This window comes from Triticum urartu, chromosome 5A (genome assembly GCF_056163025.1).
Source record: "Triticum urartu cultivar PI428250 chromosome 5A, HENAU_Tu73, whole genome shotgun sequence".
NCBI lineage: Eukaryota > Viridiplantae > Streptophyta > Magnoliopsida > Poales > Poaceae > Triticum > Triticum urartu.
In genome coordinates this window covers 564,611,989-564,684,077 of record NC_141877.1, presented here as the reverse complement: position 1 = coordinate 564,684,077, position 72,089 = coordinate 564,611,989, and positions in this window count along the sequence as shown.

Here is a 72,089-nt window from a genome sequence, read left to right as displayed (position 1 = left end):
GAGCACCAGGGGGGCCATGAGGCAGGGGGCGTGCCGCTACACTCGTGGATAGGGTGTGGGCCCCCTGGCCTTGATTCTTTCATCAATATTTTTTATATATTCCAAAAATATTCTCCGTTGATTTTTGGGTCATTCCGAGAACTTTTATTTCTGCACAAAATAACACCATGGCAATTCTACTGAAAACAGCGTCAGTCCGGGTTAGTTCCATTCAAATCATGCAAGTTAGAGTCCAAAACAAGGGCAAAAGTGTTTGGAAAAGTACATATGATGGAGACGTATCAACTCCCCCAAGCTTAAACCTTTGCTTGTCCTCAAGCAATTCAGTTGACAAACTGAAAGTGATAAAGAAAAACTTTTACAAACTCTATTTGCTCTTGTTGTTGTAAATATGTACAGCCAACATTCAAGTTTTCAGCAAAGATTATGAACTAATCATATTCACAATAACATTTATGTCTCATGTTTACCCATATCAATGGCATAATCAACTAGCGAGAAATAATAGTAAATCTCGGATGATAACACTTTCTCAAAGCAATCATAATATGATATAACAAGATGGTATCTTGCTAGCCCTTTCTGAGACCACAAAACATAAATGCAGAGCACCCCTGAAGATCAAGGACTGACTGGAAATTCTAATTCATGGCAAAAGAGATCTAGTCACAGTCATACTCAATGTAAAATAATCGTAATGCATGCAAATGACAGCGGTGCTCTCCAACTGGTGCTTTTTAATAAGAAGATGATGACTCAACATAAAAGTAAATAGATAGGTCCTTCGCAGAGGGGAGTAGGGATTTGTAGAGGTGCCAGAGCTTGGTTTTGAAATAGAGATGAGTAATATTTTGAGTGGTATACTTTCATTGTCAACATAACAACCGAGAGATCTCGATATCTTCCATGCTACACACATTATAGGCGGTTCCCAAGCAGAATGGTAAAGTTTATACTCCCCCTACCACCAACAAACATCAATACATGGCTTGTCCGAAACAACGGGTGCCTCCAACTAACAACAATCCCCGGGGAGTTTTGTTTGCAATTATTTTGATTTGATTTGAGCATGGGACTGGGCATCCTGGTGACCAGCCATTTTATCATGAGTGAGGAGCAGAGTCCACTCCTCTTGAGAATAACCCGCCTAGCATGGAAGATATAGATAGCCCTAGTTGATACATGAGCTATTCGAGCATACAAAACATAATTTCATTTCAAGGTTTAGAGTTTGGCACATACAAATTTACTTGGAACGGCAGGTAGATACCGCATATAGGAAGGTATGGTGGACTCATATGGAATAACTTTGGGGTTTATGGAGTTGGATGCACAAGCAGTATTCCCGCTTAGTACAAGTGAAGTCTAGAAAGATACTGGGAAGCGAGCAGCTAGAGAGCGACAACAGTCATGAACATGCATTAAAATTAATCAACATTGAATGCAAGCATGAGTAGGACATAATTCACCGTGAACATAAATATCGTGGAGGCTATGTTGATTTTGTTTCAACTACGTGTGTGAACATGTGCCAAGTCAAACCACCCGAATCGTTCAAAGGAGGATACCACCCTATCATACCACATCACAACCATTTTAATAGCATGTTGGCACGCAAGGTAAACCATTATAAACTCCTAGCTACTTAAGCATGGCATGAGCAACTATAATCTCTAATTGTCATTGCAAACATGTTTCATTCATAATAGGCTGAATCAGAAACGATCAACTAATCATATTTAATAAAACAAGAGAGGTCGAGTTCATACCAGCTTCTCTCATCTCAATCAGTCCATCATATATCGTCATTATTGCCTTTCACTTGCACAACCGAACGGTGTGGATAATAATAATAGTGCACGTGCATTGGACTAAGCTAGAATCTGTAAGCATTCAATACAAGGGAGAAGACAAGGTAATATGGGCTCTTGGTTAAATCAACGATAAAGCATATGAGAGCCACTTCAACATTTTCATCATGGTCTTCTCCTCTCGACCCCCAAAGGAAAGAAAAGAAACAAAACTATTTACACAGGAAAGCTCCCAACATACAAAAGAAGGATGAGAAATCTTTTTGGGTTTTCTTTTAATTATTACTACTGCACGCATGGAAAGTAAACTAGCTAAAAGCTCTAAGTAATTTTTTTGATTTTTCTTAAGGTTTTTCAAACACACAAGAAGAAAGCCTAAAACAGAAAATAAACTAGCATGGATGATACAATGAAAAAGTATGAGCACCGACAACTGGCATGAGTGTGTGAACATGAATCTAATGTAGGTGAGAAATATGTACTGCCCCAAGCTTAGGCTTTTGGCCTAAGTTGGTCTATGGCCACGACTGGCCTGGTGGATATCCGAAGCTGAAGCTAGGGTCATGCTGAGATACAACAGCTACTGCCTGAAGAGCTGCAGCTTGGAGGCGAGCTGCCTCCGTCCCCCTCTCATACTCGTTCGCCTCCTCCCTAGTTATAACATATCTCCCTTTTGTTTGAAAGTCAAAGAAAGCAGGAGAAGGGAGAGCAACATGGATGATGCGCCGTCTGTCAAAGATTAGTCGGTACTGGAGGAACTATGCATTCCTCTCCACAAACTGATGACGAACCATAGCATTATAATCTAGATAAGCAGGAGGTAACTCAATATCATTTCCATGTATGGGTATCTCAAGAAAATTAGCTACACGAGTTGCATAAATTCCACCAAACAAGTCTCCACTTAAACTATTAAGATGCAACCTACGTGCAACAATAGCCCCCAAGTTATATTGTTTATCACCTAATACAACACTCTTGAGGACACTAAGATCTGGAACACACATGTGACAGGCCTCATATTTACCGTTAATGCATCTACCAATGAAGAGAGCAAAATAATGTATGGAAGGGAAATGAATGCTCCCTATGGTAGCTTGTGTGATTTCTCTAGATTCCCCCACAGTGATACTAGCAAGAAAGTCTTTATATTCAGATTTGCGAGGTTCACTAACATTGCCCCAGTGCGGGAGTTTACAAGCAGTGTTAAAGTCTTCTAAGTCCATGGTATAAGATTTTTTTTGACCATGAAGACTACAGGGCTTACACCCCCACAGCATAAGATTTACCATAAAGATAAAATAGGACAGTGTGAGAATTGTGTGATGATGTAAATTTAAACCTTTTCACAAAGGAATCGGTTAGGTGATAATATTGGGGGCACTTATCTGACACGAAGCCCTCAAGTTCAGCATTACGCACATACGCATCAAATTCCTCCTTAATTCCTGCTTGGACCATAAAATCTTCTGACGGCCATTCACAAGGCCGTAGTTGAGCTTCTCTTGGTAGTTCATAGTCTAGCTCACGTATCGCGGGCTGGGGTCCTTGCTTCCTTGAGGAACCACCTTGGTATATTTTCCTAAACATATTTCTTCCTCTGAAAAATTTCTGAAATTTTTAGTGACTCAAAATAAAAGTGAACCAAACTCAACAAGATTGATAGCAACTACTCCTACAAGTGCCTGGAGGCCATATCATGCATTAAAACTACTTTTGAGCACATAAATTTGACATGCAAGCTCAAGAACAGGGTCACGTAAGAAGTAAAAATTTGCAATAAATAAAGCACTAGAACAAAAACTAATTGGACCATTGGAGGAGTCACATACCAAAGAACAATCCCCCAAAGCAGTTTTGTGAATGGAGGTTTGAGCAAGCAGATCGAAAATGGAAGCAAGATGAGCTAGAACTCGGGTTTGAGCTAGTGCATGATTTTGTCGGCGTTCTGGGAATGGGGGTCCCCATACTTGCCTACCTGCGGCCTGCGGCGTGGCTCAAGTGGGGCCCCAGCGCGGCCCATCTTCATCAGCTCAAGGTCAAGACCCTCGCGAGGGGCCAAGCCTCGCGGGGCGGATGACAGAAAGCTTCCTCTAAGGCAGCCTCATCAGGCAGGCTCACGAGGAGGCGGAGAGATCAAGGCAGGGATACCTCGCGAGGAGCCCGTGACGCAAGCCATGACGATCGAGACCAGGCGGGCGCCGGCCTGCGCAGTGTCCTTGTTTCCCCTTTGGTGCAAAGTGGGCAAGCACAGGCCAAGGCATCGGGCAAAGGTTACCATTCTGGTGCAACGAGACCAAGACCAGCAGAGCGGTAGGACGGAGGTCACCGTGGAGCCCAAGACGGCGTCATCACCAGTGCTTTTGGCAGTCGAAGACCAGCCTTGGTCAGGATAACTTGTACTATATGTTCCCCTTCAAAATGGTCAATTGTTGGCGCCCTTCCCGCTCATTATTTGGGGAGAGGCCCAAGGCCTCTATAAATAGAGCTAACGACCACAGAAGGGAGGAGAGGACACCCCGGAGGGACATCTAGAAATCTGGTAGAGCCCTAGCAGAGAGAGAGAGAGGCGACTGAACTCACCCTAGCAGTGCATGGCACCAGCTCAAGAACACCTCTCGCGAGGCATCATCAACCCCTGAGGCAATCCACCACACCACACACTAGAGTAGGGTATTACACCACAATGGTGGCCTGAACCAGTATAAACCTCGTGTCCCTTGTGTTGTTCGTTGTTTCCAGCTTAGATCACATGAGGAGATTGGACGTAGATTGGTAGGGGAGAGATCTCAGCGCGCACCCTAGTGTTCGAACCTCAATGGTCTGCCGGAACCCGAAATCCGACATTTGGCGCGCCAGGTAGGGGTGCGCCGGAGTCCTCCCTCCTGACGACCCGCTCTCCCCCGACATCGCATCCCGCCCTCATGGCGGACAACGCGCCGCCCGCTCCAGCAACGGATGCCGACACTAGGGCCAGGGGCTCCGAGCCTTGGCCCCCGCCTTGCGACAGGTGCAGGGGCTGCGCAAGTTCAAGCCTGAGACGCCGCCGCGCTACAACGGCGCGAGAGACCCGATGGTTTTCCTGCTGGCGTACAAGGAGGCCGTCCTCAGAGCCGGGGGCGACGACCGGGTGATGGCCAATTGGTTACCCATGGCCCTCACCGGCGTCCCGCGCTCGTGGTTCCTCCACCTGCCGACGGCCTCTGTCACCTCCTGGGAGGAGCTGCGCGACCTCTTCCTCGCCCGTTTCGCCGCACCAGCGCCGCCCGTCGTCGCAGCCCTCCTGGGTGGCTCCCAGGCACCACCCTCAAGCCATCACGTCAAGCCGTTCACCCACCAGATCAGCACCGCCTCCAAGCGCCGAGAAGCCCCCCCGGGCTGGGTGGCGCCCGAGGCCAATCTAACCTTCGACTCGGAGGACCACCCCTTCAACCCCATTGGTTCGGGCGCGCTCCCGATGCTGTGCACCCCCACCATCTGCCAAGTGGCCGTCACTAGGACCCTCATCAACAGTGGTGCCGGCCTCAACGTGCTCTTGGTGGAGGCCTTCAGCCTCCTCCACGTGCCGCTGGAGTGGCTCCAACCCAGCAGGCCTTTCTCGGGCGTCGGAGCCGGTTCCACCGCCTCCTTGGGACAGATCCGCCTCCCAGTGACCTTCGGCACCTGCGACAACTTCCGCACAGAGCTGATCGACTTCGACATTGCCCCCATTGGCCTCCCCTACAATGCCATTCTCGGCTATCCGGCCTTGGCTCGGTTCATGGCAGCAACTCACCCGGCTTACAACCTCATGAAGATGCCTGGGAGCAGCGGCGTCCTCACCGTGTCAGGAGACACAAGGGATGCGCTGCAGGTGCTCCAGCTTGTTTTCAGGGAGGCCGCGGTGGCGCAGCCCACTAGCACCGACGCCCTTGAGCACAAGGGGGCTGCGCCGGCTAAAAAGAAGCAGCTGTTCACCCAAGACAAGGCGGAAACCAAGCAGGTACCAGTCAACGAGGACGGGCCCACTAGCGCAACTTCACCATAGGGGCCAACCTCGAGCCCGAGTAGGAGAAGGCCCTGATTAGGTTCCTGCGTGCGAACAAGAAGGTGTTCGCGTGGGAACCTGATCAGTTGGCAGGGGTCCCAAGGGAAGTGATTGAGCATCACCTCAACGTGTGCCCTAATGTGCGCCCCGTGAAGCAGAAGGCAAGGCGGTAGTCTACTGAGAAACAAGCTTTCATCGTTCAAGAGACCCAGAAGCTAGAGGCGGCAGGAGTTATCCGCGAGGTCTGCTACCCTGATTGGCTGGCTAATCTGGTCGTTGTGCCAAAAAAGGGAGGAAAGGAATGCATGTGCATCGACTTCACCAACCTCAATAAGGCCTGCCCATAGGATCCATTTCCGCTCCCCCGCATTGACCAGATAGTCGACTCCACCGTAGAGTGTGACCTATTGTGCTTCTTAGATGCCTTCTCAGGCTATCACCAGATCAAGATGGCGGTAGAAGACGTGGAGAAGACGGCTTTCCTGACCCCGTGTGGAGTGTACTACTATACGTGCATGCCGTTTGGGTTGCGCAATGCAGGCGCGACCTTTCAGCGGCTGATGCACATCGCCTTAGGCCGGAAGCTAGGGAGGAAAGCTGAAGCTTATGTCGATGACATTGTGGTGAAGTCTCGTGAGGCAATAACTCTGATACAGGACCTGGAAGAAACCTTTGCAAGCCTCAACGAAGTGGACCTATGGCTCAACCCGGAGAAGTGCGTGTTTGGATTCCCCTCGGGCAAGCTCCTGGGTTTCCTCGTATCCCACAGGGGCATCGAGGCCAACCCGGAGAAGGTCAAGGCAGTCGAAGACATGAGCCCGCCGAGGACCCTTATAGAAATGCAGAAGCTCACCGGGCGTGTGACTGTGCTGGGGCGCTTCATCTCCAAGCTGGGGGAACGAGCGCTGCCCTTCTTCAAGCTGATGAAGAAAAAGGGCCCCTTCGAATGGACTGAAGAGGCCGACGAGGCATTCCAAGACCTCAAGAGGTACCTTACCAGTCCACCAGTAATGGTAGCTCCGCGTCCTCAGGAGCCCCTGGTGCTCTACCTTGCGGCCACCCCCTACTTCGCTAGCGCAGCCCTGGTGGCGGTCAGGGAGGAGCGATGTGCCAAGGCCACATCGACCGTTCGAGCTGAAGCAAAGCAGAGCTAGGAGGGCCTCGCGAAGGCCGCAACCGCAGCCGGAAAGGAACAGCCGCAGCAGGAGAACGCACCCGGAGCAGGAGAGGCCTCTTCAGGCGACCAAGCACTGGGAGCTCCGTCGTCTCAAGAGACACCTCGACCTCGGGAGGACGCAAGCTGCGCCAGCACCCTCAACCTCATCGAGCATCCCGTGTACTTCGTTAGCACGGTGCTACGGGACGCAAGGGCACGGTATCCCATGCCTCAAAAACTCCTCCTCATGCTACTAGTGGCCTCACGCAAGCTGCGCCACTACTTCCAAGGACATCCCATCAAAGTCGTCTCAGCATACCCCTTGGAAAGAGTGCTCAGGAGCCCCAACTCTGCTGGAAGGGTTGCTGAATGGAACATTGAGCTACAGGCATTTCAGCTAGAATTCAGTATGACCAGAGTTATCAAGGGAGCCGCACTTGCGGATTTCGTGGCAGAATGGGCAGCAGCGCCGGATCTCGAGGCAGGCGAAGACCGATCACTTTCCCCGGGAAGTGAAGCACCGGATGGCTGGGTCATGTACTTTGATGGGGCGTTCTCCCGACACGGTGCGGGAGCTGGCGCAGTGCTCGTATCCCCTACCCAGGACAAACTCTACTACGCCGTACAACTTTGCTTCCAACACGGAGAAAAGGTCTCCAACAACATAGCGGAGTACGAAGGCCTAATAGCAGGCTTGAAGGCCGCCATTACCTTAGGGGTGAAGCGCCTCATCATCAAGGGCGATTCGCAGCTCCTCATCAACTTCTCCAACAAGATATACGAGCCAAAGGACGAGCACATGGAAGCCTACCTCGCTGAGGTTCGCAAGATGGAGAAACAGTTCTGGGGGCTAGAGTTGCAGCATGTGCCTCGCGGCACCAATCAGGAGGCTGATGACATTGCCAAGAGGGCATCTAGGCGGCTGCCTCAGGAGCCTGGCATCTTCGAGGAGCGGATCTTCAAACCCTTGGCGGTGCCGTCATTGTCGAGCACGGCGCAACCAAGGGAGGATCTCCCTCAGCCGCCTGCCTCAGGAGCCTCGGTCTGCGGCCCAGCCTCAGGGGCATGCCTGCTCCTGGCGTTAGAGCCTCAGGAAGGGTGCTGGATCTCGGAGCTCAAGAACTACCTGATGCAAGGGACTCTGCCGGAGAATGAGGAGGAAGCGGAGGTGTGGCACGGCAGGCCACGGCTTATTGCATCAAGGATGGAGAGCTCTACAGGAAGCGACCAAATGACGTGTCCCTATGTTGCATCTCCTGAGAGCAAGGGAAGGAGCTACTGGCGGACATACACGGCGGAGACTGCGGGCACCACTCGTCGTCACGGACCCTCGTCGGCAAGGCGTTCCGTATTGGATTCTATTGGCCCAAAGCGCTCAACGATGCCGTTGAGCTTGTGAAGGCTTCTGAGGCATGCCAGTTTCACGCTAAGCAGATCCATCAGCCTACAGGGGGTCTACAGACTATACCCCTCTCATGGTCGTTCGCAGTTTGGGGGCTGGACATTCTGGGCCTGTTTCCTCGGGCGCCAGGGGGCTATCGCTACCTCTACGTCGTCGTGGACAAATTCACCAAGTGGGCTGAGGTGGAAGCCGTCCGCACAATCCCGATAGGCTCAGCGGTCAAATTCATCAAGGGCCTCGTGAGCCGATTTGGGGTGCCCAACCGCATCATCACCATCAACGGTTAGCAATTCATCAGTAATCTCTACAAAACGTACTATGCTAACCTTCAAACGCAGATATGCTACGCTTCGGTAGCACACCCCCGGAGCAACGGCCAGGCCGAGCGGGCCAACGCGGAGGTCCTGAGGGGTCTCAAAGCCAGGACCTTTAAGAAGAAGCTGGAAGCCTGCGGCAGGGGCTGGTACGACGAGCTCCAGTTCGTGTTGTGGTCAATCTGCACAACTGCGACCAAGCCGACTGGCGAGACCCCGTTCTTCCTCGTCTACGGAGCAGAAGCTGTTCTCCCTCACGAGGTCAGACGTCGCTCCGCACGGGTCCTGGCGTTCGACGAGACACAGCAGGACGCCATGCGGGGGACGGATCTCGTGCTGGGGGAGGAACGTCGTCGAGAAGCCGTGCTGCGAGCGGCAAGGTATCAACAGGCGCTCCGACGATACCACTGCCGCAACATCCGCCCCAGAACTCTTGAGGTAGGGGATCTCGTGCTCAGACGGGTTCTCTCCAAGGAGGGGTTGCACAAGCTCTCTCCCATGTGGGAGGGCCCATTCAAGGTTGTTCATGTTTCCAGGCCTGGCTCCGCACGCTTGGAAACCCCGGAGGGGGTACCCATCCAGAACGCGTGGAACATTCAACATCTCCGGAGGTTCTATACCTGAGCGAGACCTAGCGCCTAAGAAAGGCCCGGTGCCTATGAAGAAGGCGAATGCCTGTGAAGCTGTTGTGTTTTGAGAAAGGCCCGGTGCCTGTGAAGAAGGCAAATGCCTGTGAAGCTGTTGCGTTTTGAGAAAGGCCCGGTGCCTGTGAAGAAGGTGAATGCCTGTGAAGCTGCTGCGATTTTTGAAAGGCCCGGTTCCTGTGAAGAAGGCGAATGCCTGTGAAGCTACTGCGTTTTGGGAAAGGCCCGGTGCCTGTGAAGAAGGCAAATGCCTGTGAAGCTCGCCGCCCGTGACACTCTCATGTAATAATGAGTGGGGTTGTACACGCCCCGGAGTCTCCGGAGTGCCGCCCTCGGGCCTCGGGGGCTCCCACCCACGCCCAGTGGCAGCACTTAGCTCCGCGCTAGTGAGAAGACGTCGAAGACTAGAATAGGTGTCGGACGCGGATTTCCCATTTTCTTTCTACAGTTGGCTTGTTTATTCCCGTTTGAAGTTTTATTGCAGTTGCTGACGTTCCTGGCTTGTGACTCTTTGTCTTTCTCGCTCGCTCGCCTCGTTTTCTCTCGCACAAGTCTCGCGAGGGAGGTTCGCGGGCGCCCTCGCGAGTGTTTTCTGCCCTGATCGTTTGGAGCTTTCCTATCCGAGTCCTCTGCGGGAGCACCCCTCCCAGTCTGTGCCCCACGGGCATCGCGACACGAGCGCAGGACCTGGGCCGATCGCCCCCACGACCAAGACCGTAAGTTACCCTTTCTACTGATCCTTGCAGGGCACGAAGCGCACGACGAGGCCATGGCCTCGGGAGGTGAGGACCTCGCCAAGCCCCGCCGAGCTAAAACAGTTCCCGCACATGGGTGCGCGGCGCGGAAACATGGCGCAGAAATAGCGGAAACAGCGCGATGGTTAAACAGCAGCAGTTCTAACACGCCCCCGCGGGGCCCTACATTACTTTCTATTTTCTATGCAGGATAAGAAAGAAAACAAAACGGGCGCGATTCGTCCTGCGCCAACCCACAGCGAAGGCTCGAGCTGCTTCTGGGGTTCAGGCAGATCCCACCTCTCGCTTCACCGGGGCGCGACGGCGGGCTGACCCGCTACCTTCACCCAGGCGGGCGCAACGGCGCGGGGGCTCGTCGCGGCCACCGCTGGAGGAGCTGCTGCCTGAGAAGGGGTAGCCGAAGCTCAGCGAACCTCGAGCACCGCCGCCTGTACGCTAGTCACCATCTTCATCCTGGTCAGTGCCGAGGCTAGGCAGGCGGCCGCGGTCGTCGTCTTCAGGGCAGCACCCGGCACGGCGACCATCTTCCCCGAACACCCTCACGTAGAGGGTGGCGTCGCCATCAAACTTGAAGTATAGGGTGCACCACCGGCCCAGGCCGCGCGCGCGGGCAAACGTTTGCCAGCTGCGTGTTAGGGCCCCATTCCCAGAAACGGAGACCTCCAGCAAAGCCCAGGAGGCCCTGCTGCAGCAGCCGTCTGCCTGGAGCCAGAGGCCACATCAAGCGCTGGCCGGCAGTTCATCTACGAAGAAACGGGGGAGCTGGAGCCGGGTGCTGGATGGGTCCGCCGACCACACGACGAACTCCGGCAGCACCTCCGCAGAGCGAAAGCATGCCCCCCGTCGGCAACCGGGCGCTCACCACCGCGCATGGAACCACATCCATGGCAGCGAGAGGCCACCACGGGGACCGTGGTATACTTGCGAGTGCGGCCTCGGCCGCACTTGGTCGGGAGGGAGTCAGGCCCTGCCTGGGGGGGGCCTTTCCTTTCTCCATGACCGAGAATCTCTTTGGGGCCATGGGGACGGTGAGTAGCCAAGAAGAAGAGAAGGAGCAGAAAGAAGGGTCGGGCGGAAGGGGCTCACGCAACCCCGTACTTATAGCCGAAGGAGACCAACCGTCGAGCACCATGATCGCAGGTAATCATGACCGGTCACTCTGCATGCAGGGACTTGTCATGTCGTGCGGCTGCTGAAGCATCATGGGGAAGCGCATACGCCCACGTCCAATCAATCTCCACGCTGCGCCCGAGGTCGCAGGCTTTTGGGGCCCGGGGCGCTTCACGCTTGCCTCTTCGCTTCCCTGCTAGGCCAAGCCCGGGCGCGCCTTGGGCCCGGGGGCTACTTTCGGCGTTCTGGGAACGGGGGTCCCCAGACTTGCCTGCCTGCGGCCCACGGCGTGGCTCAAGTGGGGGCCCAGCGCGGCCCATCTTCATCAGCTCAAGCTCAAGACCCTCGTGAGGGGCCAAGCCTCGCGGGGCGGATGACAGAAAGCTTCCTCTGAGGCAGCCTCATAAGGCAGGCTCGCGAGGAGGCGGAGAGATCAAGGCAGGGATACCTCGCGAGGAGCCCGTGACGCATGGCATGACGATCGAGACGAGGCGGGCGCCGGCCTGCGCAGTGTCCTTGTTTCCCCTTTGGTGCAAAGGGGGCAAGCACAGGCCAAGGCATCGGGCAAAGGTTACCATTCTGGTGCAACGAGACCAAGACCAGCAGAGCGGCAGGACGGAGGTCACCGTGGAGCCCAAGACGGCGTCATCACCAGTGCTTTTGGCAGTCGAAGACCAGCCTTGGTCAGGATAACTTGTACTATATGTTCCCCTTCAAAATGGCCAATTGTTGGCGCCCTTCCCGCTCATTATTTGGGGAGAGGCCCAGGGCCTCTATAAATAGAGCTAACCACCACAGAAGGGAGGAGAGGACACCCCAGAGGGACATCTAGAAATCTGGTAGAGGCCTAGCAGAGAGAGAGAGAGAGGTGACTGAACTCACCCTAGCAGTTCATCGCACCAGCTCAAGAACACCTCTCGCGAGGCTGTTCTTCCGTTCTACTGTTCATCATCAGCCCCTGAGGCTATCCACCACACCACACACTGGAGTAGGGTATTACACCACAAGAGTGGCCCGAACCAGTATAAACCTCGTGTCCCTTATGTTGTTCGTTGTTTCCATCTTAGATCGCGCGAGGAGATTGGACATAGATCGGTAGGGGAGAGATCTCCACGCGCACCCCAGTGTTCGAACCTCAAGGGTCTGCCGGAACCCGAAATCCGACAGATTTTTTCTAGAGGAAGACGAAGTGTGTGGGTGCAAGAATAAGTGGAGGGGGCACACGTGGGGTCCACGAGGCAGGGGGCGCGCCTAGGGGGGTGGGCGCGCCCTCCACCCTCGTGGCCACATGGTGGGTCCCCCTGGTGTGTTCTCAGTGCCAATAATTCTTAAATATTCTAGAAAAAATCATATTAAATTTTTAGGACATTTGGAGAACTTTTATTTTGGGGGTATTTTTTATTGCATGGATAATTTAGAAAACAGACAAAAAATACTATTTTTTCTTTATTAAATCTAAATAACAGAAAGTAAAAAGAGGGTACGGAGAGTTGTGCTTTCTAACTTCATCCATCTCATGCTCATCAAAAGGAATCCACTAACAAGGTTGATCAAGTCTTGTTAACAAACTCATTCCGAATCGCATGAAACCGGAGAAATTTCGTGTAACACTAGGTTACCTCAACGGGGATATGCACGTCCCCAACAATAAGAATATCATATTTCTTCTTGACAGTAGGAAGAGGAAATTCGAAACCTCCAATAATAATAGTTGAAATTTTTCCAATAGAATTAATACTGTGGACTTGAGGTTGTTTCCTCGGAAAGTGTACCGTATGCTCATTACCATTAACATGAAAAGTGACATTGCCTTTGTTGTAATCAATAATAGCCCCTGCAATATTCAAAAAGGGTCTACCAAGAATAATAGACATTCTATCGTCCTCGGGAATATCAAGGATAACAAAGTCCGTTAAAATAGTAACGTTTGCAACCACAACAGACACATCCTCACAAATACCGACAGATATAGCAGTTGATTTATCGGCCATTTGCAAACATATTTCAGTAGGTGTCAACTTATTCAAATCAAGTCTACGATATAAAGAGAGAGGCATAACACTAACACCGGCTCCAAGATCACATAAAGCAGTTTTAGCATAGTTTCTTTTAGTGGAGCATGGTATAGTTGGTACTCCTGGATCTCCAAGTTTCTTTGGTATTCCACCTTTAAAAGTGTAATTAGCAAGCATGGTGGACATTTTAGCTTCCGGTATCTTTCTTTTATTAGTAACAATATCTTTCATATACTTAGCATAAGGATTCATTTTAAGCATATCAGTCAAACACATACGCAAAAAGATAGGTCTAACCACTTCAGCAAAGCGCTCAAAATCCTCATCATCCTTTTTCTTGGATGGTTTGGGAGGAAAAGGCTTGGGTTTCTGAACCCATGGTTCTCTTTGTTTACCGTGCTTCCTAGCAACGAAGTCTCTCTTATCATAATGTTGATTCTTTGATTGTGGGTTATCAAGATCAACAGCAGGTTCAATCTCTGCATCATTGTTATTACTAGGTTGAGCATCAACATGAACATCATCATTAATATTATCACTAGGTTCATGTTCATTACCAGATTGTGTTTCAGCATGAGAAATAGAAATATCATTGGGATTCTCAGGTCTGTCAACAATAGGTTCACTAGAACCATGCAAAGTCCTATGAAATTTCTTTTCTTCTTCTTACAAGAACTAGGTGCATCAACATTAATTCTCTGAGAATCTTGCTCAATTCTCTTAGGGTGGCCCTAAGGATTCAAAGGTTCCTGAGTCATTTTACCCCCTCTAGTCACAACTCTAACCGCATTATCATTTTTCTTATTATTTAATTCATTGAGCAAATCATTTTGTGCTTTAAGTACTTGTTCTACTTGAGTGGTAACCATAGAAGCATGTTTACAAATAATTTTAAGTTCACATTTAACTCTAGACATATAATCACTCAAGTGTTCAATCATATAAGCATTACGTTTCAATTGTCTACCAACATAAGCATTGAAATTTTCTTGTTTAACAAAAACATTATCAAACTCATCTAAGCATTGGCTAGCAGACTTATAACGAGGGACATCACCTTCATCAAATCTATAGAGAGAATTTACCTTTACTACCTGTGTCGGGTTATCGAGACCATGTATTTCTTCAATAGGTGGTAAATTCTTAACATCTTCAGTTGTAATACCTTTTTCTTTCATAGATTTCTTTGCCTCTTGCATATCTTCAGGACTGAGAAATAGAATACCCCTTTTCTTCAGAATTGGCTTAGGAGTTGGTTCAGGAAGTGTCCAATCATTTTCATTAGTCAACATATTATTCAATAGCAATTCAACTTGATCAATAGTTCTTTCCATGAAAACACAACCAGCACAACTATCCAGGTGGTCTCTGGAAGCATCGGTTAGTCCATTATAAAAGATATCAAGTATTTCATTTTTCTTGAGAGGATGATCAGGCAAAGCATTAAGTAATTAGAGAAGCCTCCCCCAAGCTTGTGGGAGACTCTCTTCTTCAATTTGCACAAAATTATATATTTCCCTTAAAGCAGCTTGTTTTTTATGAGCGGGGAAATATTTAGCAGAGAAATAATAAATCATATCCTGGGGACTACGCACACAACCAGGATCAAGATAATTAAACCATGTTTTAGCATCACCCTTTAATTAGAACGGAAATAACTTAAGGATATAATAGTAGCGAGTTTTCTCATCATTAGTGAATTGGGTGGCTATATCATTTAATTTTGTAAGATGTGCCACAACAGTTTTAGATTCATAGCCATAGAAAGGATCGGATTCAACCAAAGTAATTATCTTAGGATCTACAGAGAAATCATAATCCTTATCAAAAATACAGATAGGTGAAGTAGCAAAAGCAGGGTCATATTTCATTCTGGCATTCAAAGAGTTTTCTTTAAGCTTAGCTAATAATTTCTTAAGATCATATCTATCATTGCAAGCTAAAAAGTCTCTAGAAGTTTCTTCATCCATAACATAACCCTCAGGCACAACAGGCAATTCATATCTAGGGGTAGAATCTTCATCATCACTTTCATCAATATTATCAGTTTCAACAATTTCATTCTCTCTAACCCTAGCAAGTTGTTCATCAAGAAATTCACCTAATGGCACAGTATTATCAAGCATAGAAGTAGTTTCATCATAAGTACCACGCAAAGCAGAAGTGGAATCATCAATAACATGCAACATATCAGAATGAATAACATGAGTAGGTGTCGCAAGTTTACTGAAAACAGAAGGTGAATCAAGTGCAGAGCTAGATGGAAGTTCCTTACCTCCCCTCGTAGTTGAGGGAAAAATATTGGTTCTTTTATCTTTTAAGTTCTTCATAGTGATCAGCAGATATAAATCCCAAGTGACTCAAAGAATAGAGCTATGCTCCCTGGCAACGGCGCCAGAAAATAGTCTTGATAACCCACAAGTACAGGGGATCGCAACAGTTTTCGAGGGTAGAGTATTCAACCAAAATTTATTGATTCGACACAAGGGGGGCCAAAGAATATTCTCAAGTATTAACAGTTGAGTTTTCAATTCAACCGCATCTGAAAGACTTAATATCTGCAGCAAAGTATTTAGTAGCAAAGTAATATGATAGTAGCGGTAACAGTGGCAAAGGTAATAGTATTGGTTTTGTAGTGATTGTAACAGTAGCAACGGAAAAGTAACTAAGCAAAGATCAATATGTGGAAAGCTCGTAGGCAATGGATCAGTGATGGATAATTATGTCAGATGCGATTCCTCATGCAACAGTTATAACATAGGGTGACACAGAACTAGCTCCTGATCATCAATTTAATGTAGGCATGTATTCCGAATATAGTCATACGTGCTTATGGAAAAGAACTTGCATATCTTTTATCCTACCCTCCTGTGGCAGCGGGGTCCTATTGGAAACTAAGGGATACTAAGGCCTCATTTTAATAGACTACCGGACCAAAGCATGAACTCCTCAAACTACGGTCATCACCGGTAAGTATCCCGATTATTGTCTAACGGATCATAACACATAATAGGTGACTATAGATTTGCAAGATAGGATCAAGAACTCACATATATTCATGAAAACATAATAGGTTCAGATCTGGAATCATGGCACTTGGGCCCTAGTGACAATCATTAAGCATAGCAAAGTCATAGCAACATCAATCTCAGAACATAATGGATACTAGGGATCAAACCCTAACAAATCTAACTCGATTACATGATAAATCTCATCCAACCCATCACCGTCCAGCAAGCCTACGATGGAATTACTCACACACGGCGGTTAACATCATGAAATTGGTGATGGAGGAAGGTTGATGATGACGATGGAGACGGATTCCCCTCTCTGGAGCCCCGAACGGACTCCAGATCAGCCCTCCCGATAGAGATTAGGGCTTGGCGGCGGCTCCATATCATAATACGCGATGAGTCCTTCTCTCTGATTTTTTATCCCCAAACGTGAATATATAGAATTGGAGTTGAGGTCGGTGGAGCAACAGGGGGCCCACGAGGCAGGGGGGCGTGCCCAGCGGGGTAGGCGCGCCCCCATCCTCGTGGACAGGGTGTGGGTCTCCTGGCCTTGACTCTTTCGCCAATTTTTTATGTATTCCAAAAATATTCTTTCTTGATTTTCAGGTCATTTCGAGAACTTTTATTTCTGCACAAAAATAACACCATGGAAATTCTGCTGAAAACGGCGTCAGTCTAGGTTAGTTCCATTCAAATCATGCAAGTAAGAGTCCAAAACAAGGGCAAAAGTGTTTGGAAAAGTAGATACGATGGAGACGTATCAGTGGTGTTGAACTTGATCATGTAGTTGAACTTGTGTGGGATGCTCAAGGTTGATGTAGCTCATCAAGGATTGGGAGCACCACTTGTAGTTTGAGTTCATATACCTACATGGGTTAGTCTTGGAAGGAAGAGCACTTGTGTATCCAAATTGACAATCATGCATTTGATACCAAATGAAATTTGATATATAGAAATGGTCATAGGATATGTTGAAAGATTTCATGCTTCCTTGTCTTCAACCACCATATTGTAGAGACTTGGTGATGTAGAGATTGCTCAGGATGTGAGTGATTTGCAATCTCATAGATTTTGATTCATCCAAGTACCTACAAGGATTAGATAGCATACAAGGGTGCAAATATATCCAAGACATATGATCATCATCATAAGAGAAATATCAAGGATTAGTCAAAGGCTCATGCCTTGCATGTATCCAAATGGAGTTTCTACTCCAAGTTTGAAGCATCAATGATGTTCAATTCACCTCTCAAACGGTAAAATACTTTTTCATCAAGTGGTTTGGTGAATATATGCGCCAATTGCTTATCGGTGCGAACATGCTTAAGATCAATGTCCCCTTTGGCAACATGATCTCGAATGAAATGATGACGAAGTTCAATATGCTTGGTTCGAGAATGTTGCACGGGATTATGAGAAATCTTAATATCACTTTCATTGTCACAAAGCAATGGAACATGTTTCACATAGATCCCATAATGTTTAAGAGTTTGGGTCATCCAAAGTAATTGACCACAACATGAACCGGTGGTAATGTATTCCTCTTCGGCGGTGGATAAGGATACCGAGTTTTGTTTCTTAGATGAACAAGATACAAGAGATCTACCAAGAAATTGACAAGTACCCGAAGTGGACTTTCTATCAACCTTGTCACCGGCATAGTCCGAGTCGGAATAGCCAACAAGATCAAAAGAAGACCTCTTAGGATACCAAATGCCAAAATTTGGTGTATGAATGAGGTATCTCACTATCCTTTTCACAGCCTTAAGATGAAATTCTTTGGGGGTCGCTTGATATCGTGCACACATGCACACACTTAGCATAATATCGGTACGGGAGGCACATAGATATAACAATGAACCAATCATAGAGCAATAAACCTTTTGGTCAACCGGTTTGCCATCCTTGGTCAAGTCAAGATGTCCAGTAGTAGGCATGGGAGTTTTCATACCTTTGCTTTCTTGCATGTTGAACTTCTTGAATAAGTCCTTGGTATACTTTGTTTGGGAAACAAAGGTGCCTTCCTAAGTTTGCTTGATTTGCAAACCAAGGGAGAATTTGAGTTCACTCATCATAGACATCTCAAACTTCTCCGACATTAGCTTTCCAAACTTTTCACTAAAATGAGGGTTAGTTGAACCAAATATGATATCATCAACATAAATTTGGCACACAAATAATACCATCAACCCTTTTAGTAAAATAGAGTAGAATCAATCTTTCCAATCTCAAAGCCTTTTTCAATAAGGAACTTGGTCAAGCATTTGTACCACGCTCTAGGAGCTTGTTTAAGACCATAAAGAGCTTTGTGAAGTTTGTAAACATGATCGTGTTTCTTAGGATTAACAAAGCCAGGAGGTTGTTTAACATAAACTTCCTCCTCAATTTCACCATTTAGGAAAGCACTTTTAATGTCCATTTGGTACAAGGTGATATCATGGTAATTAGCATAGGCAAGTAAGATGTGGATGGACTCAAGTCTAGCAACGGGGGCATATGTCTCACCAAAGTCCATACCTTTGACTTGAGTGTAGCCTTGGGCGACGAGACGTGCTTTGTTGCAAACAACTGTCCATCTTCGACTTGCTTGTTGCGAAACACCCATTTGGTATCGATGATGTTGTGGTTGTTGTCGGGCTTCTCGACCAATGTCCACACTTGGTTTCTCCCAAAGTTGTGTGGCTCTTCGTGCATGGCATTTATCCAATCCGGATCTTCCAATGCTTCTTCAACCTTCATAGGTTCAATGCTAGAGATGAATGAATAATGTTCACAAAAATTAGCCAAACAAGTTTTAGAGCGAGTGATTCTCCCAGTTTGAATATCGTTGAAAGATTTGTTCAATGGGATGGTCTCGTGAAACTCTTGCTCGAACTCATGAGAGCTTTTGTTTGGGTCGGGTGGAGCATCTTCTTCATCATCTTGTTCTTCTTCTTGGCCTTCTTCGTTGTTGATGTTGTCGTTCTCTTGTCGAGGTGGAGAAGGAGGTTGATGAGGTTCATCTTGGTGTACTTTCTCGTTTTCTTCATCTTGGCGTGTTCCACTTGTGGATGCTTCCATGTCAACTCTTGGTTCACCTTGTCGTGAGGTAGAAGCTTCCACTTGGACAGACGAGGTACTCTCCTTCACCTCCGTTGGATGAATCTTGCCAATAGAAAAGTCTTGGATTGCTTCCAGAGGGTCTTTATCTCCTGCATAAATTGGCAATTGCTCTACTTGTGAGCCATGAGATTCATCAAACTTCACACCTATCGTTTCTTCAACCTTTCGGGTGAAATTGTTGTAGACACGGTAAGTGTGAGAGTTTGAGCCATAACCAAGTAGGAAACCCTCATGAGATTTAGGAGCAAATTTAGAATGACGATGCTTATCAAGAATGTAGCACTTTGAGCCAAATACTCCGAAGTATCCAACTTGGGGTTTGTTACCGGTAAGAAGCTCGTATGCCATCTTGCCGAGTAGCTTGTGAAGATACAAGCGATTTGTTGCATGACAAGCTGTCTCAAACGCTTCCGCCCAAATATGTTTTGGCGTCTTGTACTCATCAAGCATCGTTCTCGCCATCTCAATAAGAGTCTGGTTCTTCCTCTCAACAACTCCATTTTGTTGAGGTGTGTACGTAGCCGAGAACTCGTGTGAAATTCCTTCTTCGTCAACAAAGGTATCTACATTTGTGTTCTTGAACTCCGTTCCATTGTCACTTCGAACCTTCTTGATCTTCACTTCAAATTGATTTTGAGCCTTCCTAGTAAAGTTCTTGAAGATCTTTTGGACCTGCGATTTATCATCAAGAAAGAACACCCACGTAAATCTTGAAAAATCCTCGACTATGACTAGACTAAATGAGTTACCACCGAGACTTTTGTAGGAATTGGGACCAAAGAGATCCATATGAAGTAGCTCGAGCGGTCTTCTCGTGGTCATGACGTTCTTCACAGGATGACTTCCTCCAACTTGTTTTCCTACTTGACAAGTACTGTACAAACTATCCTTGTGAAATATAATATCTTTCACTCCAAGGATATGATCACCTTTAATAAACTTATCAAGATTTCGCATGCCCACATGACCTAATTAACCTTCTATGCCACAACCAACCTTTAGAAGATTTAGCAATTAAGCAATTTCTAGGTTGAGCCTTTTTAGTGAAATCAACAATGTAGAGATCACCTCTACGTATACTGATAAAGACCATATTGTGGTTATCTCTACGAAACACTTGGCAATCTACTTTGGTAAATAGGACATTGAAACCAAAGTCAGCAAGTCTAGATATGTAAAGTCAATTGTATCCAAGAGATTCAACGAGCATAACATTTTGTATGGAGCTATCATGTGAGATGGCCACCTTACCAAGGCCAACCACCTTACCCTTTGAGTTGTCACCAAAAGTGACATACTTTCGAGAGTCGTCGTTTTCAGCAAGCTCACGAAACTTATCCTTGTCTCCGATCATGTGATCGGTACACCCAATATCAAGAACCCATTCCTTTCCTCTAGCCATGTATCCACGAAGATTAGCCATAAGACCAAACTGTCTCATAGACTCATCGAGATCAAAGTCACTATCATCATCCTCATCATAGTATCCATGTTCAACATTGTCTTGTGATGGATCAATTCCTGGAGAGGGTAATTCATTAGATAAATGGTCATCACAATAGTCGTCTTTATGAATTCTAATGGCTTCAGAGATGATATTGCTAATGATTCCAACATCTCCTTTGGCACGCATAAGATTAGTAAGCTCAAGTAGACTTATAAAGAACTTCATCCAAGTTTTGCAAGGAATAGTTTGGAAATCGTTCCTCAAGAAATCTCCATATGGTGTAGACACAATCAAGAGCAGGCAAGCTAGCAAACAAGTTTCTAGGCAATCCTCTAGTGATTAAATTGATAGGTCTAAGATTACGGATCATGTCAATAGACTCATCAAGGGTAGGATGCAAAGGATCAACATGAGGTGCACAAGGGCTAGTAATGTATTTGTTCAAATGATATTCATTGAAAATCTCAAGCATCTCGATTTTCCATTCATGAAAGAACTCTCCATCAAGTATAGGCACTCTACGTCTAAGACTCCCCAACGTAGACTCATCCATCTTCCTCCAAAGGTATTTAAACCAAAGCAATGGAGACCAATGCTCTGGTACCAATTGAAAGGATCGAGAAGAGGTGCCTAGAGGGGGGTGAATAGACTCTTAACAAAGAAAAGTAGCAGTTTTTAATTTCTTCAAGCTAAGGTGGAGTTTTAGCACAAGTTTAAACATTCACAATACATTCAAGCAAGCATGGAAAGAGTACATGAGCAGCGGAAAGTAAAGCATGCAATTTGTAAGAAAGTAAAGGGATGGGATTGGAGTGTGCAAATGCAATTGGAGACACAGAGATTTTTGGCGTGGTTCCGATAGGTGGTGCTATTGTGCATCCACGTTGATGGAGACTTCAACCCATGGAGGGTAACGGTTGCGTGAGTCCACGGAGGGCTCCACCCACGAAGGGTCCACGAAGAAGCAACCTTGTCTATCCCACCATGGCCATCGCCCACACAGGACTTGCCTCACTAGGGTAGATCTTCATGAAGTAGGTGATCTCCTTGCCCGTACAAAATCCTTGGTTCAACTCCACAATCTTGACGGAGGCTCCCAAGTGACACCTAACCAATCTAGGAGACACACCACTCTCCAAAAGGTAATAGATGGTGTGTTGATGATGAACTCCTTGCTCTTGTGCTTCAAATGATAGTCTCCCCAACACTCAACTCTCTCTCACTGATTTGGATTTGGTGGAAAGATGATTTGAGTGGAAAGCAACTTGGGAAGGCTAGAGATCAAGATTCATATGATTGGAATGGAATATCTTGGTCTCAACACATGAGTACGTGGTTCTCTCTCTGAAAATGAATGCTGAAGTGTAGGCACGTTCTGATGGCTCTCCTTGCTAATTAAGGAAGGGTGGAGGGGTATATATAGCCTCCACACAAAATCTAACTATTACACACAATTTACCAAACTCGGTGGGACCGAATCAGAAAACTCGGTCAGACCGATTCAGTTCATAATGTGACTGTTAGGCACGATGGGACCGATATGATCAACTTGGTGGGACCGATGTGATAGGGTTAGTGTAAAACCTCATCTCGGTTTGACCGATTACACAAACTCGGTTAGACCGGTTTTGGTAATAAGCAAAATAGAGAGTTGGTCAGGCAAACTCGTTGGGACCGATTGCTTATCTCGGTGGGACCGAAATAATTGCAACACGTAACAGAGAGTTTGCAAGCCCATCTTGGCGAGACCGAGATCCCATCGGTGAGACCGAATTTATTAGGGTTTCTGGCAGTGGCTATGTCAAGTGAACTCGGTGGCGTTGGATGGATCAAATCGCTGTGGGGCCGAGTTTGACTTTTGGTTTGGGACATATGTGGATATGAGAAAGTGGTTGAGGGCTTTGGAGCATATCACTAAGCACTTTGAGCAAGCAAGCCATTAAGCAACACCTCATCCCCTTTTAATAGTATTAGATTTCCTAAGGACTCAATGTGATCTTGGATCACTAAACTGAAATTGTAGAGCCTTGAGCTTTTGAGCTTGTGCCAATCCTTTGTCCTTAGCATCTTGAAGGGGTTCCACATCCTCTTGTCCACGCCACTCCATCTGTTGAACTTATCTGAAATATACTAGATAAAAACATTAGTCCAACAAGATATATGTTGACATTAATTACCAAAACCACCTAGGGAACACTCGTGCTTTCAGCCTCCATGAGCTCCAGGTGCCACCTATAGAGCTCTTGCATGTAGGCCTCGTCGGTGGCCTCGGCCTCGAGCCGCTCCCACGCCTAGCAGTCCTTCCATGCCATAGTCGAGCTCACCACCCCTGTCTCTGCTGGGACGAGGTCAACCGGACATGCGCCGAAAAGGAAATTGAGCTTGGCTGACGTGACGTGGTAGCGGACCTGCCAGCGATCGTACTCCATGGATGTGAGCTCGGCCGTGTGGAAACTACCGAGCCACCAGCGGGTGTGGGTCTCCCGATCCGTAATCACGTTGACCCACGTACTACTAGGGAAAAGCCTAGTGGTAGTGTGGGTTTTTGGCCTACCAGTAGCGTGGGTGACCGCGCTACAGCTACGACGCTACAGCTAAAGGTTAGCAGTAGCATTGGTTTACCCGCACTACTGCTATATCCATTTAGTAGTAGCGCTTCCTGCAAAAGGCGCTATTGATAACTACTAGTAGTGCGTCTCATTGCCCGCGCTACTACTATTATTTTGTATTCTATTTATTTTTTAGTTTATGTCGTATTCATACACCTTTATACAAGTTTTCATATAGTAGCAATTTAGAGATTGTTTTTACATCATAATGAATTATTACATCACTGGGTGAAAGAACCATGGACTAGTTTCAAGTGGATGGACATCCACTTGAAACTAATCCGCGATTCTTTCACCCAATGATATAATAAATATCATCATCATCATATCATTAACAACTTATCATCATAATACATCATTGTCATATAACACCTCCTCATGATCATCATTTTCATCAATGAGACATCATATAGCAAGTTGGTCACTAGTCATAATCACAACTCCTCATCATCATCATCAACTCTAACTAGCACATAATAACACATTGTACCTAGGACCTACTTCTCTCTCATAGGACCTACTACCCTCTCTTAGGTAAAATATATAGCATAAAACAAGATAGGCCTTGACTCTCCATTATGGAGAATGGAGATTATCATGTCTCCAATTCTTGCGCTTCGGACAATGTTGCTTCCAAGTAGTTCCCTATGATTGACCATACATTTTTTCCAATATTTGATTGTCATTTCTTCATCGGTTTTAGAAATCCGGTATGAACAGGAGTGATTCGTAGGTTGACCTGGCCGTAAGTTCGAAACATCAAGGCGACCTTTCAGAAACATCAGATGAGGCACACAATCCTTCAGGATTTTCTGTTGAAAAACATAGTAATAACTTCGTAGTTAGCAATGTAGTTGAGTTTTAGAAGAATTTATGCAAAAGATGCACGGATGTCGTAATAGTAAAAAAATCTTACCATGATATCTCCATGGATGTTACCGTAGTTCAACACGTGTACTAGTGGCACGTATTAACCATAATGTGGAGGAGTTTGATAATAGATATTGTAATTCTCAAGATCAGTAATAAATGAGATCGGATGATTTTTCTCCTGATAAGTTAATTCTGAGCCATCGATGTAGTAGGTTCTATCTACCATCTTCCGCACATTCTTTGAAGAATGAAAATAAGCTATCAATGGAAATAAGCTGTCAACTATTCTGAAATAAACAATATAAATTACTTAATAACTATGTTTGAGAAACTCACATTGCAGAAGAATTGGAAGCGTATCAACAAGGACCCAAATGTCCATGTTATCTTGATCGATGTCAGGATCACCAAGATCCATGGTGACAAGCATACCCTCATGAAAAGCATACGTCTTGCAAAGTGCTTCCTAATTCAGGCAACCAAAATGGGTTATTCTCTCAGAATTGTATGGATTTACATAAAAATCCATACCATGTAGCTGAATTATCTTTGTTTTCATCCATTCATGATCTTAAAAATCCATCCTCTCCAAGACATAGCATCTTGCATGGCATGGGATAAGCTAGTCGAATTGTAAAAGACAAAAATTACACATTGAAGAAGCAGAAGCCGTGCTTAATTACGAAAGAAAACACTTGTCGTTGTTGCGTACCATTTCAACATCAAAGGTCTCCTGAAGCTTAATGCTAAAGCGCCAACCTTCTACCAACTGAGGCCCGTCGCACTGACCCCGGTCGTCGTCGCACCAGTCGCACTCCTCCGGGAGACTTTCATCGTCCGACGACGACATCGACAATATTTCCTATGTTCATAATTGAAAAATTAAACTTGTACAATTAAATATATGTACTACAAAAACTAAATTAGATCATTATTATTCATCACGGTTTGTCTATTGGTCTGTCGAGTCTTTTCTTGAAAACTCTCAACTCACATTGGTGTATACATTCGACTGTTGGTGATGGTCGCTCCTCCTTTCATCCCCGAGTGCATTACACCAAAATGTCTAGCACACGGGAACGAAGGAGAAGCAACCCCCACGATGATGTCTACTACACAACCTTCTTCTTGTAGACGTTGTTGGGCCTCCAAGTGTAGAGGTTTGTAGGACAGTAGCAAATTTCCCTCAAGTGGATGACCTAAGGTTTATCAATCCGTAGGAGGCGTAGGATGAAGATGGTCTCTCTCAAGCAACCCTGCACCCAAATAACAAAGAGTCTCTTGTGTCCCCAACACACCCAATACAATGGAAAATTGTATAGGTGCACTAGTTCGGCGAAGAGATGGTGATACAAGTGGTATATGGATGGTAGATAAAGGTATTTGTAATCTAAATTATAAAAACAGCAAGGTAACTAATGATAAAAGTGAGCGTAAACGGTATTGCAATGCGTGGAAATAAGGCCTAGGGTTCATACTTTCACTAGTGTAAGTTCCCTCAACAATGATAACATAATTGGATCACATAACTATCCCTCAACATGCAACAAAGAGTCACTCCAAAGTCACTAATAGCGGAGAATGAACGAAGAGATTATGGTACGGTACGAAACCACCTCAAAGTTATTCTTTCCAATCAATCCGTTGGGCTATTCCTATAAGTGTCACAAACAGCCCTAGAGTTCGTACTAGAATAACACCTTAAGACACAAATCAACCAAAACCCTAATGTCACCTAGATACTCCAATGTCACCTCAAGTATCCGTGGGTATGATTATACAATATGCGTCACACAATCTCAGATTCATCTATTCAACCAACACAAAGGACCTCAAAGAGTGCCCCAAAGTTTCTACCGGAGAATCACGACGAAAACATGTGCCAACCCCTATGCATAGGTTCATGGGCGGAACCCGCAAGTTGATCACCAAAACATACATCAAGTTAATCACGCGATATCCCATTGTCACCACAGATATCCACGGCAAGACATACATCAAGTGTTCTCAAATCTTTAAAGACTCAATCCGATAAGATTACTTCAAAGGGGAAACTCAATTCAGTACAAGAGAGAAGAGGGGGAGGAGAAACATAGGATCCAACTATAATAGCAAAGCTCGCGATACATCAAGATCGTATCACCTCAAGAACACGAGAGAGAGAGAGAGAGAGATCAAACACATAGCTACTGGTACATACCCTCCGCCCCGAGGGAGAAATACTCCCTCCTCGTCATGGAGAGCACCGGGATGATGAAGATGGCCACCGGAGAACGGGTCTAGATTGGCTTTCGGTGGTTACGGAGGCTTCTGGCGGCGGAACTCCCGATCTATTGTGCTCCCGGATGTTTTTAGGGTATATGGAGATATATAGGCGGAAAAGGTACGTCAGGGGGGCCACGAGGGGCAGACGGTACGCTCCACCGGTCAGCACTTTGTCAATAACGAAGGGACCTTCCCATTTGGGCTTGAGCTTGTCCTTTTTCTTCTCCGGTAGGCATAGAACGAGTTCCCCAACGTTATAAGTTTTGGCCCGTACTTCTCTGCTTTGATACCGCCGAGCCTGTTGCTGATAGAATGCGGAGCGGGCTTTTGCCATGTCACGCTCCTCCTCCAGGGCATCCAAACTATCCTGCCAATCAAACTCGGCTTCTTTCTCTTCGTACATGCGCTGTCGAGGTGAGTCATGAATGATGTCGCAGGGCACTACCGCCTCTGCGCCGTACACCATAAAGAACGGTGTGTATCCGGTAGTGCGATTCGGCGTGGTCCGCAGCCCCCATAGTACGAAGTCAAGCTCCTCCAGCAAGTGCGTATCTGATTCCTTCAATGATTGAACTAATCTGGGTTTAATGCCGCTCATGATAAGACCATTTGCTCGCTCGACTTGACTGTTAGTTTGCGGGTAATAGGCAGAGGCATAATCGAGCTTAATGCCCATTGTCGGTGTCAAAACCGGCGGATCTCGGGTAGGGGGTCCCGAACTGTGCATCTAGGATCGATGGTAACAGGAGGCAGGGAACACGATGTTTTACCCGGACTATACCTTGAGCCGGACTCCAGGACTATGAAGATACAAGATTGAAGACTTCGTCCTGTGTCCGGATGGGACTTTCCTTGGCGTGGAAGGCAAGCTTGGTGATGCGGATATTCAAGATCTCCTACCATTGTAACCGACTTTGTGTAACCCTAACCCTCTCCGGTGTCTATATAAACCTGAGGGTTTTAGTCCGTAGGACAACTTCATCATACAATAATCATACCATAGGCTAGCTTCTAGGGTTTAGCCTCCTTGATCTCGTGGTAGATCTACTCTTGTACTACCCATATCATTAATATTAATCAAGCAGGACGTAGGGTTTTACCTCCATCAAGAGGGCCCGAACCTGGGTAAAACATCATGTTCCTTGCCTCCTGTTACCATCCGGCCTAGACGCACAGTTCGGGACCCCCTACCCGAGATCCGCCGGTTTTGACACCGACATTGGTGCTTTCATTGAGAGTTCCTCTGTGTCGTCGCTTTTAGGCCCGATGGCTCCTTCGATCATCAACAACGATGCAGTCCAGTGTGAGACTTTTCTCCCCGGACAGATCTTCGTCTTCGGCGGCTTCGCACTGCGGGCCAATTCGCTTGGCCACCTTGAGCAGATCGAAGCTACGCCCCTGGCCATCAGGTCAGGTTTGGAAGCCTAAACTACACGGCTCACATCCGCGGGGACTTGATCTTCGACGGATTCGAGCCACGGCCAAGCGCGCCGCACTGTCTCGATGGGCATGATATAGCTCTGCCGCCGAACAGCGCCTTGGAGGCCGCACACGCATCGGTTCCGACCATTGATTCGGAGCCTACTGCACCGATCAAGGATTACTTCAAAGGGGAAACTCAATTCAGTACAAGAGAGAAGAGGGGGAGGAGAAACATAGGATCCAACTATAATAGCAAAGCTCGCGATACATCAAGATCGTATCACCTCAAGAACACGATAGAGAGAGAGATCAAACACATAGGTACTGGTACATACCCTCAGCCCCAAGGGAGAACTACTCCCTCCTCGTCATGGAGAGCACCGGGATGATGAAGATGGCCACCGGAGAACGGGTCTAGATTGGCTTTCGGTGGTTACGGAGGCTTCTGGCGGCGGAACTCCTGATCTATTGTGCTCCCGGATATTTTTAGGGTATATGGAGATATATAGGTGGAAAAGATACGTCAGGGGGGCCACGAGGGGCTCATGTGGGTGGAGGGCACGCCCAGGGGGGTGGGCGCGCCCCCCTTCCTCATGGCCTCCTCGTAGGTTCCCCGACGTGCACTCCAAGTCTTCTGGGCTTCTTTCCTTCCAATAATGAGTTCCGTGAATTTTCAGGTCAATTGGACTCCGTTTGATTTTCCTTTTCTTCGAAACCCTAAAAAAGGGTAAAAAACAGAAACTGGCACTGGGCTCTGGGTTAATAGGTTAGTCCAAAAAATGATATAAAAGTGTATAATAAAGCCCATAAACATTCAAAACAGTATATAATATAGCATGGAGCAATCAAAAATTATAGTTACGTTGGAGACGTATCAGCATCCCCAAGCTTAATTCTTGCTCGTCCTCGAGTAGGTAAATGATAAAAAACAGAATTTTTGATGCGGAGTGCTACTTGGCATGATTTCAATGTAATTCTTCTTAATTGTGGTATGAATATTCAGATCCGAAAGATTCAAGACAAAAGTTCATATTGACATAAAAATAATAATACTTCAAGCATACTAACTAAGCAATCATGTCTTCTCAAAATAACATGGCCAAAGAAAGTTCATCCCTACAAAATCATATAGTTTAGTCATGTTTCATTTTCGTCACACAAGAATGCTCTCATCATGCACAACCCTGATGACAAGCCAAGCAATTGTTTCATACCTTAGTAATCTCAAACCTATAAACCTTCACGCAATACATGAGCGCGACCCATGGATATAGCACTATGGGTGGAATAGGATATAATGAGGGGGGTTATGTGGAGAAGACAAAAAGGAGAAAGTCTCACATCAACGAGGCTAATCAATGGGCTATGTAGATGCCCACCGATTAATGTTAATGCAAGGAGTAGGGATTGCCATGCAACGGATGCACTAGAGCTATAAATGTATGAAAGCTCAACAAAAGAAACTAGTGGGTGTGCATCCAACTTGCTTGCTCACGAAGACCTAGGGCACTTGAGGAGGCCCATTGTTGGAATATATAAGCCAAGTTCTATAATGAAAAATTCCCACTAGTATATGAAAGTGACAAAACAAGAGACTCTCTATCATAAAGATCGTGGTGCTACTTTGAAGCACAAGTGTGGAAAAAGGATAGTAGCATTGTCCCTTTTATTTTTTATTTTTTTATTTGGCCTTTCCCTTTTTTTTAATTGGCCTTTCTCTTTTTTTTATTTGGCCCCCTTTTTTATTTGGCCTTTCTTTTTTTTCTTTTTTTGGGATAATGCTCTATTAATGATGATCATCACACTTCTATTTATTTACAACCCTCAATGATTACAACTCGATACTAGAACAAAGTATGACTCTATATGAATGCCTCCGGTGGTGTACCGGGATTGCGATGAATCAAGAGTGACATGTATGAAAGAATTATGAACGGTGGCTTTGCCACAAATACTATGTCAACTACATGATCATGCTAAGCAATATAACAATGATGAATGTGTCATGATAAACGGAACGGTGGAAAGTTGCATGGCAATATATCTCGGAATGGCTATGGAAATGCCATAATAGGTAGGTATGGTGGCTGTTTTGAGGAAGATATAAGGAGGTTTATGTGTGACAGAGCGTATCGTATCACGGGGTTTGGATGCACCGGCGAAGTTTGCACCAACTCTCAGTGTGAGAAAGGGCAATGCACGGTACTGAAGAGGCTAGCAAGGATGGAAGGGTGAGAGTGCGTATAATCCATGGACTCAACATTAGTCATAAAGAACTCACATACTTATTGCAAAAATCTACAAGTCATCAAAACCCTCGGCACTACGCACATGCTCCTAGGGGGATAGATTGGTAGGAAAAGACCATCGCTCGTCCCCGACTGCCACTCATAAGGAGGACAATCAAATAACACCTCATGTTTCAAATTTGTTACAAAATGTTTACCATACGTGCATGCTACGGGACTTGCAAACTTCAACACAAGTATTCCTCAAATTCACAACTACTCAACTAGCACGACTTTGATATTATTACCTCCATATCTCAAAACAATCATCAAGCATCAAATTCTCTTAGTATTCAATACACTCATAAGGAAGTTTTATTATTAATCTTGTATACCTAGCATATTAGGATTTTAAGCAAATTACCATGCTATTAAGACTCTCGAAATAATCTAAGTGAAGCATGAGAGTTCATCTATTTCTTCAAAATAAAACTACCACCATGCTCTAAAAGGTATAAGTGAAGCACTAGAGCAAATAACAAACTACTCCGAAAGATATAAGTGAAGATCAATGAGTAGTCGAATAATTATGCAACTATGTGAAGACTCTCTAACATTTAATAATTTCAGATTTTGGTATTTTATTCAAACAGCAAGCAAAGCAAAATAAAATGACATTCTAAGAATGGGAAACATCATGTGAAGAAGAAAAAACTTAGGATCAACCGAAACTAACCGATAGTTGTTGAAGAAGAAACGTGGGATGCCAACCGGGGCATCCCCAAGCTTGAGCTTTTGTGTCTCCATAATTCCTCTCATATCACGGTCTCCCTAAATCTCAAAAGCTTCATCCACATAAAACTCAACAAGGACTCATGAGATAAGTTAGTATAAACCATTGCAAAAACCTTATCATACTCTACTGTAGAAAATCACTAAAATTATTATTAAACATTGCATACTAATGCCTCTGCATATTTAATAGTCCTATCCTCAAATAGAATCATTAAAGAAGCAAACATATGCAAACAATGCAAACATAACAGCAATCTGCCTAAACAGGATAGTCTGTAAAGAATGCTGCAACATCCATACTTCCCTAGCTCCAAAAATTATGAAAGAAAATTACCATTTTAGTAAATTTATGAGAGCTCAATATGCAAAAGGTTTCAACATTTTATCACATTCTGACTTTTCTAGGGAATTATTGCAACAGCGGTAAACTTTCTGTTTTCAAACAGCAACATGTATACTTGTAACATAGGCATAGTAAAGGCTATCAATGCCACTTTTATTGAAATAAAAGATGCAAAACGTTGTTCTAAATAACAGAAAGGAAATCCTAACAAAATAAATTGACGCTCCAAGTAAAACACATATCATGTGGCGAATAAAAATATAGCTCCAAGTAAAGTTACCGATGAACGAAGACGAAAGAGGGGATGCCTTCCAGGGCATCCCCAAGCTTAGGCTCTTGGTTGTCCTTTAATATTACCTTGGGGTGCCTTGGGATCCCCAAGCTTAGGCTCTTGGTTGTCCTTTAATATTACCTTGGGGTGCCTTGGGAATCCCCAAGCTTAGGCTCTTGCCACTCCTTATTCCATAGTCCATCGAATCCTTACCCAAAACTTGAAATCTTCACAACACAAAACTTAACAGAAAACTCGTAAGCTCCGTTAGCGAAAGAAAACAAAACACCACTTCAAGGTAATGTAATGAACTAATTATTTATTTATATTGGTGTTAAACCTACTTTATTCCAACTTCTCTATGGTTTATAAACTATTTTACTAGCCATAGATTCATCAAAATAAGCAAACAACACAATGAAAACAGAATCTATCAAAAACAGAACAGTCTGTAGTAATCTGGATCAAACGTATACTTCTGGAACTAATAAAATTCTCAAATAAATTGCTGGACCTGAGTAATTTATCTGTTAATCATCTGCAAAAATAATTAACTAAATATCACTCTCCAAATAAAAATGGCAGCAGTTCTCGTGAGCGCTAAAGTTTCTGTTTTTTATAGCATGATCAACAAGACTTTCCCCAAGTCTTCCCAAAGGTTCTACTTGGCACAAACACTAATTAAAAGCATAAAACCACATCTAAACAGAGGCTAGATGAATTATTTATTACTAAACAGGAGCAAAAATCAAGGAAAAAAAATTTGTGTTGCCTCCCAACAAGCACTATCGTTTAACGCCCCTAGCTAGGCATGATGATTTCAACGATGCTCACATAAAAGATAAGAATTGTAACATAAAGAGAGCATCTTGAAGAATATGACTAGCACATTTAAGCCTTACCCACTTCATATGCATAGGGATTTTGTGAGCAAACAACTTGTGGGAACAAGAATCATCTTGCATAGGAAGGTAAAACAAGCATAACTTCAAAGTTTTAAGCACATAGAAAGGAAACTTGATATTATTGCAATTCCTACAAGCATATGTTCCTCCCTCATAATAATTTTCAGTAGAATCATGAATGAATTCAACAATATAACCAGCACCTAAAGCATTCTTTTCATGATCTATAAGCATAGAAATTTTATCACTCTCCACACAAGCAAAATTCTTCTCATTAATAGTAGTGGGAGCAAACTCAACAAAGTAACTATCATGGGATTGAAAATTGAAATCAATATGACAAGTTTCATTGTTATTATTATTCTTTAAAGCATACGTGTCATCACAATAATCATCATAGATAGGAGGCATGCTTTCATCATAATAAATTTGCACATCAAAACTTGGGGGACTAAAAATATCATATTCATCAAACATAGCATCCCCAAGCTTGTGGCTTTGCATATCATTAGCATCATGGATATTCAAGGAATTCATACTAAAAACATTGCAATCATGCTCATCATTCAAAGACTTAGTGCCAAACATTTTATAGATTTCTTCTTCTAGCACTTGAGCACAATTATCCTTTCCATCATACTCACGAAAGATATTAAAAAGGTGAAGCGTATGAGACAAGCTCAATTCCATTTTTTTAATTTTCTTTTATAAACTAAACTAGTGATAAAACAAGAAACTAAGAGACTCGATTGCAATATCTAAAGATATACCTTCAAGCGCTAACCTCCCCGGCAACGGCGCCAGAAAAGAGCTTGATGTCTACTACACAGCCTTCTTCTTGTAGACGTTGTTGGGCCTCCAAGTGCAGAGGTTTGTAGGATAGTAGCAAATTTCCCTCAAGTGGATGACCTAAGGTTTATCAATCTGTAGGAGACGTAGGATGAAGATGGTCTCTCTCAAGCAACCCTGCACCCAAATAACAAAGAGTCTCTTGTGTCCCCAACACACCCAATACAATGGTAAATTGTATAGGTGCACTAGTTCGGCGAAGAGATGGTGATACAAGTGGTATATGGATGGTAGATAAAGGTATTTGTAATCTAAATTATAAAAACAGCAAGGTAACTAATGATAAAAGTGAGCGTAAACGGTATTGCAATGCGTGGAAATAAGGCCTAGGGTTCATACTTTCACTAGTGTAAGTTCCATCAACAATGATAACATAATTGGATCACATGACTATCCCTCAACATGCAACAAATAGTCACTCCAAAGTCACTAATAGCGGAGAACGAACGAAGAGATTATGGTAGGGTACGAAACAACCTCAAAGTTATTCTTTCCAATCAATCCGTTGGGCTATTCCTATAAGTGTCACAAACAGCCCTAGAGTTCGTACTAGAATAACACCTTAAGACACAAATCAACCAAAACCCTAATGTTACCTAGATACTCCAATGTCACCTCAAGTATCCGTGGGTATGATTATACGATATGCGTCACACAATCTCAGATTCATCTATTCGACCAACACAAAGGACCTCAAAGAGTGCCCCAAAGTTTCTACCGGAGAATCACGACAAAAACATGTGCCAACCCCTATGCATAGGTTCATGGGCGGAACCCGCAAGTTGATCACCAAAACATACATCAAGTTAATCACGTGATATCCCATTGTCACCACAGATATCCACGGCAAGACATACATCAAGTGTTCTCAAATCTTTAAAGACTCAATCCGATAAGATTACTTTAAAGGGGAAACTCAATTCATTACAAGAGAGAAGAGGGGGAGGAGAAACATAGGATCCAACTATAATAGCAAAGCTCGCGATACATCAAGATCGTATCACCTCAAGAACACGAGAGAGAGAGAGAGAGAGAGAGAGAGATCAAACACATAGCTACTGGTACATACCCTCAGCCCCGAGGGAGAACTACTCCCTCCTTGTCATGGAGAGCACCGGGATGATGAAGATGGCCATCGGAGAAGGATTGCCCCCTCCGGCAGGGTGCCGGAACGGGTCTAGATTGGCTTTCGGTGGCTACGGAGGCTTCTGGCGGCGGAACTCCCGATCTATTGTGCTCCTGGATGTTTTTAGGGTATATGGAGATATATAGGCGGAAAAGGTACGTCAGGGGGGGCACGAGGGGCTCATGAGGGTGGTGGGCGCGCCTAGGGGGGTGGGCGCGCCCCCCTACCTCATTTCCTCCTCGTAGGTTCCCCGACGTGCACTCCAAGTCTTCTGGGCTTCTTTCCTTCCAATAATGAGTTCCGTCAAGTTTCAGGTCAATTGGACTCCGTTTGATTTTCCTTTTCTTCGAAACCCTAAAACAGGGTAAAACAGAAACTGGCACTGGGCTCTGGGTTAATAGGTTAGTCCCAAAAATGATATAAAAGTGTATAATAAAGCCCATAAATATTCAAAACAGTAGACAATATAGCATGGAGCAATCAAAAATTATAGATACGTTGGAGACGTATCACACGACAACAGTCGGGATTCTTCGTTCTCTCATATATGGTGGAGACTCTCCCTCACTGATTCCTCTCTAAAATTTGCGACCGTCGGTGATGGTCGTTGTCGGTGTCAAAATGTGCGGATCTCGGGTAGGGGGTCCCGAACAGCGCGTCTAAGGCGGATGGTAATAGGCGGCGGGGGACACAATGTTTACCCAGGTTCGGGCCCTCTCGATGGAGGTAATACCCTACGTCCTGCTTGATTGATCTTGATGGTATGAGTATTACAAGAGTTGATCTACCACGAGATCGTAGAGGCTAAACCCTAGAAGCTATCCTATGATTATGATTGTTGTTCTATGGACTAAACCCTCCGGTTTATATAGAAACTTGAGGGGGCTAGGGTTACATAGAGTCGCTTACAAGGGAGGAGATCTACATATCCGAATTGCCAAGCTTGCCTTCCACGCAAAGGAGAGTCCCACCCGGACACGGGACAAAGTCTTCAATCTTGTATCTTCATAATCCAACAGTCCGGTCGAAGGATATAGTCCGGCTGTCCGAGGACCCCCTAATCTAGGACTCCCTCAGTAGCCCCTGAACTAGGCTTCAATGACGATGAGTCTGGCGCGCAGATTGTCTTCGGCATTGCAAGGCGGGTTCTTCTCCAAGTTCCGAATACCTATCGAATAGTGTCCGGCTTCCCATGAATGTTGCACTCCTTGGCTTCTGCACCTAATAATGGCTATCCTCCACGTGTTGAGCGAATGCGAGAAGTCGGGGCATTTTTACACTTGCCACCCTAACCATGTGAGTAAATCGTCTATTTAAAGAGACGGGGATCCTTAGATCCAGATCACACCATCCTCCCACAGGGAGTATCCATCGGAGCACGCCCGAAAAAAGTCCATCTCATCATGGTCGGCCATCGCAGCTCCTCCTCTCGCTCCCGTAGCCCTAAGCCAAGCGATTGGAAGAAGTGTTCCGTCCCCCACAGCAAATTAGTAGAGTTACAGACCCAGGGGTTTCTCCCCCTAGCGTATATGGTCCCCGTTCGAGCCGGACTTGCCACTTACAACGGCGGGGAGCAAGCGGAGAGCTTTCCCAACCCATCCATGGGGGAGCGGGTATGCCTTGTCCCTTACTTGTTGAGGGGGCTTGGATTTCCAATCCATACGTTCCTCCGCGGGATCCTGGAGTTCTACGGCCTCCAGCTGCATAACTTTACTCCCGCCTCCATATTACACATCGCTAGCTACGTTGCCCTTTGCGAGTTGTTTTTGGGCTGCGAAGCTCATTTCGAGCTATGGAAGGGGCTATTCTGCCTCCTACCCTATACACAGGAGGGGTTAATATATCAAGTGGGCGGAGCCAAGATATGGCGCATCGCCGGGACCGGATACCTGTCCGGTACTCCAAAGAAGACATCCGAAGACTGGCATTCGGAATGGTTTTGTATGGAGTACATCCCCCTTCCGTACCCTATTCGGATGGGCCTTCCTGAGTTCAGTAACGCCCCTTTGAATAAATGCCGCATCTGGCGCCCTCGGAGCCCCCAGGAGGAAGATAACAGAGAGGACCTGTACCTGATGGGCCGGATAAAAACGCTGGCCAAATCAGGATTGACAATAATCGAGGTCATGTCAATATGTATAATGCGGGGGTGCAGCCACTTCAATATCGGGGACAACCCATGTGGCACTTTAATGGAGAAGACGATGCCACCCGCTGCGGTCGTAAGGGACCGGACTCCATCGCTGCTCTAGCGAAAATACTGTCTAATTTATACAAAGGAGAGGAAGAGGAGTTCATCCGCATTAAGCCACGAGATGGATTCTCCATTTACAACCCCCCAAACTGGGTGAGCTACTACTTTCTACTCCAGACCTTCCCGCATTCTTCGTCATAAGTATTTACCTTGCTATTTCATAGCAGGAACTGCGAAAAGTTGTGAAGGAGGTCCACAGCCCATCTCCACGACCAGAGGACCCAGACCGGGCCCTCAACCCCGGACTCGAAGAAGATCCGGACACATTTTTGGAGCTCATCGACAGGGCGTTCTATCAGTTAAGACGTGACGGTGCCTTGGTGGCCATCATAGCCGATTATCCTGGACTGCTCCCGACATCGCATGTAAGTAAAACCGGAGTCCCAACTTCTGAGAAGGATCCCTATTTTTCGCACCTCACCTACCGCACACATATGGTGTCTTACAGGGAAGGCCCTCGGGACGCCATGCCGAACCCGCAGTGACTCACCAACAAGGGGCACCGAAGCCGGGTAGGCTTAAAAGGAAGGCGGTTAGGACTGAGATGCCGTTGCGGTGGTATGAAAAAGAACCCCGCTCTGTGGTTGTCGTCTTTTAAAATATAATAACATCCATGGTTCCTGGCAGGAAAAACGCTCGCCGGACCATATCCGGAGAGCCTGCTGGCCAAGCCTCCACCAGTCGGGCTCCAGAGCCGGACTTAGAGGCAGATGCTAACGTGGGGCCAACACCAGATGTTCCTCCTACAGAGGATGCGGATAGGCTATCCGCTACGAATTCCGAAGTGGAGAGTGCCATGAATCACAGGCGTCGCCGGGCCGTACTCCGCGACGCTTGTTTCTCTCAAGAGGCGTTCGATGCCTTCAACTCAGGAGACGCGTACATCCGAGCTGCTCAAAATGGTCTTACCGAGCCACGGACCAGTATGTGAAGGATATACGGGTAAGAAAATCTAATAATTATGTATATCAGTAGCCCCTAAGACTTGAAACAGTTGGCACAACTGATTTAAGGATCATTGTTTGCGTAGGTTCTTATGGAGAAGAATACCCAGTTGTCTCAAGAGCTGGAGGAGTGCAAAGCCTAGCTATGGGCTGCAGTTGCCGCACTGAAGGAGTCTGAGAAGGCCCCATCTGGTAACACTTGTTTCTATCTAAAAGAATGACATGTACCAGTTAGTATTCGGCATGCATGCAAATCTAACAATAGATTCTGCGGATGATCCCGGAGTGAATCCGGAGGTCATGCGAGGGGATGAGCAACATGCTCAATGACAGTTAAAGGCTGGCGAGCGCGTGCTTATGCAGGTTAGGCGGGAGAAAAACGATCTCCAAGATGCCAATACCCGGCTGGGCGTTGAACTGAAAGATGTTCGGGCCCAGCTTGCTGACTCCATAAAGGAGAATAAGAGGCTTTGACGCGGCATTTTTAGTAAGTGCTTGAACGAACTTTTATAGAGTTCGGCAAAGAAACAGAGTTATATCTGTAGGTATGTTGACGGGTCGTCCCACAGAGGAGATGCCCGGGTCTGCGGGTGATCTTCTGCCAGAGCTCTCACAGCTGCACGAACAAGTTCGGCAGGTGATGCAGGGCATTACCCAAGCCTTGTGGCCATCCGCCTCCCTGCCAGGAGCCACGGGGGAGCTTGTAGAGATGCTCAAGGGAGCGCGGTGGCGCTTCCGATTATGGAAGATATCAGCCTGCCGACAAGGTGCAAGGGAAGCCTGGGCCAGGGTGAAGACGCGGTATACCAAGGCTGACCCGAACCACATGGCCGAGGTCTGACCTGTGGGGTCTGATGGGAAAGAGATCCCCGTCAGTTTGGTGTATGACCAGGTGAAACTAGCCGCAAGGTATTCCCAACAGGATTGTAGGCTAGACAGCCTGTTGGATGGTATAGAAGAAGAATTTAGTCAGTCTAAGTGACTGTGTTCTTCAAGTGACATATATTGTCCCTAGCCTGATTGTAAATCATCTGTCATGGCGGACCTTTTTGCTTCAACCTCCAAACCCGACAGTCCGGAGTGTATCCGAATACCTGCTCAGTTATGTAAAAACCGGGGTACGCGTGGAAACCAGGCGTAGGGGTCATAAGTGCTTGAACAGACAAGTACCCAACTAGCTATGTTATATCACATGGATAGTAAGAAACATCTTCCAAGGAGAATAGTTCCGTTAAGGGTTCCTTTCCCTGGGTACGCATGCATTAATGTGCATGTCCGAACTGCGAGAAGAGACGCGGGATATAAACATCTGGGGGCATGTATTACAATAAATAAAAGTCATCTTTTGTTCACCGACCGAATATTCCCTTAAGAACACTAGCTTTTGGCTTCACCCAGTCTGAGGTACACATCTGGCTGACCCGGTAGTAACAATCGCAGAGGTGCTCCCCTTATGCCCTAGCCGAATTAACGGGAATGTAGGGCATAAACACAAGAGCTAGGCAACCCAGCTTGGCCAAAACTTAAGTCATATCGATGCATATAATGGCGAAGAAAAGGTACATGTGGAAAAGTAACACATGTGCGGGGGGCATAGAGCCCGAAACATAGTTATATTAAGCTTATGTATAAGAAGCCCCCAGGTATAATGAGCACGCCTAGCGTGTCAAGATTTTGTAGTCAAGACATATTTTAGCCTTTTAAGGCCGTGAAGAAAAAGGGAAGAAAGAAAGAAAGAAAAGACAGATAACGGATATATAAAAAATTGATGGTGGTAAGCAGACGAACATAGAGTCCGGCACTAGGCGTAGAACCTTCGGAGTCTGGCTGCGTTCCACAGGTTTGGCTCGAGTCGATTGTCCGATGCATCCCGCAGACGGTACGCTCCACCAGTCAGCACTTTGTCAATAACGAAGGGACCTTCCCATTTGGGCTTGAGCTTGTCCTTTTTCTTCTCCGGTAGGCATAGAACGAGTTCGCCAATGTTATAAGTTTTGGCCCGTACTTCTCTGCTTTGATACCGCCGAGCCTGTTGCTGATAGAATGCGGAGCGGGCTTTTGCCATGTCACGCTCCTCCTCCAGGGCATCCAAACTATCCTGCCAATCAAACTCGGCTTCTTTCTCTTCGTACATGCGCTGTCGAGGTGAGTCATGAATGATGTCGCAGGGCAGTATCGCCTCTGCGCCGTACACCATAAAGAATGGTGTGTATCCGGTAGTGCGATTCGGCGTGGTCCGCAGCCCCCATAGTACGAAGTCAAGCTCCTCCACCCAGTGCGTACCTGATTCCTTCAATGATCGAACTAATCTTGGTTTAATGCCGCTCATGATAAGACCATTTGCTCGCTCGACTTGACTGTTAGTTTGCGGGTAATAGACAGAGGCATAATCGAGCTTAATGCCCATTGTCGGTGTCAAAACCGGCGGATCTCGGGTAGGGGGTCCCGAACTGTGCATCTAGGATCGATGGTAACAGGAGGCAGGGAACACGATGTTTTACCCGGACTATACCTTCAGCCGGACTCCAGGACTATGAAGATACAAGATTGAAGACTTCGTCCCGTGTCCGGATGGGACTTTCCTTGGCGTGGAAGGCAAGCTTGGTGATGCGGATATTCAAGATCTCCTACCATTGTAACCGACTTTGTGTAACCCTAACCCTCTCCGGTGTCTATATAAACCTGAGGGTTTTAGTCCGTAGGACAACTTCATCATACAATAATCATACCATAGGCTAGCTTCTAGGGTTTAGCCTCCTTGATCTCGTGGTAGATCTACTCTTGTACTACCCATATCATCAATATTAATCAAGCAGGACGTAGGGTTTTACCTCCATCAAGAGGGCCCGAACCTGGGTAAAACATCGTGTTCCTTGCCTCCTGTTACCATCCGGCCTAGACGCACAGTTCGGGACCCCCTACCCGAGATCCGCCGGTTTTGACACCGACATTGGTGCTTTCATTGAGAGTTCCTCTGTGTCGTCGCTTTTAGGCCCGATGGCTCCTTCGATCATCAACAACGATGCAGTCCAGTGTGAGACTTTTCTCCCCGGACAGATCTTCGTCTTCGGCGGCTTCGCACTGCGGGCCAATTCGCTTGGCCACCTTGAGCAGATCGAAAGCTACGCCCCTGGCCATCAGGTCAGGTTTGGAAGCCTAAACTACACGGCTCACATCCGCGGGGACTTGATCTTCGACGGATTCGAGCCACGGCCAAGCGCACCGCACTGTCTCGATGGGCATGATATAGCTCTGCCGCCGAACAGCGCCTTGGAGGCCGCACACGCATCGGTTCCGACCATTGATTCGGAGCCTACTGCGCCGATTGAGGATCAGCGGTTGGACGCTACCTCGGGGGCTGTGATCTCAGAGGCGATCGAGCCGAACTCCAGCCCCGCACTCTGCATGGCCCATGACTCCGAGGAGCCGGATTCCTCTCCGAACTCCGAGCCCCCCGCGCCCCTGCAGATCGAATCCGATTGGGCGCCGATAATGGAGTTCACCGCCACGGACATCTTTCAGCACTCGCCCTTCGGCGACATCCTGAATTCTCTAAAGTCTCTCTCTTTATCAGGAGAGCCCTGGCCGGACTACGGTCAGCAAGGTTGGGATACGGACGATGAAGAAATTCAAAACCCACCCACCACCCACTTCGTAGCCACTGTCGATGACTTAACCGACATGCTTGACTTCGACTCCGAAGACATCGACGGCATGGACGACGATGCAGGAGACGAACAAGAACCAGCACCTGTAGGGTGCTGGAAGGCCACCTCGTCATATGACATATATATGGTGGACACTCCAAAGGATGGAGATGGCGATGGAACAGTGGGGGACGATAACTCTAAGAAACAGCCCAAGCGCCGGCGTCAGCGGCGCTGCTCTAAATCCCGCCAAAGAAAAAATGGTGATTCCGGCATGGGAGATAATACTACTCCGGATAGCGCCGAAGAACACCCCCTCCAGCAAGATTCAGCACAGGAGGACAGAGAAGCCAGCCCTCACGAGAGGGCGGCGGACCAAGAGGTTGAGGATGATAATTATACGCCTCCCTCCGAAGACGAGGCAAGCCTCGACGACGACGAGTTCGTCGTGCCAGAGGATCTCGCCAAACAAGAGTGTTTTAAACACAGGCTTATGGCCACGGCAAGCAGCCTCAAGAAAAAGCAGCAACAGCTTAGAGCTGATCAGGATTTGCTAGATGACAGATGGACTGAAGTCCTTGCGGCCGAAGAGTATGAACTCGAACGCCCCTCCAAGAGTTACCCAAAGCGCAGGCTGCTACCCCGACTAGAGGAGGAAGCACCTACATCACCAGTGCATGACATGGCCGACCGGCCACCTCGTGGCCGCAACAGAGAGGCCTCTTGGCCCTCCACTCAAGCCATGCCCCGACGCCGCGTCAAGCATACTAAAGCACGGGAAAATGCGACCGACCTGCGCGACATACTAGAGGACAAGGAAGGCAAACAAGATCGATCTACGGATCGCGCAGGTGCCCCACGGCACGTGACGGTGATCGTCACTCTGGATGCAATAAATCCGGCCGAGCCGAACTCAACAGACAAAGCTCCTTCGAGCTGCGTCATGATATAGCCCAATACAGAGGCGCCGCACACCCACTATGCTTCACAGATGAAGTAATGGATCATAAAATCCCTGAGGGCTTCAAACCCGTAAACATCGAATCGTACGATGGCACAACAGATCCTGCGGTATGGATCGAGGATTATCTCCTTCATATCCACATTTCCCGCGGTGATGATCTACACGCCATCAAATACCTCCCACTCAAACTTAAGGGACCGGCCCGGCATTGGCTTAACAGCTTGCCAGCAGACTCAATCGGTTCTTGGGAGGACCTGGAAGCCGCATTCCTTGATAACTTCCAGGGCACTTATGTGCGACCATCGGACGCCGATGACCTAAGCCACATAATTCAGCAGCCAGAGGAATCGGCCAGGCAATTCTGGACACGGTTCCTAACAAAGAAAAACCAGATAGTCGACTGTCCGGACGCAGAGGCCTTAGCGGCCTTCAAGCATAATATCCGTGACGAGTGCCTTGCCCGGCACCTGGGACAAGAAAAGCCGAAATCTATGGCAGCCCTCACGACACTCATGACCCGCTTTTGCGCGGGAGAAGACAGCTGGCTAGCTCGCAGCAACAACTTAACCAAGAACCCTGGTAATTCGAATACCAAGGACAAAAGCGATAGGTCGCATCGTAACAAACAAAAGCGCCGCGTTAACAGTGGCAGCAACAAGGATACGGCAGTTAATGCCGGATTCCGAGGCTACAAATCCGGTCAACGGAAAAAGGCATTCAAAAGAAATACTCAGGGCCCGTCCAGTTTGGACCGAATACTCGACCGCTTGTGCCAGATACATGGCACCCCCGAAAAGCCAGCCAATCACACCAACAGGGATTGTTGGGTGTTCAAGCAGGCAGGCAAGTTAAGAGCCGAAAACAAAGACAAGGGGCTGTATAGCAACAACGAGGAGGAGCCCAGGCCGCCGAACAACGGTGGACAGAAGGGATTTCCCCCGCAAGTGCGGACGGTGAACATGATATACGCAACCCACATCCCCAAGAGGGAGCAGAAGCGTGCGTTACGAGACGTATATGCGATGGAGCCAGTCGCCCCAAAGTTCAACCCATGGTCCTCCTGCCCGATCACCTTTGATCGAAGGGACCACCCCACTAGCATCCGTCATGGCGGCTTCGCCGCATTTGTTCTAGACCCAATCATTGACGGATTTCATCTCACAAGAGTCCTCATGGACGGCGGCAGCAGCCTGAACCTGCTTTATCAAGATACAGTGCGAAAAATGGGCATAGATCCCTCGAGGATCAAGCCCACCAAAACGACCTTTAAAGGCGTCATACCAGGTGTAGAAGCCAACTGTACAGGCTCAGTCACACTGGAAGTGGTCTTCGGATCTCCGGATAACTTCCAAAGCGAGGAGTTAATCTGCGACATAGTCCCATTCCGTAGTGGCTATCACGCACTGCTCGGGCGAACCGCATTCGCAAAATTCAACGCGGTACCGCACTATGCATACCTCAAGCTCAAGATGCCAGGCCCTGGAGGAGTAATCACGGTCAATGGGAACACTGAACGCTCCCTCCAAACGGAGGAGCACATGGCAGCGCTCGCAGCAGAAGTACAAAGCAGCCTCTCTAGGCAGTTCTCCAGTTCGGCCTTCAAAAAGCCGGACACTGTCAAGCGCACCCGGAGTACCCTACAACAAGACCGCCTGGCACGTTCTGAGCTAGCGTAGCAATGCGGCCCCAACCCTAGCCCTCGCGAAATAGCGAAACCAGTGCTTCGCATACATAACTACGCTCTTGAAATACCATGGGCACAGGGGAAGGGGCACTATCATGGCACGCCCGAAATACGGCTTAAACCGCACCAGGGGCTACCGGATTCCTTTTTTTTCTTTTTTTCTCTTACTCTCAGGACTCCATACTTCGGATGACCCGTTCGGCAATTCAACTGCCGCACAAACGATGCAAGATCCAGGAAAGCAGACAAGCCACGCCGCATTATGGAACTCCCAGGTGGTCTCTATTGCGAGCAGTATACCTGTTTTTTAATACAATTCCGCGGCCTGCCCCTGGCTAGGACATGTTAAATAGTCCAATTTCTTTTGCTTATCGCACTACTTGTATCGTTCCGCTTTCATAGCAGCCTTTCTATAAACAATGCATAGCTATTTGTCTATTTTTTGCATTATCCTATTTTTTATATATATGTTTATTAATAACATGTTGCATCTGTACACTGTGGTACGGCAAAAATACGCCAGGCGCTTCAGTACCCATCAATATGGCGTGAGAAGTCCATACACTTTCACAAGTGCGGCACCCCGAACTTATAGCACTATATGCATCGGCTCTGAATCATGATTTGGGTCAATAGTTGGGTTTGCCCGGCTCCTATGTTTTGGTGCCTTACGTTCCGCTATATCGGGTAAGGTAGCACTAGGAGAACTACTGCGATTGTGCCCCAGTTGAGCTGGGCTAAGCACCTCAGTAGAGAAAGATAAAACTGACTGTCATGATGAGGCGAGAGACTGGTCGCTGTTCGAGAGGTTTTTCGAGTCCTTAAAGACTTGTGCCGCTTTGAGCGAGGAGCCGGCTTTGTCCGGCCAAGGCGTGGATAGCGCCCCGAACTCGGTCTTCCGAATACTAGGGGCTTTTCCGAAATTTAAAATTATAGAGTTCTATGGCTAAGTGAGAGTGTTCAAGCATTATAGTCCGATTGCCTTGTTCGTTGTGCTGAGCGCCTCCCTCGACGGACCCAATCATGGGAAAAAGAGCACTCAGGTTTATCCCGAACACCCCAGCACTAGTGGCATGGGGGCAGAAGCCGACGACTGGCCATCTCTCAATTTTTTGATAAACGGCCACACAGAAAGTAATATTTTAAATTCAACAAGCATTGCTTAGCGCATATGAACAAGTTTTCAGCGCACAGGATAACACGAGCGGGTTCATTCAAAAATTACATCCTTGGTACATTCATCCGCCATAAGGCGGGCACCAGCCAGAACATCCTTGTAATAGTTCTCGGGCTTGCGATGCTCCTTCCCCGGCGGCGGCCCGTCCCTCACAAGCTTCTCACCGTCCAGCTTACCCCAGTGCACCTTTGCACGGGCAAGGGCCCTACGGGCACCTTCGATGCAGACGGAGTGCTTGATGACCTCGAGCCTTGGACAAGCCTCCACCAGCGGCCGCACCAGTCCGAAGTAGCTCCCAGACAGGGCCTCTCCAGGCCACAGCCGAACTATGAAGCCCTTCAGGGCTTGTTCGGCCGCCTTGTGGAGCTCGACCAGCTGCTTCAGCTGGTCGCTCAAGGGCACAGGGTGTCCGGCCTCAGCATACTGAGACCAGAACACCTTCTCCGTCGAGCTGCCTTCCTCGGCTCGGTAGAATGCGGCGGCATCGGATACGCTGCGGGGAAGATCTGCGAATGCCCCTGGAGAGCTCCGGATTCGGGTAAGTAACAAGTAGTTTACTTTTATATGTCTGCTTTGCATAGAGAATGCCTTACCCGCCGCTATCTTTTTCACCGCATCCAATTCCTGGAGGGCCTTCTGGGCTTCGGCCTTGGCAGATTTGGCAATTTTAAGGGCCGCAACAAGCTCGGACGCTCGCGTCTTCGAGTCGAGCTCCAAACTCTCATGTTTTTTCATGAGAGCCTGAAGCTCTTGCTGCACCTCGCCGACCTGCGCCTCAAATTTCTCCCGCTCGGTGCGCTCCGTGGCCGCTTTCTTCTCGGCCTCGGACAGCGCCTGCTTGAGGGTCGCCACCTCAGTTGTGGCCCCTACAATAAGCAGTGTACTCTTGTCATTTTTTGCAATTGCGTCTTCTTATAGGCATTTTTCTATAAGGTATCTCTTACCTTCTTTCTCCTCGAGCTGCCGTTTGGCAAGGCCGAGCTCTTGCTCGGTCCGCTCGTGGCCCTGCTTCAGGGCACCCACCTCCGCAGTCAGTGCGGCGGTGGCCAGCAGCGAAGCCTGCATACGTATATTGACTCCTTTTTAGTTAGACTCCTGTGATATTTAATAGATCCTCTATTCGGCTTTTCTTTCCGAACGCCAAACAGAGCATCAGGGGCTACTGTCTATGCGGTAATATTTTTACATATTTTTTACTTACCTCGAAGCCTGTTAGAAGGCTAGCACAAGCTTCAGTCAGTCCGCTTTTGGCAGACCGAACCCTCTGGACCATCGTACTCATGATGGTACAGTGCTCCTCGTCGATGGAGGCGCCCATAAGCACCTCCAGCGGATTGTCCGGCGCCTCCGGTTGGACGGAGGACGCTGGGCTTGCTCCTCTTGGCAGGAGTTCGCCTGCCGCGGTCCGGAACCGTTGATGATTCTGGCGCGGTGTCCGGCTTAAAGCCGGACTTGGAGCCCTGGGGGGTCTGGTCCCCTTTACTCCCGGAGTCCGGGAGGTCGCCTCGCGGTTCCTCCTGGACCACCTCCTCTTGCCCCGGAGCTTGTCGCGACGCCACTTCGGCGTCATCCATAGCACAGGGGGAGGCAGCGGGCGGAACTGAATTCACGTCCGATGAATCCAGGGAGCCGCTCGACGACTCGTTGAGCCCGTCCTTGGGCGGGCTGCATGATTGTATTCGACATCAGGGAAAGCTGCGCAACAAAAGGAATACCATGAGTTACTCTGGTATCCGAACACTTACGATTTTGCCGGATGCTTGGCCCTGTCCGGCCACTCCTCTTCATCCTCGTCGGCGTCGGGGGCGTAGTCCGGCGAAGGGGTTTTCCTTTTCTTGGACCCTTCGGCCTCCCCTACTGGGGCGGCCTTCCTCTTCTTTCCTCCCCCCGCTGGAGGGGGAGAGGTCTCTTCTTCCTCCTCCTCGTCTTCACGGGAGGAGTGCGTCTCGGACTCGTCGGACGACGAGTCCGACACCACCATATTCCGGGAACTCTTTCGAGTCCCCGTGGCCTTCTTCTTCTTGGCCTTCTTCTCCGGCACCACATAAGGTGCCAGAACCAGCAGCTTCACTAGGAGAGCAGGGGCTGGGTCTTCGGGCAAGGGAGACGGACAGTTAATCAGTCCGGACTTCGCCTACCAATCCTGTCAAAGGTGAGGGAGTCTAGATCCCGCATAGAGTCAAACTATGAAGAAAACTTAACATCCTATAAAAGATGAAAATATTTTACCTCGCCAGCAGGACGCTGCGAGCTGAATCCGCAGTCTTCGGAGGCGGATGTGGGAGCCTCGGCACCTTTGGTTAGCCCCGTCCAGACATCTTCGTACGTCGTGTTGAAGAGCCTGCTCAGAGTTCGATGCTGCGCCGGGTTGAACTCCCACAAATTGAAGTCTCGTTCTTGACACGGAAGGATCCGGCGGACGAGCATGACCTGGACTACGTTGACAAGCTTGAGCTGCTTGTTCACCAGGGACTGGATGCATTTCTGCAGTCCGGTCACCTCTTCTTCGTCGCCCCACGACAAGCCCATCTCCTTCCAGGACGTGAGCCACGTAGGGTGTCCGGATCGGAATTCAGGGGCTGCGATCCACTCCGGATCGCGTGTCTCGGTGATGTAAAACCACCCTGACTGCTACCCCTTCAAGGTCTCCACAAAGGAGACCTCGAGCCATAGGACGTTAGCTATTTTGCCTGCCATGGCACCTCCGCACTCCGCCTGGTTGCCACGCACCACCTTTGGCTTGACGTTGAAGGTCTTGAGCTAGAGGCCGAAATGGGGGCGGATGCAGAGGAAAGCCTCGCACACGACGATAAACGCCGAGATATTGAGGATGAAGTTCGGGGCCAGATCGTGGAAATCTAGGCCATAGTAGAACATGAGCCCGCGGACAAATGGGTGGAGAGGAAAACCCAGTCCGCGGAGGAAGTGGGGAAGAAATACTACCCTCTCATGGGGCCTTGGTGTGGGGAGAAGCTGCCCCTCCTCAGGAAGCCGGTGCGCGATGTCTTTGGACAGGTATCCGGCCTTCCTTAGCTTTTTGACATGGCCCTCCGTGATGGAGGAGGCCATCAACTTGCCTCCCGCTCCGGACATTGTTGGAGAAGGTTGAGGTAGGAAGTGCGGGCTTGGGCGTTGGAGCTCGGGTGCGCAGAAGATGGATAGGCAAAGGAGGAAGAAGGCGTAGGTAAAAAAGTGGATCCTTATCCCCTTATATGGGCGGATGCGACTATGCGTCCCCACCAGCCTACTAAAACTCGCTTGCCTCCCAAGCGCCGTGATAAATGGCGCGGTTGGGTTACCCACGTCCGTATTGATGAGAATCCCGTAAATGGGGGACACGATCTCTGCTTTGACAAGACGTGCCAAGGAAACCGCCTCGCAAAACACGCTGAGGTGGAAAAGTGAAAACGATTCGAATAAAGGCTTGGCCGTAGTGTGATGTCACGTTGCGGAATACGTCAGCAGATTAGATTTGTGTTAATATTATTCTCTCTGTGGCAATACGTGGAAACTTATTTTGTAGAGCCGGACACTACTCTTGGTGTTTACAAACTTTTATGAAGAATTTGGAGGAGGAACCCGCCTTGCAATGCCGAAGACAATCTACGCGCCGGACTCGTCGTCACTGAAGCCTGGTTCAGGGGCTACTGAGGGAGTCCTGGATTAGGGGGTGTTCGGGTAGCCGGACTATACCTTCAGCCGGACTCCAGGACTATGAAGATACAAGATTGAAGACTTCGTCCCGTGTCCGGATGGGACTTTCCTTGGCATGGAAGGCAAGCTTGACGATGCGGATATTCAAGATCTCCTACCACTATAACCGACTTTGTGTAACCCTAACCCTCTCCGGTGTCTATATAAACCGGAGGGTTTTAGTCCGTAGGACAACTTCATCATACAACAATCATACCATAGGCTAGCTTCTAGGGTTTAGCCTCCTTGATCTCGTGGTAGATCTACTCTTGTACTACCCATATCATCAATATTAATCAAGCAGGACGTAGGGTTTTACCTCCATCAAGAGGGCCCGAACCTGGGTAAAACATCATGTTCCTTGCCTCCTGTTACCATCCGGCCTAGACGCACAGTTCGGGACCCCCTACCCGAGATCTGCCGGTTTTGACACCGACATTAAGGTCGAACACACCCCACTAACTTTAAGATCTTTTGAACATGATCTTCAACATCATGCTGGTGTCAAACCAGTCCGACAATATTACTCCACGGCTGCCGACCTACTTCGACTCATCGGCTGACGTCGAGGCTTCGACATCTCGGCTTGACCGGGGGCTTCGCCATCTCTTCATCAACCTACTCCGGACGCTTCGGCGTCACTAGCCGACCAGCTCCGTCACGTTAGCTGGGACGAGGGCTTTGCCTCGGCGAGTCAACCTTTACCAGCATTGCCATGTCGTCGTTTTATCGCCCATTAGGCAATGGGTGTGCGGAGCGAGTCCCAATTTTGGGAATCACCTTCCTTCGGATTGCTACAACAAATAAACCAGGCGCTATTAATCCCAGTATTTTTTGCTTGTTTGGGTTCATTTTTCCCAAGGAATTATTACTCTGGTTTGTCCATGATATGTACACAGGTCTATCAAATGGTGACCGCATTAATGACGGTCGCGTGGTGGTTCGATCAGTTTCCGTACATAGTCCGGCGAACGCCGCATCTGGAGCTCGGACCGACCTGTGAATTCAGGCTTTGCCACGCCTTTACTACATCACGCCGATGCCCTGCATCGACATTGACTTCGGCGCCAGGCCATATTTCTTCTATTCCTCACTTTGAATAAATTATTTATTATGCAACATTTTTTTAATTATCATTATTACTATTATCTCCGGTTTGCACTATTTTTTGTGCACAGGAAAATGATCCGGGGACTTCGGCGTCACTCTGCCGGTCTCCATTGACCGTGCTATGTCACCACTTCGGCGTATCAAGCTCTCCGCTCCGCCACCTCGGGACCAGCTTGGGGGATAGAACCTTGCCCCGCATCAAGCTCGGACCGCGTCATCAATACCGAACACATTAACCAGCTAAGTCGCTTTCATGCTCAAAGCTTTAATTTCTAACTTGTGTTCAGTTCAACCAAGCATTATACTTTTTTGGAAACAAAGTTGCTTGTAAAAAAATTCCTTTTCCAAACTTTGTTTGTGGCACATAAATTCAAATACCCAATTCATTTGGGGGCTTCCTTCATGAAGCTTTTCCACTTGCATATGATTATACTTGTACGGCTTCGTTCCTTGTTCGTGTATTACGCCACAATATGCACCATATTAACTTAAGCGATTTGCAAGCTGGGTTGCCTCGCTCCTATGTTTATCCCTATGTTCCCGATTGTTCGGCTAGGGAGTAAAGGGAGCACCTCTGCGATTGTCACGATCGGGTCACCCGAGCCGGACCTCAGAGTGGGTGAAGCCGAAAGCTAGCGCTCTTATAGTTTTCAATGATGGTCGGCACACAACCTAACTCATGAGTACAAAAAATCTATTGCACAAGTCTCATAATAACAATGAGCACCGAAGAAAGGTATCGGTGGGGGTACTATTTTCTTCGAAGATGCTTCTTACACTTCACGGTAATATAGCATAAGTTCCCTGAGCGCACTTTGTCTGTTACAGCCTTATGTCCTGATTGCCTGGTTATTGGAAACACCGTAGATATTCTCGACCGATGGAGTACATAACACTTTTCGGTCCTTAACCGAAGAGGGAGAAGCTGACTGTCGGTTAAGACCCGTTTAAAGTTCGGTTGAACATAGATATGATATAAGTACTTTGGTACATGCAATCATTCTTCTACCCAAGTCACTTGGGGGCTCTTAAGTTTATTTGAGCCATTTTATAATAAGTGTTCTTCTTCTTAGTCGTTGCAAAGTTTTATTATTATTATTTATCACTCCTTTTTTCGACACGAGTGTGCGGTCACTAGTCGGGGAGCCTAATTTCTCTCTCAAAGCCGCTAGAGTTTAGTTTGCTAAACTGGCCTGATGAGAAGTACTCCGCCCTCGGGATAGGAGGTTGAAGCCGTAGGCTGACCCGCTCGAAGTCTTGAGATAGGATGTATCATGTTAAAGCATGACAGAAGCACTTCTTTTTCCTAAGACCAACTTTCGGATTGGCACCGAACACTTGATATTGTTCGGACGTCATGTTTTTACTGACGTTTCTTGGTTTTCCAAGCTTTTTGGCACTTTTAAACTGTTTGTGTTTTTCCAGCATTAGTCTTGCAGTGCAACGCCGGACACCTTTAGGGATTCGGCAAAAACATTCTCAGATATTGCTATATATGCATCGGTTTCGAATTGTGTCTTCGGTCAATAGTTGGGTTGCCCGGCTCCTGCACTTGCTTCCTACGTTTCGTTTTGTTCGGCTAGGCGTGCAAAGGGAGAACCACTGCGATTGTGCTTCCAGCTCACGTGGTTAAGCACCTCAGTGGAGAAAGCCGAAAACTGACTTTCACAATAAGCGTAAACTGGTCAGCGATCCAATGACTATGTTAAATGACGGGCCGTTCATAACATTGGCCGAAGTGTTTACGGCTTGACCCCAACTGTCGCCAAACACTACCGGGGGCTATTAACTGGCATCCCAAACTAAATCCTCGATATTTTGCTCTTACATTAGAGCTGAGTTTTAATGATCATGCTTAGCATGACAACCCAAAGAAAGGAACCGATAGCGAGACTATTTTCTTTGGAAGACATTTCTTCTGTTAAACAGTAATATAACTCTCTGCGTACCTTTGTTTATAAAACCGTATGGCCAGATTGCCTTGTTTGTTGTAAATCTTTGCCCTCATAAAGGTTTTATAAAGTAGGACAAACACTCCTCGGCTACTGGCTGAGGAGGTGGAAGCCGATGGTCGGTTAACAAAGTTTTGTACAATGCGGATCTGAGCATTAATGACGTAAAGTACTTGGATACATAGATTCATTACACATAATTTGTGATTTTACTATGGATATTGATCCTTAATTCGGCCACCCGTGCCCGCATTAAGGCTCGGGGGCTACTGGGCTTCGGGCTTATTATTTACAAATATTAAAGGGGCACATCGATCCCCTGATCTGGTGTTGCCACCCGACCAGTGTCTCGGGGGCTACTGCATTGCTTGTCCAATGCAGAAAATTTTATGTGCAATATAGTTTCCGAGGAGATTTTGATCCTCAGGTTGGTCGGCCGCACCCAACCTGAGTCTTAAGGACTGAGCACACCGCTTTTAGTGTCCCGAAGTATTCTGCCGAGCTTGGACTTGATCCTCAGGCCGATTTTGCAAATCAACCTGAGTCTCAGCGGCTACTAGGATCAGCGGTCTTACGTCATCCTTCAGGTGCATCTCGGGTTTTAGACCGATACACACCTTGAGGGCTACTGGCTATATATCTCGGTAGAGAATAAATTGCACCAACAAAAAATATTCACAAAAATCGGCCCACATTCGGGGTGGTGCACCACCTCGGAAGCAGTCCGGCATAAAGCTCGGGCGCTATTGGCTGGCTCCGTAGAGGGCATTTCCGGTGTTAAGCTCAGCTAAACTCCTTCAAACTTTTTTGAACCAAGGTGATATGACACCTCGGATATAGTCCGGCGTTGGAGCTCGGATACATAGTCCGGTGTTGGAGCTCGGATACATTCCAGCGTTAGAGCTGGGTAGCGGTCCGGCATTGGTACTCGGCTGCAAAAGATACCTCGAATACAGTCCGGCGTTAGAGCTCGGACGCAAGAGGACACTGCCTCCCGGGAACAACTTCAAACCCGAGGTGTGGCATAAAAATAATAAGGCATTGATAAAGGCCGGAAACTTAAAGGGGCTCCTCAGATACCCGGCGTATAAACTCGTCGAATGCATTTCGGCGATCCTCAAGATCAAAGATGAGAAGATTTGTTGAACCAGTTTTCAAGACCGATGACCGAAGATGAAGAACAGTTCGGAAGAATCGAGGAGCATCCCTAACTTGAAGACCGGTTCAGGGGGCTACTGATGGTGTCTTGGACTAGGGGGTACTCACCATGTCGTCTCCCGATCTATTAGATTGGGCCGAGGCCCCCCATGGCCGTATACTCATGGGCCAGTTCGGACAGCTGCCGCATACAAGGAAGATTCCACAAAGACTTGGCGATCAAGACAAGGACTTCTCCCCACCGGCGTATTCGGCTAGGACTCTTGTTAACCTAGGCCTCTGGTGCATTATATAAACCAGGGCCAGGCTAGTCGATAGAATATACAACATACACATACAATCATACCATAGGCTAGCTTCTAGGGTTTAGCCTCTCCGATCTCGTGGTAGATCAACTCAATACCCATATCATCAAGAATAAATCGAGCAGGACATAGGGTTTTACCTCCATCAAGAGGGCCCGAACCTGGGTAAAACATCGTGTTCGCTGCCTCCTGTTACCATCGATCCTAGATGCACAGTTCGGGACCCCCTACCCGAGATCCGCCGGTTTTGACACCGACACCCATGTTGCTGCACCAAGTTTTTACATCGTCGGCTATAAAGTTCGAGCCGTTATCGGTGATGATGCTGTGGGGGACGCCGTAGAGGTGTACAACCCCGGGTATGAAGTCTATCACTGGTCCGGACTCGGCCGTTTAAACTGGTTTGGCTTCTATCCATTTGGTGAATTTATCCACCATGACCAATAGGTTTTTTTTTCTTATGGCTTCCCCCTTTAAGGGGTCCGACCATATCAAGCCCCCAGACCGCAAAGGGCCAAGTAATGGGGATTGTTTGGAGAGCGGTAGGTGGCATATGGCTTTGGTTTGCAAAAAGCTGGCAACCGACGCAACGTTGAACGAGGTCCAGTGCGTCTGCTCGGGCCGTCGGCCAGTAAAAACCTGTACGGAAGGCCTTGCTTACAAGGGCCCAAGCTGCAGCGTGGTGGCCGCCAAGTCTAGCATGAATTTCTACCAAAAGTTGTCGTCCTTCCTCTTCGGAGATGCACCTTTGAAGTACTCCGGTAGCGCTTTTCTTATAAAGCTCTCCCTCGTGGACCTTGTAGGCTTTAGACCGCCGCACAATGCAACGTGCCTCGTTTGGGTCATCAGGGAGTTCTTGCCTAGTTAGGTTAGCCAAGAAGGGTTCTGTCCACGAGGCAATGACAGCCTTAATCATGTGGGCCGAAGGTGTTATTTCGGTGGCAGAGCCTCCGATTACGTCAGAGTGTTTGGGGTCTGGTGTTGTGGCCGGATCCAGACTGTTTTTGCCGGTTTCTATTTACAAGCATGTCTGAATCATGCGTTGATAGGTTGCACTGGCGTTTTTGAGCCTGAAAGGCATGGTGTTAAAAAAGAAGGGGTCGTATGGAGTGATGAATGACGTTGCAGCTTGATCGGGCTCCGCCATCTTAATTTGATGGTATCTGGGGTATGCGTCGAGGAAGCACAATGAGTCATATCCTGCGGTAGCGGCGATAATTTGATCGATGCGGGGGAGGGGGAAGGGATCCTTGGGGCAAGCCTTGTTAAGGTCCTTGAAATCGACACATAGGCGCCAGGATTTGTCCTTCTTTGGTACCATCACCAGGTTTGCTAGCCAGTCCGGATGTTTTATTTCTCTAATGAATCTAGCCTCGAGTAACTTGGCTAGCTCTTCTCCCGTGGCTTGTCGCTTAGGCTCAGAGAAACGCCGAAGAGTCTGCTTAACCGGCTTGAACCCCTTTAGAATGTTAAGGCTATGCTCGGCCAGCCTGCGTGGGATTCCTGGCATGTCTGAAGGATGCCAGGCGAAGATTTCCCAATTCTCACGCAAGAACTCCCGCAGTGCGGTGTCTATTATGGGGTTCAGCTGTGCCCCGATGGATGCTGTTTTTGTAGGGTCCGTTGGGTGGACCTGGAATTTGACTATTTTGTCCGCTGGTTTAAAAGAGGTGGACTTGGGTCTTTTGTCGAGTACCACGTCGTCCCTGTCCACCGTGGAGCGCAGCGCAGTTAGTTCTTCGGCCGCAAGGGCTTCGGATAACGCCTCAAGGGCTAGTGCGGGGTTTTATTTTCGGCGCGGAGTGCTATGTCCGGATGGCCAGAGTGATGATTCCATTGGGCCCGGGCATTTTGAGCTTCATGTACCCGTAATGGGGTATAGCTTGGAAGATCGTGAATGCCTCCCGCCCTAAAAGGGCATGGTATCCGCTACTGAACAGGGCCACTTGGAATGTGATTTCTTCAGACCTATAATTCTCCGGCGTGCCGAATACCACATCTAGTGTGATTTTTCCCGCACATTGTGCCTCCCGACTAGGGATGATTCCTCTGAAGGTCGTGCTGCTTTGCTCAATGCGGCTCTTGTCTATTTCCATTTTGCTAAGAGTTTCCTCGTGGATGAGGTTAATCTGCTGCCACCGTCCATGAGCACTTTAGTAAGCCGGAAGCCGTCCACAATTGGACTAAGGACCAAAGCGGCTGGTGCTCGGGCTGTTCGGATTGAGGTTCGTCACTGGCATTGAAGGTTATGTCCGTGTCGTTCCATGGATTTATTGCTGCAACGTGGCAGACTTTGGCAAGGTTGCGGAGTGTTCGCTTGCGCCTATTATTTGAGGCGAAGGTCTCGAAGACTGTCAATACTGTATTGTTATTTTCCACGGGATGGTGCTCTGTTGTATTGTTGATGAGGATATCCTCGCCGCTCTTGGCCACCTGCTGGAGTATCCAACATGCTCTAAGGCTATGTGTTGGCATGGTATCCGTTGTACTATGAATTTTGCATGGCCTATTGAGCCATCCCTCCAATACAGTTCTATGCCCTGTAGCAGGCTTTTGTTTCTTTGTAATTGGATCGGGTGACTTACGAGAGTACACCCTTTTAGTTCGGATGGGGGGTTTAGTGAGAGCCGGAGGGTCCCAGAATTTTTTTTGGGTTTTCCAGGCGCTTTCCATCGCACAGTACTTCCGTACTATGTCCGCCAAGTCAGCAAAGTGTGCTATGTCACGGCGACTTATGGCGTTGAGGATTCCCTTGTCCGTGCAATTTTTGCAAAAGAATGAAATTGCGTCTTCCTCGCGACAGTCCTTGACCTTGCTCATTACAAGGAGGAATCTGGCCCAATAGTGATGTACTGTCTCTTGGGGCTCTTTTCTAGGGAAAGATCACTTGAGTCTGGGTGGGTGGGCAGATTTAGGTCCGAACCCTAACTCGATCTGAGACCCAAGGGCGGAGGAGTTTCCGAGCTTGGCAGTTCGGACTCTGTGCCCAATAGTTCTGGCTCGTTGTCTGATTCTAGGTTCGAAGCTTGGGCCATGTCCTCCCGTGGACGGGTATCCGGCTTGGAGATCTCGGGAGTCCGGACATAGTTTGTCCTCAAAATAGAGGAAGAATTGCTGCATTGCTCCTCCACCATCGCTATCTGAAGGGTGACCGGCAGAGAGTTAATCCCCCTTTGGTCGGGTTTAAGCCTGACCCGATCATAGTCCGTTGAGACTCCCAGGGCGGCGATGTGATCCAAGTGCTCGTTCAAGGAAGAGAGCTTTATTGGATCCATCTGCTCGGCGAATCCCGAGCCAACGTGGAAGCTGTTTTTGATGACCCGAGAAGTCATAGTCGGCGCGACGACCGAACGGGCGGTCATGACGAAGCCGCCTAGTCGGAGAGTTTGGCCTACAGCCAGAGCTCCCCCCGAGGTAATGTTGTCCTTGACAACAAGATGATCCATCAAGCCTTATCATGGCGGCACAGTGGAACTCTCAATGAAAGCACCGATGTCGGTGTCAAAACCGGCGGATCTCGGGTTGGGGGTCCCGAACTGCGCGTCTAAGGCGGATGGTAACAGGAGGCGGGGGGCACAATGTTTACCTAGGTTCGGGCCCTCTCAATGGAGGTAATACCCTACGTCCTACTTGATTGATCTTGATGATATGAGTATTACAAGAGTTGATATACCACAAGATCGTAAAGGCTAAACCCTAGAAGCTAGCCTATGATTATGATTGTTGTTCTACGGACTAAACCCTCCGGTTTATATAGACACCGGAAGGGGCTAGGGTTACATATAGTCGGTTACAAGGGAGGAGATCTACATATCCGAATTGCCAAGCTTGCCTTCCACGCAAAGGAGAGTCCCACCCGGACACGGGACAAAGTCTTCAATCTTGTATCTTCATAATCCAACAGTCCGGTCAAAGGATATAGTCCTGCTGTTCGAGGACCCCCTAATCCAGGACTCCCTCAGTCGTTACTGTTCCTTCCCCTAGTGCATAACAAAGGTCTAGCACAAGGAGAAGAAGGAGAAACGACCCCCACGACAACAGTCGGGATTCTTCGCCTCTCTCATATATGGTGGACACACTCCCTCACAGATTTATCGACCGTCAGTGATGGTCGTTATTCCTCCTTCCCCTAGTGCATAACAAAGGTCTAGCACAAGGAGAAGAAGGAAAAACGACCCCCACGACAACAGTCAGGATTCTTCTTCACTCATTTGTTGACTCATGTATGGAGCCTCGACAGACTTAGAGTCAACCTGAAATGTCGTTTAATTATTTTTCTAGAAAATCTAGGCCACTCGATATTTCCTGCATATTCTAGCGCAAGTCATGCCAAAATTCACAGAAAAATCCGGCATGACCTTTTCTTAAAGAAAGGACATATCAAGCGCCTGAAATTAGCCGGAACGTAAATTAATCAACACTCCGACAAAACATAGGCCACTCAGAGTTGTTACCTGCAAACATGGTGGGCCACTTGTGCAAGCACATATCCTATTTAAGCAATACAAGATATACATGTTTATATCTACATCATATGAGCATTCAAACTTGACGGTCATTGCATTTCAATGGTTGAAAATATGAACAAAAACATTTCAAAATATCTTATAGGACTCATATTGACATGGAGATTTGGCTGGTCTCACCTCGAGGTCGGAGGGGATCGGTGATGGGGACGACGGCGGGGATGATGGAGGTGCTCCTTGATTTCTGCAAAAACAAAAAGGCTATAAGCTATCAACTAATCAAATGCATACGCCTTGCATAGTGCATCCTCTCCAATTTGAGCATTCAAAATATGAATAGTTCTCCAATTTGAGCATTCAATAAGCAAAACCAAATCATAAATAAATTACTATTCAAATTAGCATGCATTCAATAAGCAAGACTAAATCATCTCATGCATCTGTACATCGTCGAATATTATCACTAATACATCTCAAATAGTATCATACATATAACATCACTAATACAACTAAAACCCTAGCGAACGACGGGTATCGACGCGGGCGGTGGACACCCAAATAGAAGAAACCATCATAGGATCATAGCTCCAGTGAGATTCCTGAAGAACCTATTAGGTATTGGCGAACCTACCCTCCAACGCAACCATGTAGCGATGGACGTGCTCGTCCTCCTCGCTGACACGGTGAAGTACCACCTCCGCGGGGTCCTCAAGCCTCCGCACCGTCACTGGCCCACGTGACCACCACCAAAGAAGATTCGGGTCAACGATGGGATGGCTCCTCACCAAGATGCACCCCTCGGAAGGTAGCACCTCCCAGTACCAGCCCGGCGGAGCCCAGTCCCAGACATGGCCCCTCTGATCAAGCAGGCCTCCTCCATCGAGTCGACGACGAGGATGCAGGATAGACATCATTGACGTCGATGCGGAAATAATTGCCTTAACTAAAAAAATAACAAAAAATGTGACATGTTCAAAATATGACATGGCCACTTCAAAACGAATCAACCTAGAATTATGTTAAATACACCTAAAATAAACTAGTTCTATTAATTTTCTTACTAAAAATAAACTAGTTCTGTAGTAAAATTTTAATTAGATCATCAAATCTCATATACCTAAATTTTCTTACTAAAAATAAACTAGTTCTATTAATTCAACTAGTTCAACTAAACACTTATGATAAATAAAAATAAACTAGTTCTTACTAAAAATAAACTAGTTCACCTAGTTCTATTAATTTTCTTACTAAAAATAAACTAGTTCTATTAATTCAACTATTCTTACTAAAAATAAACTAGTACAACTAGTTATATTAATTTTCTTACTAATTCTATTAAACACTTACTAGAAACGGTAAAAATACTATATTGAATTTTTCTCTAAACTAAACACTACTGCCCGAATTAACATCTAGTTAAACCCTACTGCCCTAGTTCTTAAGCATCTACAAGTACTAACTAATTAGATGAACCCTAGCTATGTACTTAAGCATCTACAACTACTTAAGCACCCATTGATGAACCCTAGGAATTTGTCCTAAAAACTACTTAAGCATCTACAACTACTGCCCTAATTAACATCTAGTTTACAATTATATTTACTTAACTACATTGGGAGCGCAACAACTATATAACTACTTAAGCATTACAGGTAGTAGCTAATTTAATGAACCCTAACTAATTAGATGAACCCTAAAATTTGATGAACCCTAGGAACACTAGCTAGGCAAAGGCAGGGGAGGAGGAGGAGGTGTAGGCGTGCTCACCTCGGGCGCCGGCGGAGATAGGGAGCGGCCGAGGGAGGGGCACGCGGCGTCGAGGTCGGGGTCGGGGCTTGGGCGCGCGGCGGAGGGCGACGACAACAGCGACCACTGAGGGCAGCAGAGGGTGACGGGAGAGCATGCGGCGGCCGACGGCGATGTAGGGCGATGACGGCGGCGATAGCAGATCGAGGGGGGATTTGGGAGAAGTGGCCGGGGGGAAGAAGAACCGCGCAGCTAAGTCAAAAATAACAGTAGCGCTGGCCCAGAAAAGCGCTACTGCTACATTAGCTATAGCTAACTTTGTTATAGCGCTGGCTAACAAAGTGCGCTACTGCTACGTTAGTTATAGCGCTTGTCCTGAAAGCACACTGCTGCTATGCCTTTCTCCTTTATTTTTATTTTTCTTTTATTTTCCTTCACATTTTCTTTTTTTCCTTTCCCCTTTTCTTTCTTTCATTTTCATTTACTTTTTTCTATATGTTTTCATTTTATTTTATTTTCATTAGCAGTAGCGCTTTCCACGTAAAACACACTGCTACAACCACCTTAGCAGCAGCGTGCTTTGCATAAGCTCACTACTACTATTCCTAGCTTGTCGAGAACAATGTGGGAATTGTAGTAGTAGTGCTTCTTTCTTCAGACACGCTACTACTATAAACTTAGCGGCAGCGCGTTTATTTGCCGGGTGCTAGTGGTAAGTAGTAGTAGTGCTTCTTTTTGACCTGCGCTACTGGTAAGTTTCTGTGTATAAGGTTTTCCCTAGTAGTAACGTCACCCACCGCCGCTGCCGGACCCCAAGGTAGGACCTCGTCGGCGGCCGGGCCCGAGGGAGGATGGGGAAGTCCTCGAACTAGCGTAGGGGCGCGGCGGCAGGCGGATCGGGCGACCGGCGACGGCAGATCGATAAAGAGCCCACGGAGGACGACGGGGACACCTCGGCGGCCACCTTGCCGGCGTCGGGCGAAGATGCCGCGATAAACCTCTTTTGGGCCATTGGCTCCTTGAGCTCCCCGGCACACAGGCAGAGGTTGAGGATGGAGGCGGCGGTGATGGTTTCGAGTGAGGGAGGGGTGGTGTGTGTTTGTGTCAGTGGAGGTTTTGGGGTGTGTGTGGAGGGGGGCAAGGTGGTGTTTGAGGAAATACCACGGCAAGTGAAAAATTTACTAGGCGGGAGTAAAATCCCAGGCTGCTGAAAATTTGGATCAAGGGCGGGCAGATAATTTTGAGATTGCGAGGCATGCAGAGGCAGGAGTAAAATGTCGGGGCTACTAAAAATTTGGATCAAGGGCAGGCATATATTTTTTTAGATTGCGAGGGATGTAGAGGCGGAAGTTGTTGACCCAGCTGATATGAATTCCCTGAAAAAGCCAACTACTGAGTCTAATCCCCTGCTCAAGTTCAAGTCGGCTCAGGATACAAAGCAAGTTGACTTCACCCCCTGGTGATTCATCTCAACAATTCACTATTGGGGCGAATATAGATCCCAAATAGGAAAGCACGCTCATCAAGTTCATCCATGAGAATCGGGACATTTTTGCATGGAAACCTTCTTACATGCCTGGTGTACCGAGAGAACTTTTTGAGCATTGCCTAAATATTGATCTAAAATGAAACCTGTTCGACAATACCTCCGTCGTTTTAACCAGGAGAGACGTCAGGCCACCAGCGAAGAAGTGGACTGGCCCCTAGTTGTTGGGCTCATCGTTGAAGTGTATCACCCTGAGTGGTTGGCTAACCTAGTGCTTGTTTTGAAGAAGAACAGAACTTGGCGGATATGCGTCAATTACACAGATCTGAACAAGGCCTGCCCTAAGGACCCGTTCGCTCTTCCTCGCATTGATCAAATCATTGACTCCACTGCTGGTTGTGAGTGCTTGTGCTTCCTAGATGCTTACTCTGGATATCATCATATCAAGATGGCAGTAAAAGATTAGGAGAAGATAGCCTTCATCACCCCCTTTGGAGCTTTCTACTATACATCTATGTTGTTTGGACTAAAAAGCGTAGATGCAACTTACTAGCGTTGTGTCCAGAATTGTTTTCACAAGCAGATCGACCGTAATGTTAACACTTATGTTGATGACATCATGGTTAAATCTCGGAAGAAGGAAACATTGCTAGACAACCTCAAGGAGACATTTGATAACCTTCAATTTTACCAAATGAAGCTCAACCCAGCAAACTGTGTGTTTGGTGTTCCTGTAGGTAAACTGCTAAGCTTTCTGGTGTCTGAGCGTGACATCAAGGCTAACCCAGAAAAAATATTTACCCAGGTCCGGGCCCTCTCAAAGAGGTAATACCCTACGTCTTTCTTTGATTGTATTGATGGTTGTGTATCGAGTACAAGCTTGATCTACATCAAGATTGTAAGTTACATTCTAACCCTAAGGCTAGATGGATGTGATTATGATCGGGTCCCATCTACAGGCTAAATCCCTTGGCTTATATACATGCCAGAGGGGCACCTAGGGTTACATAGTTGGTTGTAGATCTAAGGATGCATATGGCGTGGCCAAAGATGTCCTTGGAGTACACGTCAAGTCTTCGACAAAAGTTGTCTTGATCACCCTGAGGTGCGAGGCTTCCAAACTCCTTCCTTATGAGAATGAGGGTCCATAAGCTCGGCCCAAAGATAGTGGGCAGACCATTTTCGTACCCCCTAGTCCAGGACACCGTCATCGAAGGGCAAATTCGGTGCCGCCCCATAGGTCTACGTCCGGCGGGCTCTCCGCCAATCGTTCGCACATGCGCACGATCCCAGGCGGATCCCCTGTGCGCTCCTGATAACCCACAAGTATAGGGGATCAATTGTAGCCTCTTTCGATAAGTAAGAGTGTCGAACCCAACGAGGAGCTAAAGGTAGAACAAATATTCCCTCAATTTCTATCGACCACCGATACAACTCTACGCATGCTTAACGTTCGCTTTACCTAGAACAAGTATGAAACTAGAAGTACTTTGTAGGTGTTGTTGGATAGGTTTGCAAGATAATAAAGAGTGCGTAAATAAAAAGTAGGGGCTGTTTAGATAAAGACACAACTAAGTTAGTTTTAGTAGAGAGCTTTTTGTCACGAGAAAGTTATTTGTCCCTAGGCAATCGATAACTAGACTGGTAATTATTATTGCAATTTTATTTGAGGGAGAGGCATAAGCTAACATACTTTCTCTTCTTCGATCATATGCACTTATGATTGGAACTCTAGCAAGCATCTGCAACTACTAAAGATCATTAAGGTAAAACCCAACCATAGCATTAAAGCATCAAGTCCTCTTTATTCCCATACGCAAATAACCTACTTACTCGGGTCTGTGTTTCTATCACTCACGCCACCCACCATAAGTAAATCATGAACATATTGCAAACCCTACAGCGGGGATCCCTCACGCTTGCGTGGCACAGAGAGCACCATAGGATAGCACCAATAATAAAACATGCAACTCAAACCAATCACGATCATCAATTAACCCATAGGACAAAACGGATCTACTCAAACATCATAGGATAGCCATACATCATTGGGAAATAATATATAGCATTGAGCGTCATGTTTAAGTAGAGATTACAGCGGGTAAAAGAGGGGTTACACCACTACATAGAGGGCAGAAGAGTTGGTGATGAGGGCGGTGAAGTTGTTGGTGTAGATTGTGGCGATGATGATGGCCCCGGCGGCGTTCCGGCGCCACCGGGAGAGAGGGGGGATATCCCCCCCTTCTTCTTATTCCTTGACCTTCTCCCTAGATGGGAGAAGGGTTTCCCCTCTGGTACATGGCCTCCATGGCACAGGAGGGGTGAGAGCCCCTCTGAGATTGGATCTGTCTCTTTGTCTCTCTCTGTTTCCGCGTTCCAGATTCTGCCCTTTCACCGTTCCTTAAATTCCCGGAGATCCGTAACTCCGATTGGGCTGAATTTTGGACACGATTTTTATCCAGATATTAGCTTTCTTGCGGCGAAAGAAGGGCACCAACCACCTTATGGGGTGGCCACGTGTGCTCACGGCGCATCTGACCCACTGGGGCGCGCCTCCCTGCCTCGTGGCCCTCTCGAGCATCGTCTCGCGTTGATTTCACTTCCCAAAATTCACATATATTCCAAAAAAACTCTCCGTCAGTTTTTATCCTGTTTGGACTCCGTTTGATATGGATTTTCTGCGAAACAAAAAACATGCAACAAACAGGAACTGGCACTGGGCACTGGATCAATATGTTAGTCCCAAAAATAGTATAAAAAATGGCCAAAAGTATATGAAAGTTGTAGAATATTGGCATGGAACAATCAAAGATTATAGAAACGACGGAGACGTATTAGCATCCCCAAGCTTAATTCCTGCTCGTCCTCGAGTAGGTAAATGATAAAAAAGATATTTTTTTGATCTGGAATGCTACCTGCATAATCTTGATCATGCAATCTAATCATGGCATGAATATTAAGACACGAGTGATTCAAAGCAATAGTCTATGATTTGACATTAAAACAATAATACTTCAAGCATACTAATAAAGCAATCATGTCTTTTCAAAATAACATGGCCAAAGAAAGTTATCCCTACAAAATCATATGGTCTGGCTATGCTCCATCTTCACCACACAAAGCATTCAAATCATGCACAACCCCGATGACAAGCCAAGCAATTGTTTCATACTTTTGATGTTCTCAAACCTTTTCAACTTTCACGCAATACATGAGTGTGAGCCATGGACATAGCACTATAGGTGGAATAGAATATGATTGTGGAGGTTGTGTGGAGAAGACAAAAAGGAAGAAAGTCTCACATTGACGTGACTAATCAACGGGCTATGGAGATGCCCATCAATTGATGTCAATGCGAGGAGTAGGTATTGCCATGCAACGGATGCACTGAGAGCTTTAAGTGTATGAAAGCTCAAACTGGAAACTAAGAGGGTGTGCATCCAACTTGCTTGCTCATGAAGACCTAGGGCATTTGAGGAAGCCCATCGTTGGAATATACAAGCCAAGTTCTATAATGAAAATTCCCACTAGTATATGAAAGTGATAACTCAAGAGACTCTCTATATGAAGAACATGGTGCTACTCTGAAGCACAAGTGTGGTAAAAGGATAGTAACATTGTCCCTCCTCTCTTTTTTCCTTTTTTCCTTTTTTTCTTTTTTGTAGGCCTCTTTGGCCTCTATCTTTCTTTGGGGGGGGGCTTCTTTGGCAACTTTTATTTTGATCATGGGACAATGTTCTAATAATGATGACCATCACACTTTTATTTACTTACAACTCAATATTACAACTCGATACTAGAACAAAGATATGACTCTATATGAATGCCTCCGGCGGTGTACCGGGATGTGCAATGATCTAGCGTAGCAATGACATCAAAAAACGGACAAGCCATGAAAACATCATGCTAGCTATCTTACGATCATGCAAAGCAATATGACAATGATGCTCAAGTCATGTATATGAAGATGATGGAAGTTGCATGGCAATATATCTCGGAATGGCTATGGAAATGCCATGATAGGTAGGTATGGTGGTTGTTTTGAGGAAGATATAAGGAGGCTTATGTGTGATAGAGTGTATCATATCACGGGGTTTGGATGCACCGGTGAAGGTTGCACCAACTCTCGAGATGAGAAAGGGCAATGCACGGTACCTAAGAGGCTAGCAATGATGGAAGGGTGAGAGTGCGTATAATCCATGGACTCAACATTAGTCATAAAGAACTCACATACTTATTGCAAAAATCTATTAGTCATCGAAACAAAGTACTACGCGCATGCTCCTAGGGGCATAGATTGGTAGGAAAAGACCATCGCTCATCCGCGACCGCCACTCATAAGGAAGACAATCAATAAATACCTCATGCTCCAACTTCGTTACATAATGGTTCACCATACGTGCATGCTATGGGAGTCACAAGCTTCAACACAAGTATTTCTACAATCCACCACTACCCACTAGAATGACTCTAATATCACCATCTTTATATCGCAAAACTATTGCAAGGAATCAAACATATCATATTCAGTGATCTACAAGTTTTATGTAGGATTTTATGACTAACCATGTGAATGACCAGTTCCTGTCATCTCTCTAAATAGATATAAGTGAAGCAAGAGAGTTTAATCCTTTCTACAAAAGATATTCCCACGCTCTAACAAATATAAGTGAAGCAAAAGAGAATTCTACAAATGTAGGTTTTCTATGTGAAGAGAAACAGGCAATCCAAACTTCAAAAGATATAAGTGAAGTACATGAAGCATTCTATAAAGCCATACTCAAAAGATATAAGTGAGGTGCAATGAGCATTCTATAAATCCACCAAGGACTATCTCATACCAGCATGGTGCATCAAAGAAAAGTGAAAACTAAATGCAAAAGACGCTCCAAGATTTACGCATATCATGTGATAAATAAAAATATAGCTCCAAGTGAAATTACCGATAATCGTTAGAAGAAAGAGGAGATGCCTTCCGGGGCATCCCCAAGCTTGGTTGATTGGGGGTCCTTGAATATTTCCTTGGGGTGCCTCAGGCATCCCCAAGCTTAGGCTCTTGCCACTCCTTATTCCTTAATCCATCGTGATCTCTCCCAAAACTTGAAAACTTCAATCACACAAAACTTAACGGAAAGTTTGGTAAGATCTGTTAGTATAATAAAGCAAATCGCTATGCTAAGTACTATTGAAAACCAATTCATATTTTGTTTTTGCATTGTAGCTACTGTAACATAACTTTTCCATGGCTTAATCCACTGATATAAATTGATAGTTTCATCTAAATAAGCAAACTATGCATCAAAAACAGAATATGTCTTAAACAGGACAGTCTGTAGTAATCTGAACATTAACCATACTTCTGGTACTCCAACAATTCTGAAGAAAAATATGAAAATAAACAATTTGTATAGAAAGATAGTGCAAAAAGTTTCAAAACCGTTTGACGTTCCAGTAAAAAATGTAAAATCGTGCACTACAGCCAAAGTTTCTGTTTTGCACCGCACAAACCAACAAGCAATGTAAACATCCTAAAGGCAAATCTTGGCACATTATTTTTATAATACAATGGAATTGTACAAGGGGATAATTATTTTTGTTGAAAAGTTTCTGTAATCAAGATTCACAAAGTTTCCGTGAGCATGAACAAAGTTCAAGGAGCTCCCCCACTTCAACAATGCTTGTCTCTCTCACTTTCGCTTTCCTTTTTGAAAAGTTTTGGGTTCCCCTCTTTATTTTTTTTAAACTATATAAAGGCACTCAACAGAAATAAATGACTCTTTAAAACTTCCGGTTTGTCTCCCTGGCAACGCTTTCTTTAAAGCCATTAAGCCAGGCATAAGGTGCTCAAGTAATGAATCCACCCGGATCCCAAGATATATCAAAGCCAGTTTTAATTAACAATGATTTGTGGTTTAGTAGTGAGAACAAAGCAACATATATCATGTAATGACGAAGTCTAACTCTCTTCCTATGCATTGGCATGTCATAAAAGAACAATTCATGCACACATAGTAAGGCCAATGCATAGTATAAACAGTTTCTTGCAACTTTATCATATTGGAAACATGGAGAAGCGGAGATGTAGTTCCTCTTTCATAATAATTGCAAGTAGGAGCAGCAAGCACATGCATATTATATCTATCAAAATCATCATGTGTACTAGTGAAACGCAGCCCATCAATATAATCCTTAATAAGGACAAACTTCTCCGATATAGTGTTGTCGGGAGAATTGAAAAAGATAATAGGACTATCATGCGTGGGTGCAATAGCAACAATTTCATGTTTAACATAAGGAAATATAGCAAGTTCATCTCCATAAGCATCATTCATATTGGCATCTTGGCCACAAGCATAGCAAGCATCATCAAAAAGGGATATTTCAAAAGAATCAACGGGATCATGACAATCATCATAACAATCATACTTGGATAAGCACGAAGGGAAATTAAACAATGTATGAGTTGAAGAGTTACTCTCATTAGAAGGTGGGCATGGCTAGCTAATCCGCTCTACCTCCTTTTGTTCTTCGCTCTCCTCATCATCTTGTTCATCCAATGAGCTCATAGTTTCATCAATTTCTTCTTCCATAGACTCCTGCAAAATATTAGTCTCTTCTCGGACAACGCAGACTTTCTTAATAAATTAATAAATATCATAATTGTATTTATAATTCTCATAGCAATATTTAAGGATAGCTAAATTTTCAGGTGTAACATCCCAAAATTCTAAATTTTGGAATGTTATAATAAATAGATAGATTGTTTGTTTGTTTGATTGTTGTGTGATTGATTGAGTGAAATTCGAAATTTTTTGGAAGTTAAATGAGAGGAAATAAAAGGACTTTCCCAAACTTTCACCTTTTGCATTTTGATCTCCGTGAAATCAAATTCTTTTCAAATACAAAACCCTCTAGAGAAGATGACATGACTTCTTCCATTTAAATAAATGAAAAGGGTTTTGAAAATATTTAAATTTCATTTGGAAATATTTTTAATTCAGAAACTTCAAGCAACTCAATGATTTTCATGAGAGAAGATAAAATGACTTCTTCAAATTATATGAAATATGAGTTGGGAGTTTAAAAGGATCAAAATTTAAAATCCTTTTGAAATTATTTTCAATTTGGAGTTATTTGGGTGTTATTCAAATTATTTTTCTCCAAAAATAAAATATACGGAAAATAGGGTAACATGATTCCCTACATCAGAAAATTGGAGAGAAATAAATTTGAATTAATTTTGGTATTTTTATAATTATTTTTATTCGATTTTATTAGACCAGTAGCACTCTTTGAATTATCTGAATTTGTGTGAATTTTATTTAATGCTAGGAAAATGTTCAGCTTGTATAAAATCTTTTTCTGAAAATTTTGATATATAATATGCCTATATAAAGTTTTAGTTTTATTTTTGTTTTTCAGTTTATCACTTTATGTTTAAAAAAACAAATAACAAAAACTGCGCGCGCCTGAAACTAACTGTCGCCCACGTGCGCATCATAGTACCAGCGGGCGCCCCATCTTTTCTTTTTCTTTATCCTATATGGGCCAGGCCTAGCTGGCCATATTCCTTCCCCATTTTTTTCCATAGTTTTCTTTTCTATTGCTCAAAAAAAATTACAGCGTGTGCGGCCGGCCGAACCGCCTAAAGGCCTTTTGGCCCATGGCGCACCTCCCATCTCTGTTTCGTATATTTTTGTCTATGTTTAGTCCCGCATTGCCTAACTTTTGACCCTTAAACCTCTTTTCCTCCTATAAATATAGACCCAGAGCCTACAAAAAATAATCTAATTCGGGTTAAATCAATATTTTGGTTTGACTAGATAAAAATATTTTCCTCCTCTCCGGCGCGACTTTCGGAAATTGTCTCCTTTCTCCAAGGTCATCTTTTCTCCGCCTTATAAAGGTATATTTCTTTATACTTCCGTAGTTTGTTATTTCTAGACTAATACGATAAAATAATTAGATTATCAATTAGTCTACGTATTTATACATTAAACCCTAGTCGTAGCTATTTTTCCTCCGTAAAGCAGCTTGGCCCTGATTTTTCAAATAGCCATAACTTTTTACTCGTTCATCCAAATTAGATGAAACCAACTCCTATAGCTTCGTCTTGTTTTTACCTATCAAGTGAACCAGTCACATCAACTTTTTGAAATTTTCAAATTTCGAATTCTGTTTAAATTTATATTCAAACTTCTTTTGATCATAACTGTTTTATAACTCCGTTTGAGTTGATTCTTTTTGCATATCGAAGCTCTTGACCTAAACTATCTGATAAGGACAAATTCACATAATTTTGGTACTGTTAGAAATTGTTTTATGATGCAAGAGTTATTTGCTTGGTTTTGACATTTTCTGAATTGTTTTCTTTGTTCTCTCCGATCTTTGAGTGATTGCTTATGTATGGTTATTATTGCTTGCCTACGATAGATTGACCGGAGTGTGACGAGTAGAACTATCAAGAGTTTTGAGTGCGAATCATGTTCATCAACATTGCAGGCAAGTTCACACTTTGATCATATCCCTTTCATACCCAGTTTTTATGCATTAGTTTCACCCTCAAACATTGCATGAGTAGGATTGATAACATGTGGGTATTAGGAAGTAGTTGATGAGGTAGGAACCTATTGCCCTGCATTCAAACCTTGGGAGTTACTATTGCGTTATGCTTATATTTCCATGCTATGCTCGTAGACGTGGATTGGGGTTGAGAGTATTCATGACAGATGTGAGATTTTTAATTAATGGTTTACTTAAGGTGGCAACTTTAACACACATCTGGGTGGATTGAGGCACCTGGGTATTCCAGCGATTGCATGTTTAGGCACCTGGGTATTTCAGCGATTGCCTATTTTTCTTTATGGGCCGCCACCCAGGCTCAAAGGGATCATGAGATTATTCATACTAGAAACTTCCGTGTGCAGCCACAAGCTAGTATGGGCTCTAGCATAGTTGATTAAGTCATGCGAACTCTTACAGTGGTAGACTAGCAGATGTAGGGGAAAGTAGGTGTAACGGTCTACCCGATCGTAAGGTGCTAGCGCTTCTGAAAAACTATGTCTCGGTCATCCGTTTCTCAAACACCATGTAGTGCGAGAATCCCAACGGAGGAGATCGAGTCTTATGGGGAAAAGTGCGCAAACCTCTGCAGAGTGTATAAACTAATCATGATTAGCCGTGTCCCCGGTTATGGACGTCTTGAGTATCTAGTACTTGGATTATCATGTGAATCTCATCATGTGACTTTAATTAATTTTGTTGGGTTATAATGATGATGCTTAATTGGGATTGAGAGGGTGTCTACACTCTCAATGTTTAACAACCACCTTGATAGTTAAATAAAATGTATTCCTTTGCAGTAGGGAAAAATTGGCTTTTCGCAAAAACATATAACCATAGAGCTTTTCCACCAGCCATATATGCATGTAGTGATAGCCATTGTTCACAATTCTCTATGATGTGAATTTGCAAGTACATTCAATGTACTGACCCTTGTGGCTGCAACGTCTCATGTTGCAGGAATCTTACGACGAGTAAGTGATACGTTAGGGTTACGATTTCTACACTCAACTTTGTCGTTGGTGTTGGTGGGAATCCACAACCTTGTTGTTACTTCCGCTATTTGGATTGAGGTAATAGTATTTACGTTACTTTTACATGTGATTTACCTCTGTTATAAATCCTCGAGTACTGTGTGTGTCAGCATACCGATCCAGGGATGACCCTTAAGCATAGAGACTTGATCCATTCGGGTCGGGTCGCTACATCAGGTCTATAAACTGAATCATCAAAATCTTCAAACTCTTTAAACAAAGATTCAATTTCATAAGCACCCATAAAAGCAACCAATTCTTTTATTTGTTCCACATCATAATAATCATATATACCATTAGCATAAGAAGCCAAGGTTTCATCATCATTAAATTCACATGAAAAGGGAAGGTGTGGAGCCTTCATCCTAGAGCAACAAGTACAATCATATCTCAAGCATAGTTGCCGAGCATACCAATGCAACATATAAATTTGATCCCATAATAGTTTTCATTTTTGAGTCAAGCAATAATCCCTAAAGTATTCACGTTGATCCAACGTTACTCCCATTATAAAGTTGAATGGGGTTTTCTCAGGATTATCAAAGTAGTACATAATATCTTTCACATAATGAGCATCGAGGGTTTTAGGAGGTTCCCCATCTCCATGAGTAGCAAGTAAACCTAATTTTTTTGGTATTTCGTGTTCCATATCCATAACTAAAGATAGAGAACAACTTAGAATAGAAAATAAAAATTACTTAGTGATAAAGCAAACAAGCACACACGAGAATATTCACCCCACGCTATTGCTCGCCGGCAACGGCGCCAAAAAAAGGTCTTGATAACCCACAAGTATAGGTGATCAATTTTAGCCTATTTCGATAAGTAAGAGTGTCGATCCCAACGAGGAGATAAAGGTAGAACAAATATTCCCTCAAGTTCTATCGACCACCGATACAACTCTACGCACGCTTAACGTTCTCTTTACCTAGAACAAGTATGAAACTAGAAGTACTTTGTAGGTGTTGTTGGATAGGTTTGCAAGATAATAAAGAGAACGTAAATAAAAAGTAGGGGCTTTTAAGATAAAGACACAACTAAGTTAGTTTTAGTAGAGAGATTTTTGTCATGAGAAAGTTATTTGTCCCTAGGCAATCGATAACTAGACGGGTAATCATTATTGCAATTTTATTTGAGGGAGAGGCATAAGCTAACATACTTCCTCTTCTTGGATCATATGCACTTATGATTGGAACTCTAGCAAGCATCCGCAACTACTAAAGATCATTAAGGTAAAACCCAACCATAGCATTAAAGCATCAAGTCCTCTTTATTCCCATACACAAACAACCTACTTACTCGGGTCTGTGTTTCTATCACTCACGCCACCCACCATAAGCAAATCATGAACATATTGCAAACCCTATAGCGGGGATCCCTCATGCTTGCGTGACACTGAGAGCACCATAGGATAGCACCAATAA